Raw genomic sequence first — 72,089 nt, forward strand, 5'->3', positions numbered from 1 at the left:
ATTTTATAGTTTATACGGAAGGACACAGGGAGCCAGTGAAGTTGTTTAAGGACAGGGGTGATATGATGTGAGGATGGAGTTCTGGTGATGATTCGGGCAGCAGAGTTCTGGACAAGTTGAAGTTTGCGAAGTGATTTGAGAGGTAGACCAGTGAGGAGTGAGTTACAGTAATCCAAACGAGAGGTGACAAAGGCGTTAATGAGTATTGCCGTGCTATCGGTGGTGAGTGAGGAACGGATGCGGTTTATGTTACGGAGATGGGAGTAGGCCGACCGGGTAGTGGTATTGATATGCTGAGTGAAGGAGAGAGTACCGTCTAGGATGACACCCAGGCTTTTAACTTGGGGGGAGGGGGGGACAGTATTGTTGTCAATTTGAATGGAGAAGGTGCTGGTTTTAGAAAGGGTGGATCTGGTGCCCACGAGGAGAATTTCAGTTTTGTCAGGGTTGAGTTTCAAAAAGTTATGGGTGAACCAGGATTTGATATTATGTAAGCAGGTAAGGAGGGAGGGAGGGGGGAGGGTAGAAGATGGAGCAGCAGAGAGGTAGAGCTGGGTGTCGTCTGCATAACAGTGCAATACAATGTTATAAATTGCGCTATAGACTTCATGGTTAAAAGCCTTTCTGATCCTAATCACCGGTCCAACTTTGAGCCCTTAAAACTCTTCACATATTTCAGTTGCATCAGATAATTGTTTGAACTGTTATTTCCAGTTTCTTTTATTTTGAAATGTATCCGTCCTCCACCCATTAGCTACATTGAAATCACCTGTGAGCAGCTGCTTAAAAAGCGCAGAAATCGCGCGCAGTTTCATTAACGATCACGTCCGTAATCATGGCCTCGAATACAGGTAATAAATCCCGCAGCCTTTCAGCTCCGTCGCTCCTTCATCAACTTTTCTTTGACGTGTGATTGTGGAACAGTTTCAGATTGCACCGAGGACGAGGCCAATGAGGGAGCGTCAAAGGTCGAACAGGTCAGCCACATCCTGAATGTGAAGCTGATGATCGCTTTGCTCGATGTAAACCAAAGTGTTTGTGTTTTTTTTTCCGGCTCTACAGCAACTGCAGGACGCTACGGACAGACTGGTGTCCCTGTCTGAGAAGATAACCGTATGTAACGCCCTCCTGAATGATCTGAAGGCTCTAAGTGATATTGTAGTGGTGAGTCCTTTTCTTATCGTGGATACTTGTGACTTGTTGCAAAACATGAAAATGAACCTTTTGGTGTTTTTTTTCACAGAACAAAGCCCTCCAGCATGCGTCCTTACCCCCGCGGAAGTGACCAGAAATGGAAACGTTATTTTTGTCTTGAAAATATAAAAATAAATGTAAGAATGAAACGAACGCTCTAAGGACTTTTTGGAAAAAAAAAAAACATTATACTGACAAGGATAAGTATTTTTTTAATTAGTATTATATTGCTCTCAATTCAGAAAGTTATGACTTTATGAAACAAGCATAAGCAAACATTTTTTCACATTATACATTCTTCTAAAAATACAAATCCTTAACAATTCCTCACTCTTTGGGTGTTGAAACATTTCCTTGGAAGCAAACAACTTCCTATCTCCCTTTTGCTTTTTTTTTTTTTTTCTCTTTTCTTACAAACACTCCAAATATGGAAAAAGGTTTGTGATGGCACAAATCCTGGATCTCAATTTCTCAAAAATCCTCTCACAATCTGCTTCCAAACAAATGTCACCATCAGTGATTTCTGCTGAAGTTGCCATTTGAGGTGAACTTCAAAAAGACAATTCTGGGGAACATGTCAATTTTTCTGCTTATTGATTACAACAAATATCAGCAGCGTTGACCGTAAATCTTAGTAAGGATGAGCCAACATATTCATGTCAATTTTTAAACATGTGAAAGCTTGAGATGACTACTTTAGAGAAAGTGAGCCCAAATGAAATGTGTACCCATGAAGTGTAAAAACAAAAAGGGAAAATCTGCACACATCTGACCAAAAACAATTCTTAAAACAGAATCATTCATTCACAGAATACTCCTAGACACAAATCCAGTTACTGCAGAGGTTCAATTGCATGTGAAAGGATAGCGGTGGTGCAACATTCATGGAAACAGTACTTGGACACAAAATCATTCCCACTACTCAAAATGTGAAAAATGCAATACAGTGGAGTCAAAGAAGCATGCTTAACATGTTGAAAAAGCAAACTTTGCCACTGCTAGGTTGTAGCAGAATGCTACAGACAGAAGTGAATGATTTTACTTGGAGTCAGTATTTCAGCTTATGAATGCCTCACTTTATATTGCATAGTTGTGCTCAGTGACAGAATGCATCTATGAGAACGTGTTTTTAATGAATGAGCTTGACTCCCGGCAGTATTTAATAGTGAGAAAGAGTAAATAATTACAACTTCCTGTAATTTCAATTGAGCAACATCACATGTAGTTACTCCTGATATCAAATGCATATGTGGAATGGTTTATAGGGCAAAATGAGACTGGAGCCTCTCACAGCATACCTAATTGCCGCCTTGATTTATGAATAGTGGACCCCCCCCCCCACACACACACACAAATACCAGTTATAAATGACATGCATGTTAGTTATTTTGATTCTATAATCTGGAATTAAATGTAGATGTAAAACATCTGCATCTGTTATTTTGATTATATTTGTTAGCAATGCTGCATATCCACCTTAAGTTTTTCTCTCTTGATGCTTTTTGCCTCAGTGTGATCTACTGCTGAAAGTGATTGCCTGAGACTCAATGAAGATGAGTGTTTCGGCATGTCAATGGCAAGTCTGTAGCAGAGACTGTCAAGGCAAAGAGGCTCATAGAACAGATAATGTTGTAAGGCCAAGTATCTCTACACTCCAGTATACAGGGCATAATGCCATTGCTTCATCATCATTGCATTGTGTCCCATGTGAAACAATACTGTTAAATTATACTCTGAGCAGGAGGCTATGTGTTACATATATATTGGTACATTGGGAACTGTACATAAGCCTAGCTGCTTATAGACCTATTCAACTAAACACTGCGAAATCTTAAAACTCTTGTGCATAAATGTGGCTAGGGGAAAAAATGCAAGGATAGAGGGTATACATTAGCTCCAAACTCTGAGTTAGTAATTCAAAAGTCTATACAAAAATACAAATTCTAGAATAATCTACAAGTTTCTCAAAGATGTTTACACTAAAATGTACTGTATTTACACTGTCACCAGGACACCATCCTTTAAATGCTACTTTACAGCAGTTCTATACAAAAAATCTGTAGTGGTGCTGCACCTTAATTAACAAGCTGTCAAGATTATTCATTTTACAAGTTAGTGTGCAATAAACAGGGAAGAGTGCAGCAAAACATAGGGCTACTGCAAGTGAGGGGCATCTGGTAAGGAAAGCGCACATCTGAGTAACAAATTAAGGGAACCGGGATCAGTCATGACTTGATGCATCCCTGAGAGGGTCACAGCCCTGTAAAACATGGGATGTTGACAGTAGTTCCTTAATGTTTCATTGTGGACAATTTTTGCAAACAAGCAAATTCTAAATAATAATTTGCTTCACTGTGCAGTCTACTATAGGCACCTCTTTTCTCAAACTTGCTCTTTAGCAAGATCCATCACATGCTTAAAACAAAAGCAAGTCAGTAACAAAAACAGCTCAACTTGAAACTACAAGTGATTAGAATAAATTAATAGATTTTTATATCTTGAGGAAATTGTAATACCAGTATAATGAATGAATCAAGCATTTAAATAAATTAAAATGTACATCTTAAATTAATTTAAGTTATAGGCAATTTATGATTTATGTATTGACTTAATTTCACTTGAAGAGTTAGGCAGATCTGATCACAGGTTATTTTCTGAATTACTAAATAACTGTCAAATCAAGTAGAAAAGAATCATCACATTTACTGGACTATACTAGTCTTCCTAGAAGCTAAAAATACTGAGGCAGTCACTTCATACAGTATAACAGCCATATGAGGAGCAGCCCCTTCAAATTCCTGCTGGGAGCAATGCTTGATAAAGTTATATCAAATTCCTCTAATATACAGTGCACTCTGGTCAGTTGCATACCAGCTTTAAACATTGTCAGAATCTATAGTACAGTACAAGGATATAGATACGTTTTGTTTTCCTGCACAGGTGTGTAACCTTCGAGCCAGGAAAATGGAACTCATAAGTTATCAGTGCTTGGACAACACTTGTTTCATTCAATTCAGAGTATGTCATATTAGGGGTATTACATATAGTTTTTTTTTTTTTTTTTTAAAACAAAGGGTACACTGACCTTTCCCTGCATTAATTATCATTAATGTTGCTAAATCTCAATAAGCAAATTAATTCTATTTCTAAAAACTCAACTACTGCAATGACACTCAACAGAAAAAAGTATTCATAGTTTGGGTATATATGTTGCACAATGCCATAAAGAACAGAATGCACTGCAGGTACAGGAGGTTAGATGTCAAACTATAAACAGAGAAAGAAGAGGCGTCACACAGGAGAGTGACTGGAGATGTGGGTTGGGATTGATGCCTGTGGATGAGTGGGAGAAAAAAAACACATGGTACCAGAGTCAGAAGGCAGCTCTTCTAAGGATTGCCATCAGTGGCCATGTTGAAGTCATCTGTAACCAGCAGCAGGGCCTCAATATTGGCGGCTGTCTCGGGGCTCTGCAGAGAGAGGAAGTCCGAGACATCCATATTGGCCAACCCGTCAGTTGAGGGAGGGTTGGAGGTGGCAGTGTTGCTCACCATTGTGGAGAATGTCTGAGCTGAGGAGGAGGAAGAAGGGGGGGGCTCCATTCTCACATCACACACTTTGGAGGAAGACACAGGGAGGCAGCATGAAGATGATGAGGTGGCTGCATGGTGTGGAAGCTCTGGTGGCTGTGAAAGTGGGGGAGGAGGGGGTTCTGATGGCTGCTGCTGTGCTGAGGCTGAAACGTTGGAGGAGGCACTCTTTGAACTCTTGTCTTTAGCAGAGTCCCTGCAAGCACACTGACACTGGCAGGATTCCTCCTGTTTGATGATAATGACTGGCAAGCTGAGGCCAATCTGCTGGACTGAGTTACCTGAGGCAGATAAAACGAAAAAAGAAAAAGAATTCAATGAAAAAATATACTAGCCGAGTCGATGGCAAACCTCAATCATTTGCTTTCCAAATGTCCAGTGATTGAAAATATCTAAGAAATAAACATCAAAGGCTAATGCAGGGATATTAACTGTTGGTAACAGTTTGCATTCATCTGTTGGTGACACAGGAGGAAAAGAGTTAATGCCACATTTAATGACAGACCTCGGTACAGAATGTGTCTTATCAGTGGATGAACAGATCAATCCAGTGTGTCTGAGGACACTTCAGAGACGCTAATCTACGTAACCTACATGTCTTAGACTGTGAAGACACAGTAGCCAGAGAAAACCTCTGTAGACAACTACAGAAAACATACTAACTGTACACGACAGGCCTGGACCAAGAACCTTCTTGCCGTGAGGTGACAGTGCTCACCACTGTTCCCCCATCCCACCTTCCAGCCTAAGATGATGGTGCTATTTTCATCATGTCTCCAGTACTGTAGGGGGATGGACAGTACATGAAGAGTTTAGACTATCATAATGATATCTGCCCACAGACACTTCTTCTTATATTCATTCATTCATTCATATATTCTGAATGTTACCGCTGTTATTTGTGTCAAGTATATGATTAAATATTATCATGGAATAAGGTTTAACTAATTAGCACTGTGTATTAGCAGTGTCAGAATCCTGCAATTGCATTTGTATAGTAAAAGAAATGTGACAGTACCTTAGTGGAACTCCTATATACTCCTACTGTAATTAATTATGATAAAGAAAAGTTCATGACTGGATGATAAAACATATGTATTTAATTATGAAACAAATATAATAATTCACTACACTGACTTACCAGCATTTCCTCCAACTGGTATGGCTGTAGTGAAGAAAACCTTTTCCACTTTTGGAGCTCCTTGATGTGGCTGTGAATAAACATTCACATTTGAAGCAGAAAAAAGAAAGCAAGCATGCTGACCAAGGCAGCACTGTCCAAAATGTTTCAATGCACATATTAAATTATTACACTAATGTTTGGAAATTATAAAGCAAAATGCATGAACTCCATTGTCTGTAATGCATACAAGAATATGTATTTAAACTGAAGAAGGCATCATAAAATCAAATGGAGCACTCACTGCTTGCTCTGGGTTCTGTTGGCTGTTGGATGCACTGCTGAGAATCCACTGGAGGTTCTGGTCAGACATGACCAAGCTGGGCTGGAGCAGGTTCTGGTTAGGTGCTATGGTAATAGTGGTAGGGGTGGAAGCCAGACCAGGACCAGAGTTGGGGACAGGGATATTGGCCAAAGGCACAGGTTGAGCCACAGCTGCAAGAGCATCTGTTGTGGTGGCTGCAACAACAGACACGGCAGCAGTGCCTGGTGCTGTGGTGGTCAGTGCTGATGCCACAGGTGGAGCAGAGACTGGTGGTGGGAGAGGAGAAGTCTGGGTGGCACTATCTGGCGGTAGAAATGTTGGTGGTAATGTCACGTAATGCTGAGAGGGGACATGGTTTGATGCTTGGACAGAAGCCTGAGCAGGCACATCAGAGATTTGTTGAGGCCTGGTTAGTTGCATGAAAGGTGGGTGCTGTGTAGAGCTGACAGTAGTGGTGACAGAGGCAGAGGTGGGGGCCTGAGAGGAAGAGCTCTGACTGAGCTGGGAGGAAGCTTCCATAACTGCAGTTGTTTGGGAACAGGAAGATGAGGAGGTAGGACTAATAGAGAAAGAGATGAGAGACGATGCATCGGTCACTCCTGGCTGGGTGGTGGTCTCTAGGGCGAAAGGTTCAGCAAGGCTCTCTGAGGAAAAAAAGTAAAATCTCCATCAGTGGCCAAATTGAATGAATAGAATTCAAGTGAAAGGGCTTTGAAATGTTCTTACCATTGGGATGGGCATCATCTTGGCTGACACTATTTTCAGGACTCTGGAACATGAGCTCAAAGATTTTCACAGGGGTCACACTGTTGAGGTCCACATTTTGAGCCTTTAATAAAATTAAAAGTGATTTACAAAATGCATCAAGTGACATTGCTACTACAGTGGGGAAAAAGATAATGTAGTTACATCTCTAAGTAGCTGTCTTTTAATTGTTTGTTTGGCAAAGGTCAAGCAAAGGCCAGTCTTACATTATGGACATTTTCTCGTAGCTCTGAGTCTGTAGAGATGAGGCTCAAGTCACTGAGGCACAGTGAGTGATTTGCATCCTGTAATTAAGAGATGAATGGGTGTTAATCAAAGTCATCACTGCTATGGGATCAAGTGCTGACTCTTGCAAACAAGACAGATGAGCAAAATTGAAAAAGAATACAAAAACTTTATCATACTATAAGATGTTTTTAAATATGTAAAAACTCAAGTTTTACTCTAAAGGAAACCCATATTATGTATGTGACAGCACATAAGACAAGTTTTTAATAAAGTGAATAATACGAGGACCATGACTGCACATGCAGCAGGACAGGACCACTGTGCCAGCACCGAGAGAGAAATATCCTCGAGTGTGAGAAGCTGTTGTACAGTGACTCACTTCAGAAATAGGATGAGTGAGCGTGACACTGAAGGGCTGGCCTTTGTCGTGGCCTCGGATGTGACTCTTCAGACTGTACTGGCTGCTAAAAGCCTTCTCACAGCCATCACTGGGACAGTTGAATGGCTTCTCCCCTACAAACGCAGAGAGTAGAATTAGGAAAAGACGCTAAAACAGTAAAAGCACATTGCTAGTTTAAGTGATATGTTTGTGTGTGCATGTCAGTCACATATTGCTCATTAACTGTAGTTTGATTTAAAATATTTTATTTTCAGGAAAAAAAGTTTGAACACAGAATTTAATGTTTCACTTTTGTTCCAATTCATTACAATGTGATACAAAGCATTAAAACATAGGCTGATTCTCCATTTGAACAGAACTAACTTTAGGATATTGATACACTGGTCTGATACATTCCTTCATCCACAGGCTGGAAGAATTACATAAAACTACATATAAGGACCCAGGTATTAGAAACCATATGAAGAGGAGTGATTAACTGGCACTTTGGGAAGACCATCCTCCATTCCTGAACAAGCACACAAAAATGTGAGCAAAGAAATTGGTCCTGGAAATATCCAGTGAGGGAAGTTATTTGTCCAATACAGTGAACATGAACACAGCTTTTTTTTTTCCTTTGTTTGGATAGGGCGCTTAACTACAATTTTACACATGTTTTGGTTCAGTCTACTTTAGATAAAACAAGATTACATAAAACAAACCAGAAATACACACCTGTGTGTGTCCTAACGTGTGTTTTTAAGTGATGGCTTGCAGCAAAGGCTTTACCACAGCCATCGTGGTCACATCTGAGGGCACACAGAAAACAGAAAATTATAAAAACAAATAGCCCAAGACTAGATTAATACCTAGGGAAGAATTCTCAAGACACTGCATTTCATTATCCATCTACAACAAAGTCATGCCCCTTGTAGAACAGCACCAGAGACTCATCATATGTATATAACAAACTTTATATAGTATGGTGCATATGATTTTGGCACTTTTGATGTTTAGATTCTTATTCATCACACAATACATAGGTTGACTTTGTTAGAATTCCTACCATTTTAAGGGGTAGTCAATTATTGAGTTGATTTTGTGTTTACTGCATTTGTATGAAGCTGATTAATAAAAACTAGTGATTGGTATTACTATTAGCAGAAAAGCATCACCACATCTATTGCATGAATAGCAGAAGAGCTGTCTGTAAGTATCTGTTAGTAACACTGTTCCTTGCACTGGGAGTGGGTTAAACCTGTTGTGATAATGGTAATGCTCACCGGAATGGCTTCTCCCCAGTGTGTGTGCGAATGTGCTTCCTCAGGTCGCTGAGCGTGGTAAAGTACTTTGTGCATCCCTCCGATTCACAGTTGAATGTCTTGCCTGTGTGAAGTCTCTGGTGTGCTTTTAGTCTGCAGAGGTAATCAAGTGTGTTTCATTAAACTACAATGGGTGGCTTGCAGAGAGAAACAAACTAAGCACCGTGGTGTTAAATACAATGTGCTGATTCTTGTTGCACTTAATTTAAGTGGTGGTTGTATAAGGGTCGGGGTGGCATGGAAGAGGTGTGATGAAACTAATGTTAAAAAGACAATCCACTGATGTGTGGCTGTTAGCTGACTTCAGTAACAGCCTCTGACATGGAGGCAATCATGGCAGCACAGCTGCACCAAGCCCCAGACATGTTGTCATAGCAACGGAACAAATACAGACCAAAGGGCTCTGATGTGGACTGCTTCAGATCCCAGCAAACTCAAAATGGTGAACACACTACTAAGTAAATGTGTGGCTTTGCTCAAAATAAGTATCTACAACATTTGTTGTTAGTGTTGTCCTCTGTCAGTCATCAGAGTGGCTCAGGTCATATTTCCAAACTGTCATACTCTAAGAGGTCAAGACATCAGCTGTGTCCTATCTTGCATTCTCACCCTAAACTTTAACTGGGCCAAGTGGGCCCAGGATATTTGGTATTAAGGTATGCGAAACAAAAGATAAAAACTACAGGATTTAGGCAACACTGTGTGCCTGGGCCGTGTGTGGATTAAAGGGACTATTTTCATTTAGGGAGAATGGACAATTAGGGAGAAGTTAGCAGTTAGGGAGGAAGAACATAAAGTACACAGCACCCTGAAAAGACAATGTTCTGCTTTCTTAGTACTGCTCCTCTTATGAGTGTTTCTTGTGTTTTACTTTGCATATTTTTAACAGATTCTGACAGTTCTGAGCAAAGTAATTTACCTATAACAATGCCTATAGTACCAGAAATATATATCAAAATATTGCGGTCATAAAAAACTATATATAAGACTTTAGAAATGACAACACTATATATTGTACAACTCACTTTATGGCAGGTTCTCCCCAGTGTTTGACTTTATATCATCACACAATCTAATTCTTTTTACATTTTTTTTTTTTTTTAATTCCCAACCTTAAGGTTGACAAAGGTTGACACTGCTAACCACACCTACAGTGATGGAAATGATCCAAAGACAACATACTGTTTACACAATATCAAAAGGAGACATAAAATACTGCACAATAAAGCTGCATGCAGGCTCACCTATATAGTGTGTTGAAGGCCTTCTCACAGCCTTGCACGTCGCATTCAAACGGCTTCTCCTTGGTGTGAACACGGACATGAATCTTGAGGCTGTAAGAGGTGAGGAAGGCCTTTCCACAGCCCTGTTGATTACACACAAATGTGTACTCGCCTCGATGTGTCTTCTGGTGTGTCCTCAAGTTTCCTGCTGTGCTGTATGTTCTTGTGCAGCCTTCAAACATACACTGGTAACGCTTCACCTGATAGAGGAAGGAGAAGGAGGGGAGTCAGTACATGAACATGGTAAACGGATTTCAACTCTGTATGAAACCCTAAACATCAATTAAATGGTCCTTAATGTGCAGTTCACAGCCAGGGAGAAAGTAATTTGTGAATTCAGCTCAGCATTACCCAGCCTTGCCACACGATGAAGTGACAGCCTGAGTCAGTGTGACCTTTCATACGGACTTCAACTGAATGACTCAACCACCCATCAGCACATGAAGAGGGTGAGCACAAAGGACAGCTATGATGACTAACCCCCCGATGCAATACATTCTGTCCAATTCTGTTTCACAGCACTAGCCGCACTGCAGTGTAGCAGTGTTCTTCTTCGCTCACATAAAAGCCCAGGGGAAATTGAATAAAAGCTGATTATTCTCTTCTTCAAAAAATGCTATCCTGTCACAGAAAACAAGAAGGAACAGGGTTTGACATTAGCCATGGCACACAAAGCTACTGTGTGGCCACTAGGGCTAGGTATTTCTATCAATTTCATGAATCGATTTGATTTCAAGTCATAAGGTCTCAATTTGATTTGATTCAAAACTGACTCATTTAATGATATTTCCATTTCAAAACCAACTGGTACACTTGGAAGTATGTTTTGTAATTTTACTGTTTTTGTAATGTTTATGTAGCAGATATGACTGGTGCAGGGACAGTGCTGAGAGGGAGAGACAATGTGTATGAGGCACAGGAATGCATGGGGAGCAGTTTGTGGAAAACATGCACAAAGACTGACAGATATGTACAGTAGCATTTGTTTGAAAATAACTTGTTGGGGCTGCCAAAAAGAGACTATGTACTAAGAAGCAAAATATATGTATGCTATATATGCATGTTTACAAATGAACTTGCCATTGTCATTTAAGTTCTAACCCATCTACATTTCATTATTCATACACAGAATTAATAGTATTTACACAGCAATAAACTTTTCTCATAGTGACGCCTTTATTAGAAGGAAATCTAAATGATGCATCAGTGAACCATCTCAGCAGTCTCAATACTTCATTTCACAACACAATCTAAGTGATGGATGGTAAAACCATTTATTTTATTTTAAAGATGTGGGAGAGATCGCTTGTTAGGCAAACATCCTTGCAAAGCCACTGTGGGAAGCCTGCTTAAGCTTATAGCTCAGGACTGTATTCATCTCCCACACCATCGTGACTCTTCTCCAACATCAGTTTGATCATTTCACAGAGCACTGTGTGCTTTGGTCTCCCACGTGTAGTGGAAAATATCACTCCATTATAAATTAAAAGAAAGTGAGAGTCTTTAGAGCTTGATGATGCTTGTTCATCTAGAATTTTCAATTTGCTAAGACCCTAAAAATAAGCCAATCTTAGCTCTCCATACAATTTTCACTATTACTAAATTTGTTTTTTTCCTGTCGTTTCGCATTCAACATAATTTGCAATTTGCACCACATCACAGCGTGCTAAGATTAACATCGGCTGCACAGTTGCCACAACAGACTTAGTTTTTTTATGTAAATGTCTGATTATTAGTTTATGTGCTAAAATGATATTTGGCAAACCGCAATAATGCACTTTCGGGCACAGTGAAGTATCATAAGTGACTTGTTTATTGTCGTCTTAGAAATCTGTTCTCTGCATAATGGCAACATGGTGTCAGAACGAAGTCATCACAAATTAAGTTTCAATGTCATAAGAATGACAAAGACAACACAGACAAACTCAATATCTTTAGACAATCCACCACTACACCAAACTTCAAAACACGCAGTATCATATTTTAGATTTTTCTAATAAGCTGCGCTGTGCTGGTGAGTTAAAATAACCTACATGCCACATGAATTGACAAAGATAGTACCCTATACACCACCTTTTCTTAAGACTCATTAACCACAAAAGTGTTGCACAATTTTGTTGCTGCAGTCTTGTTAGAAATATTAACGATTTGTGCAATTTCTTATTACTTACAGACAATAAAAACTCCCACAAAATCTCCCCAACTACACAATAAAAGTCACCCACTATGTGCATATTAGTGTCACTGAAAATTTATTGACTGGGGACCAAGTTGTTCCTGTGGTACTTCATCCTGCCTCTTCTCCTGCAAGGGCCAGTTGATTCACCATGATACACTCACTGTCGGGTATTTTCACAGACAATTTTTTCTAATTAGGCTGAGACAGGTGTCACAATATGGCAAATTCACCACATAAACATGAATTGGAAGCAGAGTTGGTTTCGAGTGTGCCAAGCAATGAACTAGCACTGTGAAAGTAGGATGACCCAACTGTCCAGCTAGTAATACTATCATGAAGGTTCTATGTGACAAGAGTAGTTTACCAAAAGTGCATTTATATATTGACTGACAGCCATGAGCACTATAAGAAGGGTAGCTAGCTTTAACATATTTGCAAGTATTCTGGAAACATGGCAATATATTACAAATGTACTCTGTATTTCACCAAGAGCCTTCATGCAAGGAAAAACATTTGCTACCTTGTTAAACCATGCAAGTCGTCAGTTTGTAAGACCATTAGATGTGTTAGAAACATCAATTTACTGTTCTGTTAAGCAGTTAGCTTAAATCACTGGAATGACTTCCATAAACCACACAAGGCATTACTTCAACACTAATCAAACCACAGCAAACCAAATATTACTTCAACAGTAATCAAACAAAACCAAGCAATACTTCAGCCATAGTAGCTGACCACATTCTACTGACATGCCACTCATCTTTGTGCAGTAACTGCTAATTGAAAAGGAATTTATGCCATAGTTAGTTAAGAGAAGCAGAAGTCATAGATACAAAGAGCTACTTATTAAAATATTACACAACCGTGATCATACTAAGAATTACAGAAACATGGTATTTTTAGGCAAAGTAGGCCACTAGCAAATTTACATTTCAACAGTACAGAGCTTTTACTTCTAAAGGAAATACATTTCTTCGGGCTTACCTCCCTCTGCTTGGTCTCCGGGCACTCAGAGTGCAGGGTGAGTGTGGCCCCCTCTATATTGCGTGGCATGGGGGTGGACCCTGGATTTATAGTGAATTGAATCTGGTCTGGAGAGATAGTGTGGTGTACATAACCCTGTGACATAGCATCAGGGTCAGTCATAAAGGCCAGAGAGCCTTCCTCCTCATCTCCATCACCTTCCCCTTCAGTTAAAAAGGTGACACCATCTTCATCCCCTCCACAATGAACCTCTTCCTCACCCTCCTCATCCAGCCGAATGGGGTCTCTCTCAATTAACACTGTGGTGCGGTCGTACACCCGACCAGAGGATGATGAAGGCTTAGCTATCAGGTCTTCATCTTTGTCATAGTGGATCTTGTCTTCTTCTTCTTCATCATCCCTCTCCACCTCAAAGTACATGGTACGAGGGCCATTCTCACTCATGGTCCCTGATGCCTCTCCTTCCCTTGGCAAGAAGGACTGCACTCTCACACTGTTAAAGTTACAGTCTGAAAAATAAAGGTGCAAAATTACATTGCTGTTCTTATTTTGATTTACATTAGTTAGTTTATTCAAATCAAGAGGAGTTTACTAAGTTTATTTGTAAAGCAAACATGAACTTTAAAGAATTTTGCATACACCAAAAAAGGCAGTAAGAGAAAATATAAGAGAAAATGTTAATGAAAGCCACAATTTTTAAAGAATAATACAGAACTAAAAACGTAAATAATACAAACTTGAAAAAAAAAAAAACAACGTGCAGTGCAATTAGAGTGCCGACAGAAATGCCTGAATAAGAAATTCTGGGTATTTAATAAAGGGCTCTGCCAGATGAAGAATACTCAAATCTAAATCTCAGTGCTGGAGGAGACTTCGCAATTTCTGGGAGACTGTTTCAGATATACAAGGTATAAAAACTGAAGATAAGCTGAGTGACCATGCACTTCAAATATTTGACCTTTACTGTGTAGTACCATGTGTTGACAGGAAGACCGTTTCAAATTCTTCTACTGAATGTTTACAGTCTTTGCTGTGCTCACCTAAAATCTGAGGTTCTGGTGTGTACCTGTGACTGTGATTTACGCCATCACAAAGACATCTTTATGCAGCAGTTAAACTGTCATAAGAAAAAATATTTTATATTCATAGATACATACACCTTTCTAGGTGTGAGCGTGTGGGCTAAATCAGCCTATAGTTCTCACATCATACGTTCATCCTGTCATCTTCAAGGCCTGTTATATTAACCGGGATCAATTACCAACAAATAGGCTAGTCAGAGGCGCGAATGTAGGTGTCATTGAAATGGGTTTGAGAATACTACTTTAATATGGAGCTCTCTAATCCTAAAACACACGTCCATGTGTCAATCAAAATAAAGTTAATTACATTCAGTAATAAACGGAATGCTTCACATTAAGATAGGGATTGATAATACATACTATCCATACTGAAAGTCACAAGTCGAGATCTAGAAGTTTCTGATTTCAACCATAGATGTCACGAGACAGAAACAGACAAACTTAGCTAACCAACAGTCACGATTCATGATCTCCAGCTGAGTAAAAGCCCTCAAGAGGTTTTATCATAAATATGGTTAATGCACAAAATGTCACCCTCACGAAATGTGCCAGTTTAACGTTACTTTTCTATAGCGCTACTAGACATGGCGAGCTAACTAACGTTTACGATACAGGGTAGCGTGATAAATATAAAATACCTGTAAAATTTACCCAGTTTGTCGGACAAATAGACACGGTAATGTAATTTTATTTAATATAACGTTACAACCAGTTGGCTGTACAATAGTCGTCTGGTTGGTTACTCACCTCACGTTATTTCACATCTTGATCACATCATTAGCCTGAGTGATATGTCGCTAGCTAACTGGCTGCAACAAATAACTTACCTAACCCTTCGTATTTTCAGTAAGTTTAATTATGTGGCCGTATCTCTTAACGTTACATAACCTGACCACAGAGCCAACATAATAATACATATTTTTGTGTTTAGCCCCAGACAGTTAGCTAAATGAACGTTTAGTCACTAGCCAAGCCAACTGCACATGCAAAGCTTCGCTAGCTTCCAATTTAGCTCACGGCTAAGCTATTGAGCTAACTAGCGCGTAACGTTAGCCAGTTAATTTTCGACAGTTGATATCACCTATCTTCCTTTTGAGATGAATAACAAGTTCCGTATTATCAACCGATAATCGTGCACACTGAAACTTCAGTTAAACGATGATATGACAAGAATCATATGACACTAAAATATATTTACCTGTGATAAAGATTTTAGTCCTATCCCTAAGCTTTGGATGTTTAGCACTTTCTTCCTATCTGCTGCCCAGGACAACATACAACGTCACAACCAATCGTGATGAATCATGGGAAATTATATATCAATACTGAAATAAAGTCATGAATGATAATGATGAAAACATTTTTCAAAATATGTGACGACGTGTTATGTGGCAAATGCGGTACAATAATAAAGTGTAATCTCGCGTTATGAGAAAACTAAACATTTGCTGTTAATTTCTTTGCTTGTGATTGACAACATGGAAAATCACCAATGACACAGATCTTGCTTCCAATATTTTTATATATAAAACAATATCCTATTGAGATCAGAAACATTAAAATACAAATTTTCTTTTAAATAAAATGTATACATTAAAATTGTTTGGTCTCTACAGATGTTCAAAGATATAACATGAACTGTCTGTGAACAAATAAACTGATCTGAAACAAACAGGTAAGAACTGTCACTATCATTACACTAGATATCTATACAAAGAACCATCTAAGAATAAATCATATTTTTTTTCTAATACTGGGCTGTACATTTTTAGTGTTCAGATTCAGCATGATTTACAAGAGGCAGATATCCTCCATCTAGGCAGAGCCTTGGGTCAAGAAGTGCTGAAAGAACTCCTGCGTCCTCCTCTTTTCTGCTAAATCCTGTTTGGTAGGTGATCTCAGTAGCAAGGAGGCAAAAATGGTGGCTACGGAGAAAGAAAATAAATGATTCATATTGCATAATATAATAGGAAGGTTAGATTCTTTTACTGAAATGTAGTTTCATTTGTGGCATGTTTTAAGACAAGGTGACAGAAAAGGCAAGCACAAATTGAATGTAGTAAAAGATGTGAAATAATTACATTTAGATGTCACAATAACTAATTTTAATTATATTATAATATCCAAGGCAGGTTGGGAGACCATACATTTTCTTTTACACAAACTGCTTTGAGTAATGAAAAGACTAATGAAAAACAGTCAGAGAGCACACTATTAAAAATAATTTTTCACTCATTTTCACTTTCAAGATTTATTTCTTAGTTTCTCTTCAGATAGTCAACATGATGATTACAGCATAATTCAACAGCTAATGATAATAAAGCCAATACACATATTTTCTTACCCAGGATGTTGACATCTAATCGATTGCTATCAGAATTCTTCAATAGCTCACGGAGAAAGGCAGCTAAATATCGGAACACATTTTGGTGGCACTGAGGTAGCTTGGAAATAATCTGAAGAGAATATAATTTAACATTATTAAACAAAGAGAGATTAATTTTTGTAGTTAACCATATCTTGAATTAAATTAATAGTGACTGCAGTTTGGCTCACTCACTTTCTCACACTGACTGGCATTGGAACAGCTTTCTAGGCACTGCTGGTAAAAGCAGTAGGGAACCACAGGTTCTGGGAGGGCATCTAGGAAGAGAAGCAAGGCCTCAGCCACTGAGTGGTTACTGCCCGCTACACATCAAAGAGTCAAGGGCATAACTCTGGAATAAATTTTGCATGCTTTGAAATGTAGTGGGTGCAAGAATAAAAATCAAATATACTGTTAAGTACCATGAATCATTTAAAGGGCCAAGTTAACCATCTGACAGATTTTAAAATACAATGTAGTATTTGAAAAGTGGCACATTTTGTTTAACTGGCTCAGTATTGAAGTGTACTGCATCTGAAATGAAACAACTATGACTAATACTTTTATTTCCAACTCAGTGTAAAATATCTTTGAAGTACACTATCAATTTTAAAAATATTTTTAGGGTTAAAAAATGTTGCTGCACCAAAGGATACGAAGAGAATCTGGCATGCCAGTGTCAAGACAGTCCCTTATTTCTGCAAATTCACTGCGGAGCCCAGGTTGCTGAAATATATCTTCCTGCAAATGGAAAGCAATACATGCTGAGACTGTGGTCTTAAAGAACATAAATATATAAATTAAAGCAGCTAACATATGAACAGGTACACTTGGACTAAAAAGTGCAGTGGAAATGCAATGTACTTCACCTTAATTAAACTTTAAAACACAATCACAATTTTAAATCCCCTGTACCAAAGCCTTTGAAAATCAAGATTAATTTCCATCACAGAATCAAGTGCAGAGGCGACAAAGCTACTTGGCTGGCAAGAAAACTCCTTAAGACTTCGCAACTTTTTCTGTAGCTTAATTCCTAAAGTAGGAAATCAAATCAATTCCTTATTGAATTTTAAAAGAAAGACACAAAAGCGGGGTGGGAGCGAAGAACTACATAATTCACTTTAAGAATAAATATCTGTACACAAGAAAAACTAAATAGGAGTATAGTATGCTTTGATTTTATTATAGCTCAGTAATAGAAGGATCATCATCAAATGTTCTGACCTGTTTAATTGCACTGCGAAACAAGTGATCCACCATCATCCAGAGTTCTTTAGGAATGTCTAGAGACTTTTCAGCATATACTGCATTCCCAACTTCAGACACTTCCGCCTGATGAAGAAAACAAACACAGCAGTTTGGTCAAAATTGACTAAACTGTGCGTTAACTTTAAATCTGGAACATTATTACCATTACGAGAGCACTAACCAGTTTATGGAGGGTCTCTTGCGGCATGTCCTGGATGGGCTCCCTTAACTGACACAATAACTGGATGGATGTGCCGTAGCAGCTGGGCAGATAGTTTCCTGTCACAGAGATGAAGTAGTCCTTCCCACGCTCCAAGTGAAGTACTAGGATGTCTTCGATCTGCTGCTTGCCAAAGTTAAGTTCAGGTGCTGTAGAGCGGTTTACGAAAACCTCCAGGTCAATGTCCACAGAACCACCTAGATTTTAAGAGAGAAGCGCACACACACACTTAAGGGTGACTCAACTGTTATGATTCAGAAACTGATGCCTGCTGTCCCAATCAGTTATGCAGTACTAATGTCACTACAAGCACTTATTAAGCCAGTATTGTTTGAGGATTTATAAAGCACCAAGACAAACATGATCTCATCTTCATCTTGCTTACAAAAAGACTACACCATTGTAAATCTATATCAAACAGATCTCCCATTCTAAGCAGTAAGGCCTGGCAGCTCATGGTGTATTTAATTTATAAAACATAAAGGCAGAGACTGATGCTTTATGAAAAGGACATCTGTGATGGCTACATAAATCAGTGACTGTATGTTCTCCTTACCCTGAGCGAGGAAGCCTTTTGGTGGGTTGGCTGTGAGCCAGGGTTTGCAGTATGTGGGTTCATTCGGCTTCTGGATAAACTCAAACTGACATGGGACCTGTCCATCATTCAAGAGGCTCAGTGTCTCTGCCTGATGCTGCATGAACTTTATATCCTTAAAGTGAAACTGAAAAAAGAGGGAAGGATTCATGAGCAAAGACAAAAAAAAAAAAAAAAAAAAAAAAAAAGGGCATGTGATTATATACTTTAAATATGTGCATTAAGCCCAAGATTAAATTCTTCCTTCACATTGTAACACTGTAAAAAGCCCAAAAAGGGCAGGAAATTTTACCTCTCGCTTAGACAAGGTTACAGATGGAATACACTCATTCTCCATTTTGTCAATATTGCGCACAATTTCTTCAAAAGTCTTCTTATAGGCCTCCGCATTTATTCTTTTGATCTGAACATACAGTAGGAAGTCAAAGGAAAAAAAGACAATACAATATTATCAGGTCCTCTGACCTCTTTTGATTCCTATATATAGATATCTGAAGGATGACAACTGTATCTGTTTCAAACTTAATGAAAAAATGTTGACCGATTCACTTACCCCAATAACAAGCAGGGAACTGACTGGTTTGTGGTCACTAGTCTTCAGAGCCATATGACTCTGATAAAAGCTTTGCTGGACGTTCTGTCCTTTCCACAAGATACGGTCACACCAAGCAGGTACACGACATTTTTCACTACATGGAGAAAAAATAAAGGATATTAATTCCCAAGTGCATTTGTTACACTGTTTATACAAAGTGTTAAAGGCACAAACACGAATAGGTCACAGCTCCTAAGACGTGTCACATTACAATGTGATAGGATAAACAGTCACATTACAATGTGACACGTTGTAACGTGACATGTTCTGCTATGTAACACAGTAGAACATTTACAAAAATGTTAGCGATATGTTAGAGATAGCACCAATTAAATGAAAAGATGTTTGCAACTAGCCTATCAAGCTTATGTAAAACCTCAAACAATGCTGGAGTTGCAAAGAAATACGTAAACTGTGAAACATATTAGGGTTGAGCTGAATTGCTCTGGGTGCATTGCAAAAAATGTGATAACATGATCAGTTTAACTGATCTCCTTAAAAGCAATGTCCCATTTTGCTTTCCATTGTTAGGTCTTCTTATGTGATTACCTTGTATCCCATTGGTCAGAGCCAGTGTCATATTTGTAAGTAGGCTGGAAATGAATCTGTCCTTCCATAAAGCCATCAAAAACAGCCTCCTTATCGATCTGTCTCTTGAGCTGAGGATTACATGCACTTCTAAGTATCATCATAAACAAGAGCAATAAGTAAATAGCAAAAAGGGAAGACCGTTGTTGATACTACCTGGTCATAATTGTGCAGCGTTTCAAAGTCCTTCTTGTTGATTAGTTCCTTCACATCGTCTACATCAAGGTCACTGATTCTGTAGTTAAGATCCCCGAGCCATAAAACCACACTGATGAAGGAAAAAAAAACAAAACAATAGAAGAAGAATCATAGCACTGAATCAAAAACAGTATACTTATCCTAAACATAAATACAAACATTTCTGGATTGGTAGAAAGGCAAGTTGTAGGGAAAATGTTAAGTCAACTAAGTGCACTGAGCTATTGGTATAATACCTATATTAGCATTTTAATAAGTTTATATCATTATATCCACACATACATTATAACTGTAAAATACATCAGTGGTTCATACTTGTGCTTCATGATGTTGAGTGGAGGCTGGGTAAGGTCAAGCTGTCGAAACTGTAAACGGCTGCAAATGTCCTTGTAGTCTTGATTACGTCTTTCATACTCTTCGACGTGCGCAGCTAGGTGAGAGTTGACCACACAGATATCAGAGTTGTGGAAGCGAAAACGAATTGCCACAGCACCCTTGTTTCCCTGCAAGTCAGTGAGAAATTGAAGGAGCAAAGAGAAATCAAGTCAGACTCATATAAGCAGCACAACTAAATGTCATGGCAAACAGGCTTGGAAGAAAAAAAAGACGATTCTGATTATATACAGCTGTAAATGCTCTTTTGTCTGATAATAATCTGATACTAAGAATTTGACAACCACTAAGTTTCAGATGTATTGTGGTGCTGAACATAAACCAGTCTCTCATTACTGCAGGAAAGGACTGAGCTCTCACTGGTCACCAGATATCCATCTGCTCAACATTGCAGGGACTGCTAAGCAAGCATCGCTGCATGAGAGACAAGAATAACCTATTCTGCAACACTGCATGAATAATAAAATTGGAGCGGCTGGGTGTAGCTAATGGATCAATAAAGGAAGAAAGACAAAAGGCTTAAAACAGTGGCTCAGTTTTTTTTACATTTTGCTGCAATAAGGTAACATTTATTCAGTGTTTGTGTGTCATAATTAATGCATTTTAATCTGACAGAATGCAAAGCATTTAATGTATGTGGCTGAAGATGATGCCAGTTGACATTACACTACATGAAGTTACTGCAAGCTGAATCAGCCCTAAACAGTATTCAGTTTCTTTTTAAAAATCAACTCAGACGTTTTTGGTACATGATGGCGAGGAGTCTGATACATTTCAAATATTTTGTTTTTTATTATTTAATTGTATATTCTACTGACTGACAAAACAAGGTCAGAGGGAGCAAATCATAAAACGTAACCAACAGTCCTCACCATCCTTCCCATGATGCCAGTGCCTACAGTTTCAGCCTCCACCTCAGAGATAAACTCTGCATGTTCCTTCTTTACATAGAAGATCAACATGATGCCCACCAGACGCACCAACCTCACCTGTAGCAGAGGACAGGTAAACAACAGTTTATACAGTAGAAGGAGTTGACGCAAAACAATACACAGAGCAACTAACATGCAAATTTTCTGGATGTTTAAAAGATAGTCACAGCACAAAATGACCCTGATACAGGCTCAAAAGTGGTTTAATGTAGTGTTTGATGCTTATAGCAACATTAACTACTTTCCAACTGCCATAACTAAGAACAATAATATTTAGAGCAACCTACTGTCTTATCGCAAGAAAACATGAAACTGAAAAGAACATCCCAGGAGACAAAGTAGGTGTGCATGGAAAGAAGCAAAATTGTGAAACCTCCTGGTCAATCCTGCATTAATTAACATAAACATATTAATGTAAAACCTTTATTTTTAGCTCATGCAGTATTAGTTACAGAACAGTCAAGTGTGCATCAGTCACAGTACTGACAGTAACTGAAGAAATGACGCACCATTTTGCTTGAAAACTTACAGACATCCTGTAAACCCTGAGATGGCTAGAAGAATGCAGCCAATCCAAAAAAGAGGAAGTTAATAAGATAGAATAAGCACTCTGAGAAAAGGGAAGTTGATGAAGGCAAAAAAGGAGAAGAACAATAGCAAAAAGTAGCTCCATGTGAGGCCTGACTAAGCTCATCAAACTAAAAGGGATATCACTGATATCACCGTCTTAGCAATATGCTGTATCTTCGTCTACGTAATATGACATAGTGTTATGTAGAAAGGTACTATGGCAAGAGACACTGCATGAAGTTCACTGTACTTTCATACAAAAACAATTTCAAACACAGTTTCAAGTGTAACTGGAAAAAGTTGTATTTGCTACTGCCATATTTTCTGGACTATAAGTCACACTTTTTTTTTAATACTCTGACTTGTCCTGTGACTTATATAGTGAAGCAACTTATATGTGTTAATTTACTGTCATTATGTCAAGCAGTCACTAGCGTTAGAATGTACTCAGGCACTCTTGATTCTATAGAAACTATGAAACTTTTGCTCACGGCTTCCCCGATCTGACTGAGAAGCGCAGTTGTCTGTTACCAGTGTCGTATAAGCTTCCCCGTGGGCAGCACAATACACGTGAATTTGTTGACTTGGCTGTCAGAACCAGTGAATCCAGAGTGTAAGCCAATCCGATATTGATTCGTGTTCGGGTTCGTGTCCGATCACTCACTCTCTCTTTTCTTTGCTCCCTCCAGCAAAACCCTCTTTGGTTTCTTCTCCGTTAGATCATTTCATCTTATAGTTAGCTGCTGGCTAACTACACCCAGGCTACAGGTAAAACGTGATGTATGCCATAAAGCAGGACGCACTCTTCCGCTAATCTAGCAAATGGGGTGGCCGAGTGATCCTACCAGATCACAAAAGTTGCACAGTGCTGTTGCAGCTGATGTGAGGCCGCAGCTGCAGTAGAATTCGTCTGGTTAAGAGTTGTTCTACCACTGATATTATTTCAGAGACATTATTTTAAGGTTGAAAAACTACATAGCGTTGCTTTAACTTCTAGTGTAACAACTGAAACTGCCACCCAAAAGAAAGAGCATACTGCAGATTTCAGGCAGCAAGTAAAGTATGCAGCTGAAAGTTTTGTAGAAACAAAGTTAGGAGTGAATGTTGGCGTTTAGGCAACCCGAGAGAGGACATGCCGCTTCATCTTTCCCCCCGATGCTGGCAATTTAACATTATTTTACATGGATGAATGAATTTGGTAATGCATTTCTACATGTTTTATGCTTTTTCCCTTTTTATTACGTTTATTTTTCGTAGGCTAATTTAGACTATAATCAGAAATGTGACTATACATCGAAGCAACTTATATTTCTTTCTGTTCAACAGGCTATTTTTGCTAAAAGCGATAAATATTCTGGTGCGACTTACAGTCTGGAAAATATGGTAGCTTTCATTTTGAAAAGAGCTAACCACCCTCTGAAAGGTATATAGTGCACTGGCCTATAACATTTGTGGGTCCAGCAAAACCATATTAAAGAAAAAGACTTTCTTACTAAAGCATACTTGGCATCAGGATGCAAGGCCTCAAACACAGCCTTTGTCCACTCCAGCTCTTTGGGGGTGTCATTGAAGAAGAAAGCCTCTTTGCTGAGGTCAAGTTCCTGGAAACTATGATGAAGGACAATTGGTATAAAGTCAGAAAGTTGAATTTCCACTTTCCACTTAAAGTTTGTGGTATTCACTAAACTTTTCACTTTTTAGTATGAAAAGTAGCAAAGTGAAACAAGTAGAATTTGTGGACTGGAGTGCTTAATCTGTGGGTGGGCATGTTCTCCTACTTAAAACAGGATCAATGGCTATACACATCTGTGAGAGGTTTCAACAATATATGTCTGTCTGGTTAATGGGATGAAGCAAAAAATTGCAGCTACTCTCCAGCAGGATGAATGTGGCTTACCCCACGCAGTACACATCGGGAGGGTCGGGAGTGCAGCTGAGCCAAGGATGGAGACTTTCCTTTGGTGTCTGTCCATTCACGTTGTATGTACCAAGGAAAAAGCTGAAACAGAACAGGACAGAGACAAAGAAGAGGAATGCAATAACAATGTTTGAACAATTACTGCAACTTATCTGTTGAGCAGCCCCACTGAAACTTAAGTGCTTTTCTGAAGGGCATCTTAACTGTGAGAAATTGTGAGAGGGACATGCCCTTGTAATTTATATCCCTATTGAGATTTATTCTGCAGGTCCAGATTGAAAACCAGCTTCCTTCCATTCAAAGGCCCACTCCTATGACCTTCATGGCAGCTGCCGCTCTGCTTGTGCTCAAACGCAGGAAGTGCACAAAGATCTTTGCAATGACGGCCTTAGTTAATTACAGCAGAAAATCTTAGACTCCTGTTTTCCTAAGTTTTTAGGTATACATAAAAAAAATGCCTTTCAGGTTGATACAGGCATAGTTTAAGGTAGGGAAACACTCTGGAGAGATTGCAAATAGGTCATATGACTAACACAAACACATTCAGTCTCACACTTTCTGATAATTTAAAGTTCCCGATTGATGTGAGCTGTGTGTCTGGTGTGTGGGAGAAAATCATACCCTCCCAAAGAAACCTGTATCTATAATTTCATCATACAAAGGAACAAGGCTTAGAATGCAACACAGGACCTTCTTGGAAGGAGGGAAACATGCTATCCTCTAAACCAACCAAAAATGTCTAGGCAATTGCTTGAACATTAGCAACTACAAAAAATAAGAAGAGATGAACAGCAACAACCGGAGGTACAGTGCATAAGGCAGTGTTATCTTGGCACATTTCTAGACAGCATCTGAAGCAGTGGTGCTTAATTTAGCAAAGAACCAAGTACACAGAAACACAAACCCACAGATGTTGACTCATACTTTTTACATAACACTTCTAGGATCCAAACCCTGTCTGTGTACAAACTGTTATTTCAACAACTTTCAGAAACTGTTTTAGTTTCTTAACAGACCAGAAGAGTAGAGCTCAACAAAACTGGACACATTAGTGTGTTAATATACTTTATCAAATGTCTTAACATGCCTCCTAAATTCAAAGCCTGACAAAAAATAGAAGCTGGATATTATGTATGTATATGCTACCGTCTTTAAAGTTAGTAGGTCTTGCAATGTAATTTTACACTGCATGAACAGAAAACATTCTTGTATCATAAATCTTTTCAGAAGTTTTCTATGTAGAGATTAGATACATATTTCTATAATTCAGTATGAGAAGTGGTTTCCTGGTTCTAAATGCCACAATACAGAGTTTCCTATACTGTTCTAATTCAGCAAAAAAAGAAAAAAGAAGAGTGGAAGACACTCGCACACAATTCTAGATTAGCTTAAGCAGTGTATGAAAGCACCTACAGCCCCACCCAGATAATCAACATACTGCATCAAGGAAGTGAAAAAAATTTTGATTTTCTATGACGATGTTAATGTGTTATTCGTCTGTATGAAGATCACATAAAGCTACCTTAGAGGTCCTGCACCAGTCTCCCAAGAACACATACAGTTTGGAAACACATCAAAACTTACATTCAGTTAAAGGTAACATACCTGAAGTGCTCTAGGTATGTGTAAAGGTCCTCATTCTTCAGCAACTCACACTTGATAAGGTTGTCACGCAGGCCGAACTGCGGCATGGTCAGTATCTGAGCCTTGTTAGATGGGGTGTGGCTGGAGGAGCGCACCAGGTCATCCCGGCCCTCTCGACTGGAGATGCCCTGACTGTACATCAGGCGAGAAGAAACAACAGTTAGACACAGGACACAGTAATTTTGTCATTTCAGAGGGTGTAAGTATCAGGATCATCATATTCTGTGCATTTGGTGTGAGTTGTTTTAATGTTTCTATTCACATACTATATACTTTAAGGATATTTATGAAGCCAATTTGATATCTTTAAGTTTTGGCATTGAAAATAAAGTTCTGGCATTGAAAAAAAGAAGCTCTGACATTGAAACCTTTTTTGCAAATGGTAATTAAAAATATTTTATTTTTGTATCTTTTTGCATTATGGTGTGTTTTCAGTGATAATCTTTTTATACTTCCTGTTTTTTTTTTCAATGACAACTTTTTTTCGATGACGTTAGTTTTTTTTTTTGCTGACCGTGGTATGCAAATGATATTTAAATCATGGTCTCATAGTCCCTCCCTTTGAAGCTCCCTACCCTCCACATCAAAAAGGGGTCAGAAAGTTGGAACTAAAAAACAGTTACTGGCATTGTAAAAAAAAAAAAAAAAAAAAAAGAAAAGGAGTGGCATCATACAAGAAAGAACGTCATCAAAAAAAAAGTATCAAAAGATTATCACTGAAAAACACACCATAATGCAAAAAGATACAAAAATAAAATATATTTTTAATGCCCATTTAATGCTTCTTTTTTTCAATGCCAAACTTTATTTTTCAATGCCAATGCTTCTTTTTTCAATGCCAAACTTTATTTACAATGCCAAAACTTTATTTTCAATGCCAATGCTTCTTTTTTCAATGCCAAATTTTATTTACAATTCCAAAACCTGAAGACATCGAATTGGCTCCATAGATATTCACTGACCTAATTACATCAAGTAACATCTCTCCTAAAAGCTAGAAGCAAAATTATTGACAGAGACATTACACTGCTCTTAACACTGCAGACTGCCATACAGAGAGCAGGAACCCAGGCCAAAGACTAAAGCTCTAATTCCATGTTGTCAGTATAGAATTAGGCTGAGGGAAGATACAGAAATGTAATACACTGTAATCTTCCAGGAATATGCTGTAATTTAACTCCATCTTAGAATATAGAAATACATTCAAGTGTGGCAGCAGAGGCTTCCAGATCAAACAAATGAACTGAACAAAACTCAACTACTTTAAATAAAGTAAACACTCAAAGGCATATCCATACCTGGTGTAAAGCTGTACTTCAGCTTTTTTTATACACTTGCACGTTTGAATGTGTAATTCCACTTTTAACCCGTTACTGCCTAAATTTATTTACACTAATATTAAAAATATAAATTGTTTGGGTTTTTTTTTTTTTTCATCTCGGCTGTATTCAGACTGGAAGCAGTTTGAGGCGAATTTGTGACAATAGTCTACAAAGGGTTAAACATGATCTACCTTGTGAAAGCATACTTGATGGAAATTTTTGTAGAATTTATTGACAATAAAAAAATGTGAATTATGTTTATGCTTACTTCATGGTAGCTATTGATAAGTTACAGTACAGTTACAATGCAGACTCACATTAGTCAAATATAGAGCCATATAAAGAGTTGAGTTTGAGAGCTCCACCATGTAAATTAATATAAAAGCCTTACCTCTCTTGGCTCAGATACACTCTGGACTTCTGTGTGGCACTATTAGATGCTTTTTCCCTTTCTAAACTTCCCTTTTTGTCTGATGGTTTCTCTGTTTGGAAAGAGCAGGAGAGAAAAGGAAATTTTGACAAAATGGTTCTTTAGTTTACTTGTTCACAATAACGAAACACAAAGGGCAGCACTTTATTGTAGTTGCAGAGTGCCTGCCCTTTTTACAGCAAAATAATGTTCTGTTTTCAGGTTGTTAGTTAGAATTAGGTGTTAACGGTTTCTTGACAGTTACTGAAACCATCCCATCAACAGTCTTAACATTTGCCCGAGGTACAGCCTAGTAGGACAACTTCGTGTAATGAGACAGAACCCATTCCTGAGCAAACCCTTACAATGATCCTTTAAGAACTAATATGAAGAATGAATTAGAGTTAATTGTGACTAAGAATTAAACACAAATACAGCAAGTCAGTGCCAAGTCGGGGCTCAGTTATTTTGGTACTGAGGCTGGCTTTTGGAGTTGGTTACAGTTACTGCATCCTAAGTAGCTAGCTTTAAAGGGCGAGTGTGAAGTATGAGACAGCATGGCCCCTGTCTCCTGCAGCTTGGCAGAGACCACGGCTAGCTCCTCTGAAAGGAAAAGGCCGGTTCTTTGAGCAGGAAATGAATCTCTACAAAGTTATGGCTGGCTATGTTAAGGGTGCACATAACCACCAAGGCTATCTGTAATACATTTGCTTTTGAATGGTTTTGTGCAGCATTCAACACAAAACAACATTAACATTAACTGACTGGACATGGATATCAACAGCACTGCTACTACCAGCAATATACAGCAGCTTTTAAAACAAGGTCAGTGAGGTAAGAAAATAGAAACAAGAAGTTAAAAGAAACTACTTATGGCAAAAATAAGTCAGAACCTCTCTGACAATGCTCTGCCAATCCAAACAGGATGTATACCAAAGGCTTAATCTTTACTGCTAATTATTGCCATAGTTGGCATACATCATATTTGGATACATCTTTGCTTTAGAGAGAAGATGTTCTACACAATTCAACTTTACTGAAAGAAGAACTAGTGCTCATTTTAGCAAAGTCTGACAGAATGCCACGAATGCATATGCTGTCTGCTGCACTGTGGAAAACAAAGCAAAAAAATGAAAAAGGAACAAAAAAGGATATGCAAACCCAACTATAAGCAGACATTTAAATAAACAGTCTCTTTTTTAATTTAAAACTAGTGACACAAATGGTTGTTTGAACGGGGAAAGTAAAATATGGCCTTTATTTGACTCAGAAAACCTCCACCAAACTGAAATGACTCCTTGAGCACACATTTACATGCAACTGTTAAACTGCCTCAAGGGTTTTCTGAGTTAGCTTCTAAGTTTCATGGTTTTCAAGAAAGACTCATACAACGATCCCCATCAGAGATGTGTTGTAGTCTGCACTGATCATTTTAGTGTATTTTACTGTAAAGATTGTATAAAACAGCTCCTTCTCATAAAAATTACATGACGGTGCAAAACAAGAACAAAAATGAACATTGATGGTTCAGTTTGCTTTGCTAAAAGCTGTTTATGACACAATGTGTTGCTTTGTGGCATATTTTCACAGTAACACTTTCTACTTTCTGTAATATTCTTAATCCATCATTCAACACTATTAACTCACCCTGAGCAATACTGCAACTGTTTCCAACAAGCACCTGAATGAGGCCTTGTGAGGGTCCTGTGTGTAAGTAGTGCAGTTGTTACATGGCATAATTCCTGCACAGGCTTTAGTACTCTCAACCAGTTAGTGGGCTCAGCTACACATTCAAACACCACAGAGGGAGTTGCATGAAATCTAACTGCAGTTTCACAGGCATATGTCTCTTTATCTGCGGTTGATCTTAAGTCAGCATAAAGTTCAAGCAGTTATATCCTGTCAAATGTCTGATTCTTCCATATTAAAACAGTCAAAGCTTTTCAACTACAAGTGCACAAGGTTCAGTTACACAACTTATCTTTATGGTGTACTTCTATGATGTAATTCTCACAACAGCGCCTCAATGAGTGACACAATTCTGCATCTATAAAAACACGTTATTACAACACGACAGTATGATCAGAGACCACTGCATTTAGAAACACCTGCATTTAGCATAGTCCAAGGTTAGCCGTCACCAGTTTCCTTATTCAATGAGGCCAACACTGAAAGCAGGTATTTGTGGCAGCATCAGATGGTTAAGAAGCTAATTTTACTTAGATTTAACCCCTGGTCCACCTAATGAAACCTTTCCCTCCAGCTAACCTTGCTATAGTTGGTTAGCGCATTTGAAATAAGAACTGCTACTACTCGCTAGCATGTGCTAAGAAGCTAACTATTCATAGCAGAATGACTGCCAAGGTTCGACGCAACGGCGTTTCCTTTTCACCAGCTCAAATATAAACAAGTGGAAGAATATTTATCATACCAGAGTCTCTCACCACCCTAGACATCTCCCTGAGCCGCTCCCACGCATTCTGTGCAGAAGAGCAATTTCCAATCTGTCTCAGACCTGCCCATGCTAACGTTATAGTAGGAGGAGTTTCCTCCGCCCTGCTGCAGGAACTCTGCAGACACTGCAAGCAAAAAACGCTACAGTACATCACGTAAACAATACATTAGGAAGGTAAGGTCGTGCACTTTAGAGGACAGATAAAATAATTCAAGGAAAGAAAGCTTATTAAACCACTCTATAATAGCCATACTGATGACATATGTCTGGCAGGTCCAAATATACTGTTGTATGTGATATGCATGAAATAGCCTGGTATTTTTTTTTAAAAACATTTTATAGTAAACACATTGTAAAGTGTTCTAAAAACGTATTTATCTATTTAATTATTGTAATTAGTTATTTTCATAAAGTGAAATGTATTGGCAATGCTGGCTGTCAACTTGTACAAAAAAAAAAAAAAAAAAACAAAAGATGGAGAGAGAGCGAGATGACAAACCCATTTTCCGGTGGTGGTTTAGTTTGGAGAGCGTTGCGCTGAGTGGGGGGAGGGCCTGTTTGACAACACCCTGGCCTCTGGCAGCGTTATTGTACTTACTGATCCATTCAAACTTGGGTAGCTGCGTAGGAGACTTGCAAACATCTGGGAGAGGCAGATGAAGAGAGCATGAGAATTAGAATAAGTTTGGAAAACACTGCTGATGTATTTTCTGGCAAAACTACAGACGCTATAGCAACAACAATTATAGGTAAACAAGGATGCTTATTTATTCAAATGGAGTTCAGTTTTACGTTTCATGCTCTTTCATAGGTGTCTTGTCTGTATTGTCCACCTCCACATTTAGCCTGCCTTGCATATAAATTATACATGTTATACATGCTGCAATGCACTAAAAAATAAAACCACACTTGTATCTTCTTACCTTTACCATTTGTATCACTCTTCCTTTTAAAAACAATGTTTGGCAAGTCATTTAGTCTTTCCATCATTAGTATTAGTATTCCTCACTAGGTTAAAAGCCTATGTGGATCAGTGCCACGAACAATATAACAGAGGCAACATATCAGTCTTTGTCCATGTTCACATGCGGTTTCCACTGTGAAAAATAGTGAGCCAGTGGCAAAAGTGACACATTCCTAACAAAGCAGATGTTCTGTCAACCCATCAACTGGTTTAACAGGATCCAAAAAGTAAAAAGTCATTCAAGAGATGTATTGAAGCGGAAGTAGCATGTTATTTAAACTGTTTTCATCTTGTCCTTTTGCAGACACTGGTTATGAAAGAAACAAACTAAACACAGAGTACAACATTCAAACTCCACCCCTTCTCACTCTGTCTCGTCTCTTTCCTTATCTATCAGCCACATGTCAAATTCAGCAAGTAAATGACATATGCAGTGAGAGCACCAATTTATACTTCTAAACTTGGTGTATGCTATAAACCAAATTCACTAAAATACTCACAGATGCACTTCTCATCATATATCTGTTTTTTAAATTTATTTTCCAGTAAACTAATAGCAAAATGTAAGAATAAAAAACAGTTTGACACTTAATATTAATCTAATCACAAAATTACTTCAGACTGACTGAGCAGGTTTTATTTAAAACAGATGGTTAGACCATATTATTTGCACTTCACACATAGGTGCCTTCCACTTGCACTTCAAAAAAGAAAATCTGAAGATATGAATGACTAAACCTAAACAAATAATCGGTGATGTAAAACAGAATAGAAAAAGTTGAGGGGCCACGTTTGCACTATTCTCATGAGTGAATGAAAGTAGTTTTCACACTTATCCACTTTCACTTTTATCACTGCCAGTGTCTTGCAAGTTAACTCATCGTGTAAACTATTCATTATATAATGTTTTTTTCTAAAAAATCCCCATTAGTTTTCAAGAGAACTCTGAATAAAAGCAACGACAACTGGAAATCATGAAAAGATTTAAAAATGTCTTTCAAGCCTGACCTACCACTCCATGCCCTGATGACCTCGTTAAGGAATAGCCGTGAGTGAGACCCAAAAGGAAGTCTGAGCTCTAACTCTTCTTCCTGGTAGCTTACTCTCACCCTGGTATCAGCACCTGTAGAATCAGATGAAGAAACAAAATCTTACGTTGTTCAGTTTCATGTGGTAGATCAGATAGTCTGTTTATATATATATATATATATGTATATATATATATATATATATATATATATATATATATAAAATGAAAATAATGAAGTCAACTCACCCACAACTGCAAGCTCCTCTGGGGAGGAAACTGAAATGATTGCAGCATCAGAAATGTGCAGAGATATTACTGTCATGCTATTTTGTACCAGAAGAATATAATTCAGTCTGATCGACCTTTGTTATTGTCATTTTATTAGAGATGTCCAACACTGCTCACCTTCCACAATAGCAAAATCAAGAGAGATGGGTACGATGTCCTCCAGGGAGACATCATCAGCAGTAATAGCCATCCTTCGATGAGTATAAATAAAAATTCTAAAAAAAATATTTCAGGAGAGAAATGTGAATTAGATCATTTTAATGAAATTTACATATTGTATAACATATCATTTTGGTCATTAGGTCAGACAACTCTGGTCAATTTTGTAGCCAGTGAGTAAGATTAGCATCGACTGCATAACATTGTCCTTGCAAAATGATATTATACAAAGAAACGATGTTATTGCTAAGATGTACTACGTAGTAAAACTTACGCATATTCTTTTGCAGACTCCACCAATCCCAGCAGTCTGCTTTCTGTAATATTTTCAGAGAGGACATCACACTGGACAGCATGTTTACAAGTTAGTTAAGGATACAGTGAAAATATCTTCATTCATATTCTTTTAAGATTTGCCTACAGCGAGGAACACAAACATTTTTGTTTCCATATCAAACAAGTGGTGGCATGTAGCAAAAGTTCTTTATTTGATGTCTATTTATTAAGTAGCATCATCGGGCTCTAGTATTTATTTATTCAATGGTGAAATATTTAGGTTTTTATGACAATGTGGCAGTTTTACACAAGTTATTTTCTACAAATTTATGTCTCTATATTACACCTGCATTTTTAATACTTTAAGTATATTTCATTGATGATATAGCCTAATTTAAATGACCTAGCGAAGATTGCGAATGAAGTGTCTTCCTTTCACCACTGCCTCAAAAACTCAGCAGCAGCTTATGCAACAAAGCTGCCATCTTGTGGAAGAAAGGTCTTACTACAGATGTTGGACCCTTAGGAAGTCAAAGCCTAAGGAAAGGGCTTTATTTTGGGAGCACCGTCCTAAATGAAGTACCTTAAATGAAATCGATCAACTAAGGTCTATTCAGAGAGACGGCAGCCATATGGCAGAGCCTTACAGGCTTGTACAGGCCTGACTCCAGGCTACGACATTCTTCCACGCAGTTGTGTTACTTGAACTGAGCATGAAGCAGACAATCCATTTCAAGGTATTAATATAATCCAGAAACCGTCGCAAAAGGATACTGTGATGCAGTTTTGCCCCCTTTCCAAAGTTTCTTGAATTGCGACGGACTGGTCCATGGTGAAGACGCCAACTTCTGTGTCTAAGACAACTTCTGCCCCAGGCTTCCCTGACGAAAACACCCAGGAGGGCTTCCGAGTACGCCACTTATTTTTCTCCGAAGTAAACGCGAAGTATAGAGCAGGAGGAGAGACACTTCTGCTGCAGCCTCTTGTAATCCGACATTCTGCCCCTTTGAATCCAGATTTTTCTCCTTCCTCCACCGCTGGCCCAGCCTGACCCAGTCTGCCACGCACTGACACGGAATCAACGTGAGTGACGTCACATCTGGGCTGTCCGACGATGTCTTAGTTTATCCCGCGACTTCTCAGCTGCATCAAATAAATGGCCAAGCCAATTTCATAAATAAGACCTTACTGTCGTTTTACTTTTTGATTGATTACAATAATAATTCAATAATAATTGTCTTTATATACTAAAGGTAGACGTTATCTGTAACATGCTGTAAATATTAGTCAGCTGTGTGATTTAAAGTGTTTAGCTTCATGGCTTGTGTTGCTATCAAAATGAATTCATATTTCATGGCTTCCTCCTGTATTAATGTCACCCAGCCATGCTGCAGCTCTACAGAGCAGTGCCACTGCCACAACATATGTAGCTTTAAAAATGCTCAGACATAACAAATGCTCAGACATAACAAAATACACTAAATTCTCATTAACAAACGCCAAGAAGCACGATTTTCCCCTCTCAGATGTAATGAAGTAGAAGTAAAAAGTAGTGGAAAATATAAATACTCAAATAAAGTACCTCACAATTGTGAGGAATCACTTTCTTAAGTTTACCAATGTTGTAAAAGAAGCTTAAACATAATGTACTAGTATATGTACTCACATATGCTTTGTTAAATATATGATGTGATCAAAAAAAGATTCAACACACATATACTTTACTAGATCAATATAATTCTTATATATGGTTTTTAGCTTAGTACACAAATCTAAAATAAATTGGCAAATTCTGATTTCAACATTTACATGACACTATTAACCATAAAATATACTTGTAAACCACACAGACATCCAGGGTCATGTGTAAACCACACAGTATAGACAGCCAACTCAGAATTCACAGAAATATTGGACAAAAGAAACCTGAACTGCATGTGTCATTATAATTACAGCCACATATATGCTTCAGCAAACCTTCACAACACCCAGAAACAGCTCAATGTTTGTGTTTCATAAAGTGCATATAGAGTCACTGTATTACTCTCGGAATGGCTGGAAGAGATGCTAATTTAGGAAGCTGTTTTGGTAATAAATTATTTATAGCCACATCAACAGAAAGGCTATGTTTAGGCTGTCTCACCCATTGAAAATTAAACTTTGGGTACAATCGATTTGAAGTGGGAAGACACAAACGTAAAGTATTTTTGGCTTTCTTTAAGAAGAAAGCACCTGGATTCAGTGACAGTTATGGGCAAGGTCATGGCTCAAATAAATATGTTTAGCAATTTAAAAATAATTTCTTAAAATTCCACTGAAAATAAAGTTTGTTTTAAAATATAATTATGTTACTTTTAAAGGCAAGTTTCTCTCTTGTTTTTTTTTTTAATTCTTGTTAAAAGTTGATGTATTATTATTATTATTTTTTGTTTAGGAATACTGTTCAAAGCTGTTTTTTATTCGTCCTGAACCAGAGATAAAATGTTATTGGGAAGGTTTAGTAAAAAAAAAAAAAAATCAATAATGTAACTGAAGCTTTATATAATTCCATACATACAGTATATATACAGTACACATATGACTATCTGTATGATAGAGATCGTACTAACTTATGCACTGCTAAGCTTTATTTCTGGAGGGCCTGGGAGTTACACAAAGATTTGGTTATCTAATGACCCATAGTGGCTGAGCAAGTTCATACTCAATCACTCACAACATTAAATTGATGATAAACAGGCCAAGTAAGCAAGCAATCAATTCTGGGTGAAGATAAGGACCTCTTGTGGCAAAGGAAGGGAAATTAAGTGTGCCATTTAACCACAGGCAGGAGGTCAGAGTGGCGTTGCAGCACTCCAGATGACATGGAGGTTGTGTAGAGGTCTTGCATGGGATTTCAACAGAACAGTTGGCGATGCAACCTGCTGTCCACTGCACCTTGGAATTTACGGTCTCCTTTTTCAGCTGCAAAGGTAATTGTTTGTAAGAAAGAACAGAGCAAAACCTACCAGAGGTTAAAAGCCTAAGTATCAGACTGAGATATTTAAATGTTAAAACCCTCTGGAGTCTGTCCAGTCGTCCGTGAAAACACAGAGCATGTTTTATAAATATATAATATAAAGAAACAGTTGAAATTACTGATGCTTGACCGTTACTCAACATCTCATTTTAAAAAAATAAAATATTTTAGTGACTTACATTGGTCTATACAGACAGGAAAAGAAACACAAAAAATAGCAGTGGTTAAATCACTTTACAAATAAAGAAACTTTATGATAACTGATGTCTTTTGTTTTCTGGTACAACTGTATTTATAAATAGTGACTTTTTCTGATAACTTATCAAAAACTGAACAAAACGAACCTGGCTCCAGATGGCGAAACATTTGAATCAGTTCAAAATTGCATTATAATTATAGATGATGGTAAAATGTTTGTCATTATTTTAGGGAGTTCTCACCTGACAGTGTTTCTCTGAGGAGGAGCATGTTTGAATATCATTTTTAAAACTGGTGTAGCAGTCGTTGTCAGTGCATACACCTTTATGGCATTTGTTTCCCTGCAAAAAAAATAAAAAACAAGGAGAAGAAAGGATGACGACTGCCATTAAAATATTAAATAAGTAATACCTAATGTAACAACCTTGCTTGCATACCATTGTTTTTTATAATACACACTGATGGCTGTCACAAGTCAGATACAACGGCAATTTCTGCTTGAACTGAAATCCAAGCTGAGACGAGACAACCATGACGATGAACAGAATTTGATGATATATATAATGTAACTACCTTATTGTTACTCATATACAGGTACATTCAAACATGCAGCCATACGTCCTTACATTGTTTGCTGTTTGTGGATTGGTGGCCACAGCTGTGGTGGTTGTTGCTGCCTTTGTTGTTGTGGCTGCCATTCATAAAATCATGTGGGAAGAAGTAAAATATTAGAGAAATTGCAAACCTAAGACTAAAGGTAAAGATCTGTAATTATGTAGCCTTGACTTGATTATGATAAAATCTTAACATTTGTAGGATAGTGTAATTATGACAAGATAAATCTTTGATAGTTATGCAAGAGGGGTGTGCTTACCTGTAGGTGTCATCATCTCCATGGATGCAAAAGTGCTATTGAGACAGCCAGTAGAATTACAGCAGGCCATAGAACAGTTGGTCTGAGTAGCATTGATGCAGCTATCACCACAAAAGGCACTGCAACCAACACTGTGTAACATATTCTTCTGCTTCATCAGCTGATTCATAGTAGAATGAAATGTTAGATGTGAGATTTTAATTTCCTTCACTTTTTTTTTTTTTTTACAAATGTGACTGATAATAATAACATCTAGATATCCTTTATCCTTTACTTCTAGTAGTTACGGATTACACTCCATCTTTCAAACTGCTCAGTTACTTTTATCAATTACAAATACAATACAATGTTCGCTCTATAATTTGCTGTATGTGCTTGTCAATAATTACATACATTGAATTTCAAGGCAGTGCATGATATAATTTTGTTACATGTTTCATGAGTGTCAGGTGTTTCTCAGTGTCATTTGTAGCCATACCTGACAATAGGAACCAGGAAGACATGAAGTGGTGTTCTGACTGTTGTACATTGCGTAGCAGTCTGAGTGGTTACAGGTGAATGAGGGGCAGTTTATCTGTATTTGAGAGAATGTAATGTGCATGACAGAAATGAGAGTCTAAAAGGGTGAAAGAGAAAAGCTAAAGGAAGGACATAATAACAATAAACTTCTCTCTAATAAGGTGGACTTGCCTTTGGCATATTGGGTCCTTTACTAGACATGTCTCCTGTGGCAAAAAATGAATGTCATAGTCATTGATATGGAAAAAGAAAGTAATAACAGTAATTTTTCCAGGGAAATGCAGGGACTAGAGCCAATACCTCCATCATGGACAGACTGAAACATCAGAATATTCATAAATAATAATAATAAAAAAACTATAAAAAAAAAAAAAAATTTAAAAAACCCTACCAGTGGATTGTGATGACTGGATTGAGGGTAAAGCTCCTGAGACTGCCTTGGTGGCAACTGAGCCAGCTGTACAGCAGACAGAAATAATTGGTGAATTCGTAGCATAGATTGTTTTCTATGTATATGTGATAAAAACTGATGCAGAATTGGCTGTGGTTGTTGCCAGACTGTGTTGTGTATTGCTGGCACTTCAAGCATGGTTGCAGGGGCCAGGTTGTGGTAGTGGTGGATGCTGAGCCTTCGAAGGTTGTAGTCAATGTAAGATAATAATCATTGCGCTACAGTACCTTGTAGTATGGTTGTGGTTTGAGTCGGGCTGCTGGTCAGGTCAACTGAGGCAGTGATGGAGTTTGTGTCTGTGGAGGTTGTGTCTGTGGAGGTTGTGTCTGTGGAGGTTGTGTCTGTGGAGGTTGTGTCTGTGGAGGTTCCTGCGGCAGGTATTTCTGCTGACATTAATACTGCTGGCAGAAGTAGTCCGAATAGGAGGAGGATACCTGTGTAGCCAGGCATTTTAAAAAAGTATGTATTTTAGGGTACAAAAACCAGAATACATGAAATGAATTAAAATGACAGAGTTTAGCTAGGAATGTTTCATAATATCAGGCGATATGGATTTGTCCTGTACTGGTTAATCTCCAAAACACTTCAGACATTTCTTAAAATTGCTTTAAGTTAACATGGATTGACAATTCAAATATTTTGAAGTGATAGTAATAATGCACACATGCATTTATATGTGTTTACTTGGCCGGACTTGAAATCAGTGCTGCACAGTGCCGATGTGCATGTATCATCTTTATATTCATGGGAGAGCAACAGTATGACATCTTTTCTTTTGGGACAGGGACAGTGGAGTCTCAGAGTTTCAGTGGTTCCACCTTAACAAATATCTGCTTTGTGACTTAGGCATGTGTCTCTTATGAACTTCAGTATCTGATCATTATGAACATGGCAGAAAATTTTGACTTTAGTAGTGAATGATGTTTTCTTTGGATAAAAAACATCAACAATCAGACATGTCATTTTACAGAACGTCCCTGGTTTTGACCACATAACAGTGTGCCTTGTTGAAATCTCTTGTAAAACCTCCACTGAGGTATGTGCAAGTCTATCTGTGACTAAAAATATCAATACCTGTCATTTTTATTTTCAAGATTGTTCAATTGCATGTCTTTTTGACTTCGAAGAAGGATCCCTCCTCAGTTTCTCTATTAAGATTTAGTAATAAAGTTAATTAAGTTTTAACCATTTAATAATCACAATTTATAAGTTTAGGCTGACTTATTTTGATTGAAAATGTCAGTTAGCAAGTCATCTGCTTCCCTGACATCCCTCTGAAAGTGACCATAGACAGTGAATTGACAGAATGACACACATACCTTTGTCTTTTGCGGTGGAAGCCATTATGGCATTTGTAGAAAAGGAAAGAGCTCCTTATGCAGCCTGTAATTAAATCATATCTGTCAAAATCCTGGTAAAGGGAAGGATGAAAACTATAATTAACAAGAATGAACAGCTGCCCAGTATTCCATTACTGTCCACAAGGTTTTGCCCAAATATATTGACAATGCCAGAAGTATAAACTGAGCAATAACAAACTTAAAATATGTATTTGTAACAATCTCCATGATGAAAGGTAAGGTGCACTGTTCACTAATGCCTGGTCTCTGAATTACAGCTGTGCTCATCCGCCCATCTGAGTAGTTTGCTTGATCTGTGAATGCTAAATCATCTGTGGTCTTCTCTTTTTACAGTCCTCTAATTGTTCTTATGAACCTGATTTCATCACATCTTGAGGTATTATACAAGAAACCAATAAATATAAAGCTGCACTTTCATAGTTTTAACTCTAAGCCTGTTAAGCAGTTTTTGAGCAATGCTCACCCTCTCATGAGGTGATTCCTTCTCATGTGTAGGCTACACAATTACATCAAAAGTGTCTGTATTTGCAGCGGTTTATCAGTGAAGACAATTAAAATGTGTTTGTTCCTTGACCAGTCCTCCCGGGAGAACCACTAAGCTGCGCAGCTTGTTTTTCACCTCTCCCTTGGATCCCAGCACAACCTCCTAAGGGCTATACACCCTGGAAACTGACTGACAACAGTGGCCATTTTAGCTTCCAGGTCAAAATTTAGGAAATTTCATGTACTTGGACAAAGTGACAATCAAGATCAAGTTTCTCAAGGAATATTCAATTTAATATTCAGTGCACCTTCTACAGGATAAGTAGTATAGTTTAATGGAAGGGTGGGATCAATATATTATGCATCAAGAGGTGTTTTCCTCATGTTGCAGATTATTCCCTCATCACCTCTTTCATCATGTTCATCAAGTGAGGCATGAAAAATTGAAACGGAAAACTAGTTAAAATTATAAATGATAACAAAAGTAACGCTCAACAGTATCACCAGTTATGAATATTCATCAGAAAAGATACAAGTCTTACAAGCCTCCTTTTATGGTATAATTAACCAAAACATACAAGTGAATGTATAATCACCCAAAATGGATTAATTTGTTGATATTTTTCACTCAAAAGCTGAGTAACAAAGTTCTAAATGATTTGAATATAAAAAAGGAAACAAATGTTTTAAAACATAGAATAAATTCTTAGCTTCTCAAATTGACTAATATATATTTTAATTTAGCAAATTCACTTCACATTTATCAAACTAATAATTAGTAACTGACTTAAGAATGCACATAAAATTAATGCAGACATAAAACAAATGTCAAAGCATCACACATACTGCAACATTACCCTGCTATATCATTCACCAGCTACAGTGGAACCACTGTTATTGACCATCATCCCCCTTAATTCCATGCGCACATCAAATCTCCTTTAAGCCAAATTTAAATCCTGCTCAAAAAATTCATTATTTAAAATCAGCAATGCTTCCACTCACCTGTGATGTTTTTTGTCAGCTGTGGCTGAAGTGAAGGAGCTCTCCCTCACTGGTATTCCCCTTCTCTATTGCTCTTTGTCACCTCCCCCCTTCGCTTCCTGCTGACACCACTGCAGCAGCAACGTAATAAGTGGAAACTCACCTGCACAGCTATAGTATGGTGAGAGGAGGATCTAGAGACCTGCTGTTGCTGGGTGGGTCTAAAGGCACCCCAGAAGTCATGTGGTAATGATCCCTGAAATAAAAAACAAAACACAATTTGGGTATCTTCACACTGAGCGGTTAAATAAGATCATTATGTATATATAAATATATATAACTATCTTAAGCGCACCTAGCAGTGGAAGATTCACTGCAATGATTTCAGTGCTGTGCTGGTGATTGTATAGGGAACTCCTGATTTCTATTCAACACATTGCACACAATGAACAGATCCTCTCTCTCTGCCAGCCATAAGGCCCCCAAAGACTACAATTACCTCTTTGTGGCCTAAAGAACGCAGAATTCTTGGGCATTACACAAAAGGCACTTGCACAATTCAGGTGACAGATATCCTTTTTTTCATTGCAGCTGCATGAAAAACATGGCATTTTCTCTGCTATGTGTGAGGTAGTAATAATATTGTGTTTGCACAACAAAAAATATAAGACTTGAATTCTTTCAATGTTATTAGTAATGTCACTTTGTGCTAACTTCTGGAGTTTCCTAAGGGCAGCATATGAGATTTGCTATGATATTCAGATACACACAATGTAAATGCACATACACAACTATAATTACATTTTTTCTAATTAATAATAATAAACCAATCAATTAATCCATCCATCCATTTTCTATACCCGCTTATTCCTTAACCAGGGTCACAGGGATCTGCTGGAGCCTATCCCAGCTCTCTTTGGGTGAAAGGCAGGGGTACACCCTGGACAGGTGAGGAACATAGGGAGAACGTGCAAACTCCACACAGAAAGGCCTGGTTGACCTTCTTACTGTGAGACAACAGTGCTAACCACTCATCCACCATGCTGCCCCAATCAATTAATCAATAATTAATTAACATCACAGCCCCTGCTCACACCTGAGAGTAAGCTGTGATGCAATGGTTTTTCACATAAAACATCCATCCATCCATTATCTGTACCCGGTTATTCCTAACCAGGGTCTGCTGGAGCCTATCCCATCTCTCTTTGGGTGAAGGGAAAGGGTACACCCTGGACAGGTCACCAGTCCATCACAGTGCGACACAAATACAACCTCACATACTCACATTCACTTCTATGGGTAATTTAGAGGCAGCAATCAACCTCACATACATGTTTTTGGACTGTGGGAGGAAACCAGAGTACCTGGAGAAAACCCAGATATGCAAGCATGGGGAGAACATGCTCCACATAGAACTCCACACAGAAAGGACCCAGGTTCTCACCTGAGAAAGGTCATTTACATTAGTTTCTGTGCATGGAATCAGATAAACTAAACCAAGAAAGTCTGTTTCTCAGAACTTTTCATACAAAACGTTCATACAATTCACACAAACGACATGTAGAGTATTTCCACCTGGGATGTTACAGCCACAATAAATACAGTCTTATAGATTAGATTCCCACCACTTTAAGAAGTGAAGAAACTGATTAAGATACTCGATTAATCCAAACGCTGTTTAATTTGAAAGAACATTCAACAGCAAGTTGATAAAATGATAGTTAGATTTTTTAAAGTACTGAATATTTACCAAACTATGATTGTGTTCTCAAATCTTTTTGTTTATCAGTTTATCCAATTATCATTTTCTTCTTCCTTTATTGTATTTACCTGTTAGTCTACTGGGTGTCACTATCTGCTTAACTTAAAAACTGTTTCTCCATGCGCCTCCTTTAGGAATCATCATGGAAAAAGGGAAAGTCTAAAGTCTGAACCCTTGGGTTTTAGTATTTCAGTCAGTGTAAACAACCTTACTGTGAAGTTGGAATATCTTTATGCTGGATATTTAAATTATGTATATAAATTTAATACATGCATGTACTAAATTTAATGGTGATCTGGACTTAGCGCTTCAGTCTCACAATCATGCAATTCATTTCAGGACAATAACATTTATATCTGTCTATAAAAAAAGATAATTTTCAACCTAATACTGTTTATTATTTCTTTATGTCATACCGATGAATGTGCCCGTCTTCCAACAGATGTATAGTTACAATGCATTTGGAGGCTTACTCACATTATAAATGGTTAAGGCGTAATAGACCAAATTAAGCTGACTGGATGAAACTGGACTGTGTGACTACATGATTAAGAAGCTTAGGCTAGATTTACCTACCCAGCCGTTGTAAGCAGCATTGCTTACACAGATCTAGCTCACAGCAACAGGTCAGTGAGCTCTGTGTGCTACATTAGCATTCACTATGGACTAACATAGAGGCCCATTTGGCAGAAATGGGAACCACCATTTACTTATAACCTCACATGGGATTGTTCCCTCTCACTGCAGTTGCGGCTCAGACAAAGGTCAGTCTCCAGTACTGTCTTACATTTCCTAGTAGTCAGCTTCTGCCCATGTTTACCCCTTTTTATGTGTGTTTGTATATAAGGTCATAGCATTGCAGCATTCATTTGCAGATGGCATAGCTTACTTTAGCAGCCTACACCTTATTCTCTAAATAAAGGCCACGCACTCTAATGAAGAGATCCAGTGCTGCTTTATCACTTTATGAGCTGTTGCAGACAAACTGCTTTAACAGCAATTCTCTCTCCAGTAACACTACATCAGGGGAACATGCTTCAACATGATGGCATGTACCCTCTGGACTGTGTTTACATGGACATTCAAGGGGATATTGTGCACATGCAGGTTCCTTTGGGTGTGTATGTTGTGTTAACTTTCACATTCATGAAAATCTCACTGACTATGTTGATATTTAAATCATGAATATTTTCATTGCAGATATGCCCATACAATGCAATCAAATTTTTGCCAAGGGAACAACATGTTAGAGAGGACAGGAACCCACAGCTGAAACAATGTGTGGGTAAGGATCTAAAAAAAATACAATAAAACTTCAGAGTTTATTTTAGAGCTTGGTGCATTTAGCTAAGGAAAATGCTATTGATCATGACTGTCTGGAGAAAATCTGGTTTATGAAGCCAAAGATTTATTTGCATCCTACTGTAAATCTACTGCACATCTCCTCAGCATGTGAGAATGGAGATATGATGACCTTATTTGACTTTATTTGTCAGGTTATGAAAGCAAAGGGACTACAGCTATACCAGGTTGCCCTGACCGTACAACTTCCCTTCATAAAAGACTGACTAAAACTGAGAAAGAGATCATGTCACTCAAGGCCAGGGTTGCTTGTGAGAGAGCATCATGGGAAAGGAGATTTGCAGAGCTGCAAAGAAAACAGGAAGAGCTACATAATCAGGTGTTTTTGAATGTATCAATGGATGTGGTAGAGGCTGCGTTTATTACTTCATTATTAATAACTTGCCTCCTTTTGCTCAGCTGGCCTTTGAGGCTGGGGTGAAAGTGGGCAGCTGTGATGACCAGGGAGAGGCAGGAGTGGACAATGGAGAAGTGTTTGTGGAGAGCTCAAGTAAATTACATTAATACACACTGGGTTCATGCGTGCTTATACATGCATGCCTTTGAATTCAATAATCACATCAACTGCTATTCTCTAATGAATAGGTGGTCTCTCAAGACTGGTATACGAACACCAAGAGTCTGAGGTGTTATCCAGAGATGACGCTTGTGCAAGCAGTTTCGTGGGCAGCCAATTATCCTCACCTTCAGCACTGAGCTCTAGACCTGCCTCCTCCTCATCTTCAGCTACTAGGTACAGCAAATATGAAGCTACATCCTGCATCCTGACTCTCAAAATACCTTCCTGCTCTGGCACCTGAAATTCCCTGCCAGCAGATCAATAAAGTGTCATCTAATATAATGCACTTACCAGCACCTCTAAAGCCCACTAAATAACATATGGCATTTCTCAATTCATACACAAACTAAAGAATAAACTTTATGCAAAGCTAACATGGCTGTATCAGATACTTTGCCAGAAAGCATATATTTGTATATTTGTAAATATCTTAAACTGCTACTATTTCTAAATCTTATTTTACATCAAACAGTCTTTTAAATAGAAATATGTATACATCTTTATAAATATGTAAATTAAAGTATAGAAAATTGACTACATTTACCTTTGTCTTTGTTGTAAACAATGACTAAACCCGGCTTCTCCAGTGTGAGATCATGGAGGATGTCCCAAGGCCCCCACCGGGTTTTTGTACCCCACTCCCCCATGGACCTGCAGCTGGGTCACAGGGTCAGGATCATGCTGCCATCTGGACGGATTAGCACAGGAAAAATACGTTTCCTGGGCCACCTGCAGGGGGAAGCAGATTTCTACCTTGGGGTGGAGATGCAGACACCTGATCATGGATTGCACAATGGCAGCCACAGGGGACACAGTTACTTCGAATGGTAACTTATCTAATTTCCCTGCAGTGGGAACATGAGCAACATTAAGCTTCTTAATGTGTTTCACAATGTGCAAACTGACATTTACAGTTGTAGTGGGATTCTACTCATTATCACTTTACTGGGATAATTTCACAACTCTTTTAAAAAGGCAATTTAAATGTTTCATATACACTGAATCTAATAAAAATCTTTTAAATGTGTATTTTGGGTGTTACTGTTACTCACAGAAGATTTGAGTACATTAGGCTGTGCCCTCTGCAATCCCTTTTATTAAGTTGTGATTGCCACACCATAAGTTACTGTGAATGTGTGTGTACACCTCTACACTCCTTGGGTATTTAATAGACAAATAGTACGTCTACAGATGGTTAAGCAAATACAGTACACTAAGCTGAATATGCAAATCTCATGAGGAGGTGAACATGGACGTCTCAAATTACAGCATTTTGAGGTGTGACCCTGTAATGTCACATGAACTCATTTGCCTACAGTGAAGACAAATTTGACTTGTGTTTGGAAGCAACTTGGAAATGCCATATCTTCTTCATAAATCCAAAAAGTGAAACACAGTACACAGTATTATGCTACATATGTGCGCAGTCAGTATCATGTACTTTTGTAATGTTTTCCTTTTCCTCACAGGTTTAGTTGTTTTATTCTTTTGGTGATTTAATACAATTTCTATTGTTTGCAGCAAGCCTGGATATGGTGCCTTTGTACCATTCCACAAACTGCTGATGGCCTGGGAATGACAGAAATGCACGGAAGAAACAATCAACTGAATAAAGAATTGTGGTTACACTTGTGGATCTGATGACATTATGCTGAGGTACATTTTTGTATGAAAGTATATATATATATATATATATATATATATATATATATATTTAAAAGCGTTTATATGTAGCTTGTATGTGAAGAAATATCAATTTAACTGTTACAATTTTAACCTAGTTCCTAGAGATTATGTGAGCGGGGGTGTGCATCTCTCTTTTACACTAGTACACAGTAAACACTTATATACACTGAAACTCTGTACTGTGTCCACCTGTAGCTTCTCCATATCATACATAAAGTGCTTGGATGTATTTTGCAAACTTGTTATTGGGTTCCTCAGCTCCAGAGTCAGTATCATTTGTTTAAATCTGACATTTTAAACAACACCAATGAGGCAGCCGCACATTAGTAGCTAATGTGCTTAGGAAGTAGCTGTAGCTGCTTACACTACAGAATGGTTGCACTAATGGGTGTTCCGTTGAATAAGTTTCTGTACTAATCAAGAGTCTTGCAGAGAAATGAAGAATATAAAGTACAAGAGCAGGCTTGGCTAAAAAAATGAAATGAAATAAAAAGCACTTTACTGTAGGTAGAAAAAAAAAACCTGAGCATAGTGAACAAAAACATTTTTCTTACCCTGAGTAACTTGCAAATATTTGTCTAAAGGGTTTTCCACTCCGAGTAAATGTAACTAAGTCTCAAAGTATTTCAAATCATCTGTATGTTTCACAACTGTGAAACACAGCATGCTCCAAAGTTCAAATTATGATAAGAGCTGTCTTGCCCTGACACTGACAGTTTGTGTGAAGCAACTGCGTAACATTGCCCAATGTGGTACAGAAATCTTTAATGGAATGTGGAAGTGTTTCTGTTTCTGTGTGTGTGTGTGAGAGCAGTAATGGCATGTTCAGTTAAAGCCTGAGATAACTTACAGTAAGATAACTTACTTGCATCTTCTCATTAATTTTCAAAGCATTTAAATTCCAGAAACTTGTCTTACTTAGATATTTATGTTTAGTACTGTGAATGTTTTACCTCGAACAAATAATGAACATGGAGCAACATCTGCGACTTAAGAACAGTCAAATACTTTGTTCAATTTAAACAAGGCTGGGAGCTGAGCATACATACAAAACTCCTGGGATCTCACTGGTTTTTCAGAAAAATGGTTTGAGCAGCAGACAGTTTGTGTATAAGCAATAGGTTCACTAGTCCCTGATAAACTAGACATTTACAGATACATTAGCTAAGCTGGTAGAGCACTAACCTTCAACTGATTGCAAAGTGGCATAATAGTACACATTTTTTAATTTCTGACATGTTTTTTTCTTATACATGCATACAATGCATACTTTAGATTGCAGTAAACATTATTTAAGTTCAAGAGAACATAAATCTGCAGGCCCATGAGAACAAAATTCCGTGTCTAACATTTTCAATCACTCAGTAACCCATACGCACGTGTTACATCACTTGTTCTGAGAATATTTCAGGAAACTGACACTGATTTACAGGAAAAGATAACACACTAGCAGCTAGTGTTGACTAGTGTCAAAGTACAGTATTTTTCTCCATTTCCTTATTAGATGCTAATTTACTGTAATACTTTTTTATTCAGGGAAGTATAATGTAGCTACCCCTCAGAGAGATAGCCTAATGCTGAACAGCAGGGTATTTTACCTACAGTGATGGTAAAAGAATAAATAATACTTTACCATGATTCCTTATTGCATGAGAACTTAAAATACATCATATCTGACACAATATGCATCAACATTCCTACCTCTAGTTAAAGCTATTTTAGTCAAAAAGTCATACTGTTGTCCAAAAGTCACATTTGACTTTTATAAAGTCATACAAATGCATATACTGTAACTCAGCAAAGATAATCTAAACTGTTCATAGATAGGACTTCAAATTTCATATCCATAATGGCCCATTAAACAGAAAAAATGGAAACAATGGTTGTAATTAGCATTCAAATCATTCAGCTATAGACACTATAGATGTTTCTCAAAAGATTCTCTGTGTACTATGACAGAGTGTGTTGGGATATAGCTGACACAGCAAGAGAATAAAATTTTTAAATCATCAGATCACACCGCTCTGAGTCTTCAGGTTGATGATCTCTGCAGCCAGTTTTTCGGCATCCATCAAATGTGGGTACATTTCCATGACTACATCCACCTGATATGGGTTGAAGATGGCTTGCAGTTTTTTGCGGAGCTCCAACCTCTGTTGATCAAATGCAGCAGAAGTGGGCTGTTGTTGAGCCCAGGAATGGTACTGAGGGCTCTCACAGGAGCAGCAAGATTTGTGGGACTGTGAGGAATGGACCAAAGAGGGGAGACTACATGATGACCCGCCCTGGGGCAGCCCCTGAAAAGGATCTGACCAGTAATTGTGCTGATGATGGGAGGCTCCACTATAGTGGAGATGGCAGGGGAGGCTGTGTTGTTGTGGCACACTTGGCAGAAACATATGTGGAGGGTAGCTGGGCTGACCCTTGGAGTCCTGGTTTCTATGATGCTGCTGGTGAGCTGTTGATAGCACTGCATGGGAACAGCAGCTACAGAACAGGCTGCTGTTGTTTTTTCTTAAATGAGCTGAGTTGTGTTTGGGCCCAGTGAGGGCACTTTGCTGCTGGGACATGAGCATATGGGAGTTGCTGAGGCAATGGGAAACGTCAGAGTATTGGCTCTCAAAAGAGCTAATACCAGAATCAAGATACTCATGAGAGATATTGGCATAGTAATGGCTGGGCATCGAATGTCGCCCAGACCAATCTTTTTGACACTGGCCCCCTTTTGCAGAATAGGACATATGATTCTGACTGTTTCTAGGATTATCGCAGTACAGTAGGTCATTTTCACTAACTTGACCAGAATGTGAAGAATTTTGCTGGTCTCTAATGAGCTCTGTGCTAAAGTCTCGAGGAAGGGAGGACGTATTATGAGCAGACCCAGGATCAGATTTGGCATTTCTCTCTTCTTTTACAGTAGTAATCTGGGCTTTCTCTCTCAGTTCATCAGCCAAGGATTGGTAGGATTGGTTTACCCGCTCTGGATGGTAGAACTTACATTTCATGCCATAAGTGCACTTTTTGTCTAAGGAAACAAAAAAATTATAGGTCATCTTATTTAGGAACCAAAAGCTCTGAGAGTGTGGTAAGTCTAGCAGTGCACCTGTGTTTCTCTTCCTGATCTCTAGTCTAATAATAGCTTACTATATGGACAGAGCTGTCTCTTCTGCTCTGTAGGACGAGGCATTTTCCTGAGGAAGTTGTCAAGACTGGGGCCATGGCGCCCTAAAGGGTCATCTGGGGGCATGAACCTTGACAAAACAGGCAGAAATGACTAATGGCTATTTTTTTTATTTCACATTAAACGTATTCATGAAAGAAAAAAGTGAAATGACTAATTTCTTACTTGTCATTCACAAAGGAGTACATGAGGAGCCTCTCCTCGATGCATTTCTTCCACTCAGGTCTTTCTCCTTGGAGGTCACGGTAGGTGTCATTGGAAACGATCACACCATCTGACTCATATGCCAACTTGACGATAAAGCGGTCATCGTAGCAAACCACTCTCTTACCTCCAACTCGACGTGATGGAGTGAAGACGACTATTTTACGTTTTTCAAGCTCCATGAGTATGAGTTGATCTGAAAAGGCGAACAATAATGATTGAGTCAGATTGCTGTATTGCATTTTACACTGCATTTAAAACCTTTTACATTGTATTTGACTGTAATATTTTATAACGAGGCCACCCGGCCTTTCTGTATGGAGTATGCATGTTGCTTGTGTGGGTTTACTCCAGGTACTCTGGTTTCCTCCCACAGTCCAAAAACATGCATGTTAGATTGATTGGTAACTCTAAAGTTGCCCATAGGAGTGAGTGTGGTTGTTTGTCTTTGTGTGTCTATATGTGGCCCTGTGATGGACTGGTGACCTGTACAGGGTGTACCCCTGCCTTTCACCCAAAGAGAGCTGGGATAGGCTCCAGCAGATCCCTGTGACCCTGGTTAAGGAATAAGCAGGTATAGAAAATGGATGGATTTTATAATGATTTATGTACTTAATCTTCATAGATTTGTTGTGTAACATGAAATACATTCATCATTATCCTCAACTGCACATTTGAGCTACAAAAGCTACAAAAATAAATGGAATAAGTATCATACAAATCCCTGGTGATCAATCACAAATGCAACAGAAGCAGTAACATCATGCCTGAAAGATGACAGTAAGGAAGCAACACACACACATAGTTTTTACTTATTTACAAATTACAACTAACTAATGACATGAAATGAAATGAACCATCCATAAAGGTAGGTTACTGTTTATGGCCATACTTTTCTAACTAAGTGTTAAAAGTTCTTCAGGGTGACTTTCTTCTCTTTTATCTACACTTGGCAAATTAACCAGGTATTGAAATAAAAACACAGCTGTACTTCCTGATGGGACTTTCCCATGAATGACTGTAGGCTGGCTTTTACTTCCTTGTTCACACAATGAAAATAGAACCTTTGGATTGTTACGCCCAGGCTGCATAGTTACTGAAGAGCCACAATATAATAATGCATCAATTTCAAAAGGTTGGTCCACCCTTCATTATGCAGTTGTTGGAGTTCTCAGAGTTTAGTTTTCTTACTCAAAGTAATTGTGTAGTGTAGAGATATGGATTATTATGATACACCCAAAAATATTTGTGACTCAGCTCTCAGAAATGTAAACCCACACAGAAAACATTCACAGCAAATCACATTAATGACTGTTGCCATTCCTTCATGCAGAAATCTTTCTTGCACAACTGTGTTGTCCCATGACTTTGACACAAGCTCAGTAGTTCTGCCTCTGACAACGTTGAAATATTATCTTATGGCTTCTGTGGGAATGAATCACCAATACAGGAATATGCATTCCTATAGCTACAGTTTGCAGCTAGACTGGCTCACAGAAAGCAGAGTAAAAATGACAGAACACAACAGTGGCTGACAAAATCAAATACTACATATTTCTCAGAAGTGCAAAGCCTCAAAGCCTGTTCACCAGGCACCTTTCACTGGTGAAAATCCTGTTAGACTAGACTTTTTAAATGGCTGGAAGTTAGTGTGGTTGACATCATATTGTTTTGTCTTTAATTAGTGTATTTAAACAGAGCCACAAATGAATAATGTCATGCTAGCAGTGCATCCTGACATGTACTCTAGCTCCCCAGAACTGGTATTTCTGTTTATGTAAGGTCTTGTAAGCCAGGAAAGTGCAGAGATTCTTTTCCTTTTACTGTATGAAAAGTTCTGTGCGGTTGCTACTAAATGAAAGACTACTCTACATGTCTGATATGCTGTGCCTGCTATGCCAAGGTCAACAATCAGTTAAAAACAAAGGCCAATTCCATTCATGTTTGAATTTGCCATTTTGCAAATGTTCTATGAAAAATGGGGGTATTTGTCTTTGCTTGCTGATGGTTCAGCCACAGTCTGCTTTGTTGTACATTTCTTGTATCCTCACCTGTTATGGGGGCATCAGGTCTGTGCTGCTCTTTGCGCCAGGTGGGAACAAACACAGTAATGGTATTATGACCTCTGTCCAGGAAGAAATTCACGGCCAGCTGGATGCCTCGGCAGGAGAACACTTCCTTGTTACCATGACTGTAAATATAAAGCGGTGAAAGGACATAAATACAATGATTGTACATGACTATAATTTGACTATTAAAAAATGAAAGGAGACATAATATCAGTTGATCTGTGTAAACACCATGTGCCTCTGAATGTCATTTATGATGGAAACATCCCTCCGGCTATTACTGACTGAGAGTGTCATGTGTTAACAATATCACTATTGATAGGTGTGTCTAGAATTTGCATATTGTAGCAGCGGCCTTAACAAAAAGGAAAATACAAAGGTAAGGTCATGAACACCCTTTTAAAAAAGTCCAAGATGAAAAAGCATTTACTTGTCACAGTTGAATGACAGCATAGCGATGAGTGATGGCATTTTTAGAGGTATTTTAGTGTCCTTAGGTAAACAACACTAACTTTGGCAAATATTTGTCTATGGGAAGTATTAAAATTAATGTTGATGGTTCAGCTATGATACCATAAAAGAAATAAAAAAATTCATTAGGATTACCTCATTGCAACATTACTGCCATCAATAACAATAGGCCTCAGTTCTGTGTCTGTAGTCCTCCTGTCCCCCAGCTGTGGTGTGATTCTGGATCCAAGGGTCCAACTGAGAGGCAGCAGAGAGTCTTTCTGGCCTGTGCTCCTCTCATTGCTGTCAGAAATGGACATGCAGGGTGCAGTGCTGGTCCTGTTCCTAACAAGCTCTCCGAGCACTGAGTTCGTGTCTGCGCTGAGGCCCAGCTTCCTCAGAGCAGCCTTCACCTCTGCTGACGAGTAGCCCAGTTTCCTGAAGAAATCCACTCTGAGATGCAGCTCATCACAGTCTGCTTCCAGCTGGTCTGAAGCTGAGCTCTGACTTGGAACTGCCTGATCCATCCTGGAGCATCTGGACCTCTTTTCAGCAGCATAGACGTATTAAATCCACTTCTGGATGATACTCACAGACTGACTGAAGAAAATGGCATTAAATTATTATTATTATAGAAAATATGCATCATTTTATATGTATGATATTTCCAATAAGCTACATACTGAAACATATATAAAAGACTTCAAACTACTGTGCCAAACTTTATACACATTTCCCCCAAAATTCAACCTGACATATTTGGTATCTTTGAATAGTTTTGCATCACTGGTTCCATTTTAATTACATGTGTTTCTAATAACTTACAAACACGTTTCCACTTATAAAGCTGCTATGACACAAAAATAAATGATCAGCTATTTGTACTAAAGCAAAAACAATGGGTACTTCTAGATGCTATAATGTGAGAAACTGCACCTTTTTCACATAATAGTAAACTGAATAGTGTGGGGCGTTTGCTGGCAGAAGACATCAACTAAATAACTGACATATTAACAATAAATAAATAAAATATTCCTCAATTGCAATTTTCATTACCTTAATCTTAAGCATTGCCATAAATTATATTTGACTTTCTGTCCCATGTTATGATGTGTTATTTGGTGTACAGGTAGACATCTTTTATTGTGAAGGTTGTATTGTTTTTGTCAAAAATAAAAGCATCAGAAATAAGAAGCTCGTGCTTCTGATCTAATCGCTTTCTCAGCTCAACCTTCTGGCGCTGGTAGTTGAGTAAAGAGCATTAAACAAAAAACGTTTGCTTTGCGCACAGTAGGGCCTATGTAGACTACAATATATATTACTGGTAAGAAGACATGAACAAATAATTGATCTACTTTAAAAAAACACTGATCGTCTACCTGTTCAGCTTCCACAGGTGGCAAGTCCAACTTTCCGACGGGACATTTCCTGTTAACTAACCGGTGAGCTGATAATGTTACAGCACATTTCTCTATTTCTCGCCAACGCGTGTCAGCGCAGAGGCAACACGGGACAACTTACCTCCTCCGTTCGTCTCGACCTCCTCGTGTTACATTTATAAGTATTAATGTTTCGGAGTGCAGTAACTACACTCTTCAGACTTCATGCACCTCCCACTTGGAAAATTTCTCCCCCTCTTCTCTTCCACCAGGCGGAGGCATGGAGGGCCATGAGGAATTTGCATAAATTACAGATAACCCAAGGTGTGTATTTCCCCCTTTGGCTGTCAGTCTGACTGGAAGCTATTGTTGCTGCTTTACAGGCTTTCGGTGAAAATGAAACTCCTAAAATCTAAATTACTCTTCATTTGTTGTAAAGTTAGGGCTTTAACTGAGTCAAAGTAAGATCAAGTTCATGCTTGTTACAGGGCACGTTTACAGGCAATAACTATTGACCTATTACGTTAAACGGGAAAATATAATATAATATAATAAATATAATACTGAACAGTCTTGATCATATCTTCGTGGTTATTCGTGGTATTTTGACAAAAAGAAAAATAATTTGATCATCCAGGAAGAACGCACGCGCACGCACGCACGCGCGCGCACACACACACACACACACACACACACACACACACAATGTCGCCCTCTGGTGGTTTCAAATATTTTTGGTATTTTTCTATATGAGACAAATGCCAAAATCTATTAGGAAATAAGATCATATATATGTTTTCATTAAAGGACATGGAATCCAAGAATTTAAACTGAAATCAGTTTTAGTTGAGGCATATGTTTTGACTTATTTGTACTTTACCTTTACCTTTAACGTCTGCTGTTTTTGAAAGTGATATGTTGTACTTTGTATTCAGCTGCCTTTATTTGACAGTTTTAGATACTAGTTTCTTTACAGTATCAGATATTATTTACTATCAAAAGTTAAAGTTCTCTGTCTTGGATAGATTACGGGCCTATCAGGCACCAGCCCAGGGACCCAGAGTGTCAAAGGGGCACTAGAACAGAGAACAGTGAAGTGAATCAAATGACTAAAGAACTACCACAAATAAGAGAAAATTGACTCAAGGCACCTAGAAACAGATAGAAAAACTCTAAAAAGGAGCACATAATGACTAAAAAGAGAGAAAATTACCATCCATCCATCCATCCATTTTCTATACCCGCTTTTCCTGGCTCAGGGTCACGGGGATCTGCTGGAGCCTATCCCAGCTCTCTCTCGGGTGGAAGGCAGGGGTACACCCTGGACAGGTCACCAGTCCATCACAGGGCAGAAAATTATCATGAACAGCAAAAATATATAAAACACCAAAAAAAGCGAGACAAAACAATGACAGAGATCCAAACCTGAAGAAAAAACAAGTAGAAATAGTTGAAAAATAACCACAAAGAGATGCTGAACAAGTAAAAATGAACACAAAACAATCTTTAAAATATACCAGATCTTGGTAAGCTGTCACTTACACATTAATGCATCATTAGTAATAACCATTTAAATTGATAAACAAACTCTCTGAAAGGGTCAGTTTGTATAATTGTAACTTTTACTTAGACTTTTAACAATAATATTCTGATAAATATACTGCTGTACGTTTTCATAAGTAATTGTTTGAATCCATGGCTTTAACCTGTAAATGTTTATTAATTTAAACATTTTATTTTGTATGCCTCCAGTCACTGATATCTGATTTTAGCTTATGGAAACTATGTAAACCATTCGTCTAATTTTTTTTTCATTACATAAATTATATTTTTAGGGCCGACATTTTATGCCATTGTTCCCTATGTAATGGTTGTATTGCCCATGTCTGACTGTGCTGAAATTTGGCCACAAGATGTCCTCCTTGCATCATGTTATCTCACTGGACAGTTTTCACTGGGGAGATTATGAAAGCTGGTTGTGGCTTTACTGTAGTAGGCTGGTGGTTAAGTTGTGAAGATCCATGTCATATGTGCATATGTGTGTGCGTTTGTAAACAACTGTTCGTGTACAGGGTTAATGGCACGGTCGAATTGGAATCACACTGTGTGGAGCTGGTTAATGGCATATACAGAGCTGAGTTCCGGAGAGTGGAGAAAGTAATCAGGGCCAGTTGCCAGGTGGTTGCCTCCTCTGAGGGCCCACGCCACTGGTCCCAGGTGTCTGTAAGGCCTGATATTACTGCAGGGCAATGATCCGCAGCCAGCAACGATGAGTTTGGGCAAATACACACATAACACACACACTGACGCTCAGACTGAAAGATAGAAAGATACACAGAGCATACATACATACATATATTCACACCTTAGAAGAGAGTTATTCTTAACTGATAAGTGATATAGGATATCAGAGAGAGTTTCCAAGTGCATTATAAAAAACATTTTTTTCACACTTGGCACGAAGGACATTTATATATTTTTTAAAAGTCAAGCTGTAACAGCGCAGTTTAGTCTAGAATAGGCTGTAGTTGAGTATATTGTTTTGTATTTTATAGCTTGGATATATTGGAAGGCATTATTGGCATCCAGAAAACCATTGTTTAGTAATGAAAATCTTGTACCTTGCTGAGAATCCAAGTACCCAAGACTGAATGAGATTAGTGCAGATTGGGTATTGTGAACATCAAACACTTATTTCCTTATTTATTTTGGGGAAGGCATTGCCCTACTCAAGGGCATATCTTTTTCCTGCAGGCAGGTGTAGTTTGGCAAGGGTTGTTAAATTAGATCAAATATTCAGGCAGGCTCATTGTGCTGCTGAGAGCGTTTGGATGTGGTTGAGATACTGTGATGCTGATAAAAACAGCTTTGTAGTGCCTCAGTGCTGGCATTCCTTTGCTATTCCTTTCATTGACTGCCCGGGTCAGCTGTCTGTCAGAAAAATTAATTTTTGTATGATTTCTTTAAAAAGAACAAAAGTGAAGAAAAAGGCAGCCTTTAACTGGAGTAATCCATCTTGCGCCAATGGTGTCAGAGTGATTCACGATTTCCAATTTAGCCATGGTTTGAATCTAAAGTAAATCAGGCAGGACAGCTCCACCCTTTTGTGCAGCCGGACGACAAACCCTCAGTGACAAGAGCTTTCAGATGAACATATCCCCCACATTCATCTTGTTCATTTATTACTTTAGACACCCGACTGCTTGTCCTACATAGATCAGCAAGCAAAGACCTCCTGGCATTGTTTGAGTGTAAAAGAGTTAAGGCGTTAAAACTGGTTAAGGGGCTATAGCATTGATAGAACATTGGACAAAAGAGCAACTGAATGGAGAAGGCCAAACTTTTGAATATGTGTGTAATTAGATTTTGCTTTGATTAGCAACAACTGAATTCCCTGAGCAGAATGTGAGCACAAAATGCAATGTAGTGACTTTTACAGCCTACTTAGATATACACTGAAGGCTTTTGTGTTTATCTAGATATTCTCTTAATCAGACTATTTTCTTACTGTCCACTAGTTAATTAAAAGTGTATTTCTTTCCTCCTTAAAATGTTGCCATAGTGCCAAATAAAGAAGACTTCACACAACGGTAACTTGAGAAGATATGTTGAAACTGTGAGAGTTGACCTTGGCAGGCAGCTCAAATTCCCCAGCGAAAACACCATCACATTGCTCTGGTCCACTAAGACAAAAGCGGTAGCTCTCGTTGAGCTTACTGTACCATGGGAGGAGGGCATTGAAGCTGCCTCAGGGAGAAAGGAAACCAAGTATTTGGATTTGGCTGCTGAATGCAGAGAAGCTGGCTGGAAGACCTCCATCTACCAAGTGGAGATTGGATGCCAAGGCTTTGTGGGTCTGTCAACCATGCGCCTGCTGAGGGATGCAGGAGTGACAGAAACAAAATTAGGAAGGCGCTAAAAAAACTGGCTGAGGAGGCAGAGAAGGATAGTTTTTGGCTCTAACAAGGAAGGATAAATGTTGGGGAAAGAACAACAAACCCACTTGAGGAAGAACATCTAACCCATGGGCTGGCTGCAGAGAGGCATGATCAACCTTCAGCAGGGCCAACCTTCAGCAGGGCCACCCCAGAGGAGGTTGCATAGTGTTTAAAGGCCTGAAACACCTGAGAATCCCGGGGCAGACTACTGACGACGTGTTCCCAAACCCTGCAGCTGACCAACGGGCACCAGAGGAGGTGTCAGGCAACTATGTCCAGCAGGTGATACCAGCTACCTGTAGATATTTTAAGTATTTTCATCTAACAGTCAATTAAATGTCTATGTACAACGTGAAAGCGGTAAGAAAATAATCACTCAATTGTGTAGTTTACATCTATGGAACATTTCAGTATCTTTTAAATCATTATTTTAGTTACAGTCTGTAGCATTACTGTTTTAGATCAGTTAAAGTATTAATTATTTTTGTCAAAAAGGCAGAAAGGCGTTTCCCTCAGGAGGTGGTGGAGACCAAAACAGAGCTAAAGTAAGAATAAATATAGGACTTAGATGCAATAGGTAGTATGTCAGTGTTGTCGTCCTAGTTTGTTTCGATTTGATTTAGTCTTTTTGCATGTTTTTATTATTTAGAAATATACTTTTTAATAAAGTGAATAGAGCCTAACTGTCAAAAAAACATTCAAGTACTTGCTTCTGTACTTGAAATAAAAGTGGTCTAGTCAGCCATACATCATATAAAGATCCCTGTGTATAGTTGCCCTGTATCCCTGTGCAGCCCTGGCCCTTGCAGGTGCAACCTCAGAATGATGCCCTGGCCTTGTCCAAGAGCACCAACAATGTTCTGATTAATTGTTCCTGTCAGCACAGGTCATTTAGGCCTACCTGTTATTCTGCATATTACTCATATCTGCCCCCAACAAAAGGCACACGCTCATAGCGATGCGTGATGACGAACTGTGTACATTACAAATACACATAGCCAGACACAGACCCACAGATGTGGTCACCAGTACACGCAAAGACACACAAAACAAAAACTGCTTCCAGTGCCCATAGCCTCATGTGTGATAGCAATTCATGCTCAGGCAGTGCTCCAAGGTATTCATTACTATTGATGTCAGAATCCACAACAAGAAGTGATGGCTGAACCTCCTGCAGTCTGTACCGTTTAAAGCCGAGCTTCTGTCCCCCAGCTGTTGCACTCTGTCTTCACTTAGGAGGGGAGACTGTGATGATTAATGCACTCTCGGCTGGGATCTTGGGAAAAGAACCTGGAGTTTCTGCTGAAGTGCTTTGCTCATATTGTGGTGATTCAGTCACACAATATCTACACTGTGGAGCACTGCTGAAAAATTACTGCATCAAAATTGAAAATCATAATCATATCTTGCATGCGCGCTACTGTGTAGCTAGAGAAAGATTAAGCTGGTTCTTGTTTACACTGAGAATTGTCTGGAATGAACTTCACTTATGACTCCCAGTTCAAGTTTTTATCAATGAAGAAGGTCAAGGCCTGTAGAAGCTAACCATAAAAAAAAAAAAAAAAAAAAAAATCACACTACATCACTGTTGTAGGTTTGTGATTGTACTAAATTATGGCAAATGTATCTAATGGTGTTTGTAAGAATGTTAACGTTAATGTTACAACATATTTTTCAATTCTGCTAAATAAAAATTATATTTTAAGGATGTGACAGTTTTTGCATTGTACACTACTTGATAATGTTGATGTCTGTTCCTTTCAGGACTACTGTTCTTTGTTGACATCTTAAGTATGATGATTTAATGTATGTGCTCTTAACACATACTTAATTAAATCACAACAGTTAAAACTGTCAAAATGAGTTAAGACATTTGATAAATGCCACAACTAATTTTGTGTTTTACAATTAACAGGAGAATCACAAGCTCATATTTTTAACACTGACAATACAGCTGTATAATTTTGTATAAAGAACAATGTAGCAATAAAACATTATTGCTTGTTTTGTAAAATATAGAGACAACACCTGGGTCACTCAGAGGATTATTAAATTAATTGTACTGTAATTTACTCTTTATGATTCATTTATGATAAGTGGCATTGTGATTGGTCAAAAATAATAGTTACATGTTATACTCTCTGCTCCCAGCGCTCACTCAATTACCAGTTACAGTGTGTGACGGGGTTCTTGTTGTAAGAACTTATTGGCAGAGACGGTAGCTTGATTCTTAGAAATGTATTCTCTCCACAACCAGTATGCAAAAAGGGTGATATAAATCCTCGTGGGAAGAAAAAATAAATCAAAATGTCTAGTTCGATATCTATGTACAATATTTACAATATTCACTAAGCACACTTCCAATCTGCGCAAAAACAACACAAAAAAAATACAGTCCTTCATTGACTTCTCTTAGACATAATTATGGCTATAATTGTGTAGATAGAGCAGCAAGTGTGCACCCTCGATGCCATTTTCTTAATGGCCAGGATATGGGCCTATGATTATGCCTGAGGAACTAGTGACGGTCTGCTCCGTCACACAGTGTAAATGTAAAATAATGATAATGATGAATAATTTTTTACTCAGTACTAACCTATTAGTTTGTGCTGTGCTCTTTTGACCAAAGGGTGCACAACCTTTCAGGAACCGGATAACTAAATAAGGCTTTATTTGAGTTTGGTAAACACAGAAAGATTTCAGGTTTCAAGATCTTAATACAAAGATTTCAGCTGTCATGCACTAAAAAAAACATTTGCCCAGAATCACAGATGGGTGAAAAATAAAACTGATTACATAAGTGGGGAAACATGAAGAAGCAGATGCTTTCAACTACAGAAAGATACAGGCATTCACTGACTGGTTTGACTAGTCTGACAATAACATGAATGATATGCCGTGACCTTTGCAGTCACCAGATCTCAACCCAACACCCTTGATGAAGAATGATGTTTATCCCTGGAATATAGATTCAAAGATTCAAAGATGCTGCTTTTCCTATAATTTTTTATCAATTCTTTTGCACATCCACATATAACTTACGTATAACAGCCTGAAATAAACGCTTGAAATTTGTTTACAAACCTGATAATATTCTCCTTGTCAGATGTATTCAATGTGCTCCCTCTTCCTCTTATAAATGATAACATTCTGATTATTTTAGCTCTGAAAATTCAGCCTAAAAGACTTAAGTGTACTTAAAAGGTATTGGGAAAAGAAATGAGTACCTTAAGTTTGAACTTGGAGAGTATTTTTTCATTCTTTTTTGCCATTTTATACCCACACAGTCGTGATGGGGTGTTGACAGTTCATGAGCTCCACTCTGTTTGTGTGGGCATTAATTTACTGTCAGTGGTGCTACCATGGGGAGACTGTTGCCATTAGCTATTAGATTTCTGATTCTCACCCAGTGGGAGTGGGCTATCAGGGGCTAAGTTGCCAACTGGCTGAGATAATCTTCACCTACTTTTTGCTAAATCTGCATCTCTGCTTCTTACTGGTATTTATATATTTTACTTTTGACTAGAACCTGTGGCTGCAGCTGATTACTTTCATCTACTGTTGTTCTCTTCAATAACTGATTGTCTAAAATATGTCTAAAAATACAGAAAATAGAAAAAGCTCATTACTGTATTCCAGAGCTCACAGTTGTGTCTTCAAATGACTGGAGTGAAGATATTTGATTTACAATGCTTTAACGCAGATAATGAGAAAATTTTAACATTTGATCATCACAATAGTTTGTGATTTTCTACTAATCGACTAAATCACAATCAACTAATTTTGTTAGAGCTAAAAGAAACTATAAGGAATTAGAGACACATTTTAAATCTTTTGTTATCCTATCAATTTTATTATTGTTGTTTTAATGTTTTCCATGGGTATATACACTCAGCAGAGTCAGGCTTTCTCTTACTTTTCCAGCAGTTAGTATACAACCAGCCTTGCTACCATCTACAGTACCATGTGGTCTGAGAGAAGCCAATGATTTGCATGTGAATTCGCATTATCTAAAATATATACAGTAAATGTGTGGAGGACTGATCAACATAAAGGATGGACAGGTTGGGTATAAGTAAGATTTCCTGGATAGATGACTGGACGAATGGCTTGCTGGGTTTGAATTGTTCAGTTTGCTCATATAGATAATCTGGCATCTACCTCTTTTCATGATTAATGAAGTTCCTTGACAACTGGCTCTGTAAAAGCTCCATTAGGAACGCCCCCAAAAGATTGATACAGTCTCTTCCCCAGCCCGGTGGACCACTATCATGCTTGTTACTGTGTGTTCTTTGGGGGCCATGGCATAGGATATTGATGAGCTCTAAATCACTTACATCTACCACTGAGGAACAGGCTTAAACCACTAGAGAGAATGACATGTCATTTTTTTTCCTGGGTTACAGTTTATAGCGCTTTGAACCCCACACCAGGCTTTGTTTTCCTCTCCTCAGTGATGTGTAAAAATGTAATTCTTCCTTATCATGACCCAAACATGCAGCCATTCATCCAGCAGCTGCCAGATTTTATTTGCTCTGCTTCAGTTTGTTTGTCAGCCTCATGCCATGAATACCTGAAATGAAATTTTGAGTGGTTAAACACTGGTGGTACGTCACTGTTTTTTTCTCTAATGAAAATGATTACCATACCATACTGAGAACATTATGTTGTTTGCTCCGGGGATTAATAGGGTGATCATTTTTTGTCATTTCATTGCCAAGAACTTTAATAGAATTTCTGGATAATTACAAAAATGCTAATGGAAATCAGAGCCTTTGGATTGTAAAATTACAGAAAACAAATACTATGAAGCCAGATGAAGCACCCATGGTAGTAATACTGCTAAAAACAATAGTAGGGATACAAAGGGAATAGATCATTTATGCCTCTCTATGCAAGAAGAATTTTTGACCCAAAAGAGAGGGAATAAAACACATGAACATGAAGACATTAGATAGAAGACATAAAAAAAATAAATTGCTATGATGATATGATGCTCAGTAAAGCAGAGTCAACAATAAACAACCACGCAGGCATCCAGGTTTGCCAGCTATAAGCCTGTAGAGAGGGACTGTGAGTGGGAAATAGGGAACGTTTCAATTACACTATACATGGTAAGGGCATCTCTGCAGCAGGATTGATATGTCATTCTAACAATGTCCAATTAAAATGGGAGAATGCTTCCATTATTCTTTTATTAGAATACCTATGCCTGAAACAGCATCTAAAGACATGCACCTTGTGGTTAAAGGTGAGAGTCTTTCAGCCGTGAAATGAGTACAGCACACATAAAGTAATTCATATTTCCCCATGGCTGCTATAATTTATTTTTGCAATTATATTGAGAAAGTATATGCGTGTGTATGTGTGTGTCCATGTATTAATGCTAGAAGAACATGCAAAATGGTACTTCTATGATTGGTTTTAGTTTGATGATATGATTTCTCATTTATTTCCTTTTCTAAACATCTGAGATCTTAAGCTTTAAGCATTATGATTTAGACAAGTAAACCTGAGTGTTAATTGGAGACATTTGTACCGCTCAGACATAAGTTCTTTTTTTTTTCCTTACCCCCTTCTCCTTCCCCTCCAGACTAGTCAATTTCTTAAAAGTGAAGGAGGAGCCATGACTGACATTTGCAGATTTTAGAACAATATGAGAATCCTTCATCATCTCAGTGTTCATCAAAGGTTTGATTGTTGCACATTACGCATTTAGAAAAGATAATGCAACAGTTCCCTTCATCAATATTTTGCAGGAAAATATATTTAAAGAGCTGAGGTGAGTTCAATAATCGTTTTTAATCATAAATTTTAATATGCCAAAAATGATCTGGTTCCAGTTTTTCCAATGTGCTAGATTTTCTGTTATGCTCTGTTTTACATCTTCATAAGAGATTCGTTGAGACAGAAAAATTCCAATTCAATTTTAGGCGAGCCTAGTATTTTGTGCTTGAATGAAACTGTTAGTCCTCGTTGACTATTAGACAAATGGACTCTTTTTGTATTCACATGAAGAGAAAAGGGACACTACTTTACATGAAAATGAACCTTGCTTGAGTATCTGTTGTGTACGTGTGTACGTGTTGGCATGATATCAAAGAAACACTTATGCAAAGAGAAATGGCCTGTGGGGTCTTTACCATGACCCAGTTCAAACTTTGCATGAGCAGAGGAATCTTTTCATGGCTTCTCTTCCTCTTAAATACAGTGGAAATGATGGACTACATTAATGCTGGTGGAAGACTACACACATAACGACATAAATCAATGGCAATGAATATGTGCCCAACAAATCTAACAGAGGTGGCTACAGCATTCAATCAGTCCTCCTGTAGTAAGACGGAGAAAAAGCTCAAGTGCTTAACAATACAGTAGAAAAATAGAGGCTACTTGAATCCATGCACTCCCACTCCACCAGCTACCTCCTCCAGCTACAACACTGGGCCTAATTATCCTGTGTACACAGTAGTCTGGGGATAAACCACATCTAAATACTCAAAACTGTTAGTTATACTTCACAATCTGAATCTGCGGTCATCAGCATTTTCTCCTGCTTCAAGCCTCTCTTTATTTTTCTGAAGAGCGTAATTGTCTTGATATGCTTACCACGTACAGCATGAAATGTTGATTTCACCTTAATTATCTTCCCCAGGGGTCATCGCTGTGACTTCTGCAAAGTAAATAAAGCAGCACTGCTTCCACACAGGCAAGTCTGGCAGTGTTAGCTACCTGCCGTGCTATTTGAAGTCAAGCTTAAATGAATGGCTCATTCACCATAATTAAACAAGCCACCTTGACACACTTCAACAATTAGCTTTTAATCACTTGCATCTCCATAAATCAAAATCTTGTGCTTGACGTTTAGGACTCAGTCTTCTCTGTGGTGAGGGCAAAAGGTCAGACCCATCAAATATGATTTGAAATAAATCATATGAGGTAATTGGCTTCCAGGAAATCAGGTACAACCACCTGAAAGCCACAGAGGTATTATTTTACTTCCAAGGTTATCAACAACAACAAACTACTGTCAGATGAAATATGACTTAGTTTTTTATGTATCTCTGGTGATATTTGAGTAATACCCTTCCCAATACAAGAACTCATGGTTTCAAAGCAGATGTTTCCCATAAACCCCGTTTCAAGCATACAGATGTTTCACTCTACACATTTAAACGCCCTAACAATGTCATGATGTCTTTAGTGAATGATGAAAAGAAATACAAACTATGGTGCATACTGACATTCCCCATCTCCATGTCTTCTTCATTCCTTTCACTCCTGAACCAATTAAACCTGAAGTTAAACTCTGGACACTTTTCTACGCTGAAACCCAATTACACTTCACTTACTGCAGACGGCACACTGCACTGGATGTTTCAAAGGAAATCTCTGTTGGCTGTGTCAAAACATAAGCATTTTAGCAATTTTAAGATGATTCACCTTTCTCTGTTTTGACTTCATAGAGAAACCAGAGATAGAGTAAATACAATGAAATTAACTTTCTTCTCTGTAAGCTACTACACTTATCAGCCTCTGACAGATAAAGTGAATAACATTAATTATCTTGTTACCGTGGCACCTGCCAGTGTGTTGGGTATATTAAGCAGCAGGTGAACATTAAGTCTTCAAAGTTGAAAAACAGGCAAAGTGTAGGGATCTGAGTGTCAGGGGCCAAGGTGTGGTGGCTAGATGACTGGGTCAGAGCAGCTCCCAAACTACAGATCTTGTTGGGTGTTCCCGGTCTGCAGTGGTTAGTACCGACCAAATGTTGTGTAAGGAAGGACAAACAGTGGACAGATGACAGGGTGATGGGTGTCCAAGGCTCACTGATGATGATGTTAACTTGCTGTTGATTAAACTTTCAAATTTCATCTATACTTTAAACTTTGTTTCAGTGTTTGAAATAATGTACATTGCTCTCTATGGAGAGCAATTCAGTGGATGTAGAGGTGATATCACAACTAGAGTGGGGAGAAAGTTGAATTTGTTTAAAATAATGATCTCTAACTTGTCCTCATGATCACAGTTTTCTCTCCTTTTGATATATTTTTCACTGAAAGTGGGACAAATGTGTGTTTCTCTTCCTGACAGCAGAACTATGAAAACAAAGAGATTCACAGAAGATGCACAGTGAGCTGCAGTGACACAAGTGCCAACCTACTGCTGCGTAGACTCACTGCATAGACTGTACACATTGTAAGGCAGCTGGTCAAAATGTTATGGCTGATCGGTGCATGGATGAGCCACTCTTGTGCTGTACAATGAAATACAATATAAATTAATATCAATATAGAGATATGGTGAAAAAAAATTCAAAAGAGTGGGATTATGTTGCAACACTAAATTTGAAATATTGAGCAATCCATGCAAGTCAATATCATGAAATATAAGCAACCACTGATTGTACATACGGAAGCGACCATTAATTGTACATACGACCACTGAGAGAAGGTAATTAATAAAATCCCATGATATTCTATGAACACAACACTGGCATATTATCACCTATTGCCAATATAGAGGGAACTGGTGATTTTAAGAATGTACATCTTTTGACTTCCCAAAGAATTTCTATAAAATCAGAAAAAAATGTCTATTTGCCATAGAGTTGGTACAAGGAGATAAGCAGTCAAACATAATGCAGAAAAATGATGGAAACACAGCATTGATATCTGTTTCTAAATTAATGAGATTGTTTTCTCATTGTGCGACACAGATCTGTTTCATCTTGCTCTAAGCCTGTCTTCAGTGCATTTTTCCACACTTCGTTTTTATCCATACACACACACAACTTATCCACCTCAGCTAAGAGTAAAACATTTTTTGCAATATTTTGACAATTTTATGAAATCCTAGGTCCCCCTTTATGTTTTTTGAGACTGAAATTTTGAAAATGCAAATACAGATAGGTGGAGAAGAATTCACTTAATGAGATGTGTGATAACAATACAAAACAGTAAAACTGTAGGTGGGAAAATGAGTCAGTTGGGTCATATTTAGGGTAGTTTCTCTACACACAATCTCATTCACAAACAGTTTGACTCATTGTTAATATGGACAATAGCTGCCCTAAGTACAATATTGAGGTACTTTTGCCATTTTTTACATTTAATGCTATTTTACACTGCATTTTACTAGAAGTGTTGTACTTTTCCATTATCATCATTCTGTGCTACTTAATCCTTCCACTCCACTACTTTTCAGTTGGAAATGTTGCACTTTCATTCTTATACCATTTATCTCACAGCTATAGATTCTATTTACTTGGTTGTATTGCTACTTCTATTTCAGCAAAGAATCTGAAATCTGAGAATCTGTTTTGCACCACTGCACCGCTTCAGAAATGCAGTTCTTCATGTATCCAAGGAAAAAAAGAAAGAACACCTTCCACTGCTTTTACATGCAACCTTTATTGGTATTTTAAAACATGAGGAAGAGGGGGAGGAAACACTAAATCAATCAAATCAAATCAAATCAAATCTTTATTGTCACATATCATGTACACAAGTGTACTGATGGTGAAATTCTTAGGTACAAGACTCTGTGCCATGGCAGTACAAGCTGCAAGATGTGAAAAATTAACAATATACATAAATAGCAATATACACATTTTACACAATATACACATTTGTACAATACACAATAGACAATTTGTACATGATATGTACACAATACACAATATACATATTTCCGTATTTATACATGATGCTCAGTATACTGAAGAGACTTATAAATGTATGTATAGATGTGTAATTGACTTGCGGTGATGCATACTGTTAGTGTTTTAGTGTAGTTTAGTGCAGTTAGTGCAGAGCCGTAAGTATCAGAGCTGTGTAGCGCAAGACATGCTATAGTGCTGTCAGAGTCAGTGTGGCTGGTATGTAGATGGGATCCGGTGTCGAGGGTGGGGGTGGATGAGACATATGAAGCAAAGAGACCAAACCCACCGACTGGTGCTACTCCCCAAGTGAGGAGGGAGAGCAGGGGGCAAATATGGCCCCAAGACAGAGGGTCTGTCACAGTGTAGCCAGTGCCAGGCTGATTTCACGGTTGATGTCCCCCAGAGAAGAGAAGAATGTGCTATTCCTGGCTGTAAACATATTCTTTACCAACAGGGGTCACTCTGTGTTTAGCAAAAAAAAAAAACTCTGGTGCCTCATGGGAAAAATAGTAACAAGAAGGAGAAAAGGGTAATCAGGATGCTGCACGAATCAAGGTGGGTTCGAAGGAAAAATGACACTAGTGTGAGTTGGTGGTCAAGGGGGAAATGACACAGGAGATAAATGTGGGCATTTTGTATTTTGAAAGCAGATTGATCCATACAAATTAACCACACAGTCAGATGGACAGATATGTAGAAAGACAAAAAGACAGAGGGGCAACAGGAAGGATGATGGAAATAAAAAAACAATACTGTACAAGGAGGGCGATGGAGAAACTCCAGTGGGGTGGACACCATTTGACACTAACTCTTCCACTGTTTTTGCTTCTTAAAAACTAGTCAGTGAACACACTGAAAAGTTCCAAAAATCCCCCCAAAGAATGAGTGACGGCTATAGTGATATGATCCTCAGGCAGTGAAAAGGATGGATTAGTCCATTTTTATTACTTGGTGAACGCACCCAACAGCCCTGTCTGCTCATCAATCATTCACAGTATACTCCAAATGATTACTCCTTTGAATTATCTTATGAGTGTCTCTCTGCTTTGGGAATGCCTCTTGAAATTATACACCTTACCAAGAAGGATGTACAAGTTTTCTGTGATGTAAGGCAAAATAAGTATCTTTCTGTGTGTGCGTCTGGATTGGCTACAGCTCCCTCGTGCATAGTTGAGCAACAAGAGCTCCCCAGGTCACATTCCCACTCAAATGTGACTCAGTTTGGTACTTCTGAGGATGGATGGTTAATCTTGCCTTATGTTGCACTTAACATCATTGGCAGCTAACTGGATTTATAGACTAATGACTCTGTTTCTGTGGAGTGGGACCAGCAATTAATTCAAGACAATGTTTCTGAAGAGAATCACTTACTTACAGTATTTTATTCCAGCAATTATAGTGTTCAACTCACTTTGTACTTAAAGCTCCATTAATTTCAGTGCTCCGGCCTGGTCGTGGTTCTATTGCAGTTCATTTGAATACACAAACATAGGCTACTATCATAAAGGAATCAAATACAAGCAACAAGAGCCATTCTGAAATAAAAGGCTCATTTCGTCTTCACTAAATGTCACTCTGGCATAAAAATGCACAAGTGAAAACAAGAAAAACAAGCTTGTACCATTAAAGATATAGATGTGAAGTCCCACACAAGTGTAGCTGAAAAAATCTGGATGGAGAAAGTACTAATACTATATTGATAGTTCTCCTTTATAGAACTACACTATAGTGCTATTATTTATTTATTGTGTATGTTTTGCAATCTATTTTAGTATTTAAAGCTGCATTGATCAATATTTCTAAATTAACAACGAATCAAGCTGTGATGTGTATGAAAAGTGTTGTTTATGCTGACAAACCTACAGGCAATTATTAACTCCACAGTTGCCCTCAGCTCTTCTGAACAATTTAGTGCTTTTAGCTCATTTTGCTTTTATGGTCCACCTACCAAAACGTTACTGTTGTGGTTCCGTCTCCTAGCTCGCATCTACAGCTGCCTGCTGTGGGTGAAAATGACAAACCTGCCTCTAATGAAAAAACTCAGATAAACCTGCTGTATGCTACCTTCACAGCAAGAAATGGCAGACGAAGTTAGTGGCTTGTTGAGGAAAATACTGGATCATTTCGCGGCTAGAAATCCAGATATTTTCCTCAGGCGTTGGGTGAAGAACAAAAATAAACAAAAACTAATATGAATCCTGGGCTTACATTTGTCAGGTTTCCAGCAAAATGACCCTAAATGATTGCTAATGTTGCTCTATATTTGTGTAATAAGAAACTTTGTTTGTATGGTTGCCACAACAGCTTGACAATTGGTCAATGTTATATTTACAGATTGTTCTACCAAACCACTTGAACATCCAACTATTCTACTGGAGTTAGCCAAGACACTCTGGGCAGTAGTAATTGTGTAAATAGTCACATCCCAAGCTGTTGGATTAAATAGCAATATTTTCCCCACCAGCTAATTAAGGGTTAAAAAGTGTGCACTGTATTTTTGTGTTTGTGCTCCACATCCAGCACAGACAAATGACATGTGTGTCCTGCTAATTTGAGGTTTTATAGAGTCGTCTTTGGAGAAAAATTGCGATAGAGCACACGCCACATCAAAGCATCCAAACAGACTGAGATGCAGATGGACCTTGTGTCCCTTCATTACACATGCACTAAACCTCTTGGCTGTGATTTTACTTGCCTCTGGTGAAGGGATCTGCGGCCACTTAACCAGCTGTAGCCTGAGTCCGTTATGACAAATGGCCAAACTCATGTATTTCTCTCAACCAATATACTTTCATCGCTAAATACTTTTATTTCCTGTGTCAAATAAGCTTATCTACTGTGTCAAATAATTCTTTCCGCTTTTTGTTTTCAATCTGTTTATACATTTGTCTCCATTTAGTTTCAACTTTGTCTCTCACTCGTTCCTACACTGACTTACATATAGAAACACACATACGTGCACACACTTATACACAGAAACACACGTACACAGAAGTTCATGTGTAAGGAAGGGATCTGGGTGCCATGACAACAGGGCACATCAAAATCCAATTAAATGGAACTTCCTCCCACTTCACCAGACCGACAAATAACTTCCTCCTACCCTCTCTGCATGAAAATAACTTAAATAATGTTTATGTGGGTTATTCACATCTGCACTCTTGTAAAGTTGATAAGATTAATACGTCAAATCAAACTGGTGGGGGAGATGGGGGTGTTGGGGTGGGGCTGGGTGGGGATTCAAATTTCCTGAGAATCAACAAACAGTAACCTGCAGCACAAATGCAATTTCTCTGGCTAAGGCACTGCACAAACTGACATAAGCACAAAGTGATAATGGCCCAGTACATGCATAATAAAAATACTCATGCATGCAATACTTACGTATTATATTTTTTACACAATGAATAATAAATAATAAAAAAAAACTCACAGTTGGGAATAATATGTAAACAGGCTTATGCCCTTAAGTGTGACATACTACTTTGAAGCATTAGTTATCCTCCCCCTCATGTGTGACATGTTAGATGATACAGGATCAATGAAGTGACCTACGTGCAAAAAGATGGCAACATGATCTACTACACTTGTAAAACAACACACTGACATACCGTGGCAAAGCTAACTTCCCCAAAACCTTATGTAGCTTTGCAGTGAAGCATACATCTGTAGATCCCCATCTGCCACTGGGTTTCCACAGTGTGTTAAACGGCATGGGCATGATCAATCACTGCCACCCCCACATGGGCACTGCCAAGCTCCCAGAGAGACACACAAGAGCTGGGCAAGACACAAAACCAGGCTCCCAGCTTCCAGAGAGAAACAGCTTACATATTACGCCTCCGAGAGGCTGGCCTGGTAATGTCCCTCAAGGGCTGTCTTCATGCTGTGCTCAGTGGCTGCTGGGGTACAGGCTGCTGCTGCAAGACTCAACGCGTGAGACTGAACATCACATTAACGCTGTGGCAAGCCTTGGGAGGCCTGCCACTGCAGATTGAGAGGCCAGGCCAACCACCACAATTAAAAAGAAAATGATTAACAATTAGCCTGCTGGAGAGAAATAAACAAGCGGTTTGCTGAGACAACTTTTCCACTGCTGTAGACCAATTTGTGTAATGGGGGAGTATGTATATTCTGTTCAAGATAGTGAAGTGCACTCCATGTGCTGATGAGCGTTCATAGCCCACGGGGCTCAGCAGGGTTTGTGCCTCCTACACCACGCTGCCCAAACCCACGCACTCCACTCAACTGAGCAGAGAGAAGGGAGAGAGTGAGGTCATCTGTTAGTTTGTAGCATACTGTTGGCCTCAGTACCACTCAGGCATCTCTGTTGTCAACAGATTTGACAATTGGACAATTTACTAAATTAACAGAATTTTCAATACGCCATGTCCCATTGTTGTTCAAGGGTCATCATTTAATTCTGGATCTGTTCCTGGATATTTTTTAAAAAAAAATTCACACACACCTTCTGTTAATCATTTTTATCAGTACTATTTCTTTGCATACTGTAAATTTGCTGTGTATTGGATGCAGTGACAATTGTCGAATGCTGACTCAGACTGAGTTTTATAAATTGTAAAATAAATCAAAAGACATGGGAGAAAACACACCTGATAAAATCCTCTGACAATTGAATGATAAATTTGCTGGCCCATACTCGAGTGTGCTCAGATTGCCTGGAGGTTATTGCTGTGTACTTTATCCACTGTTGGCCATTCATCACCTGGGCACAGCATCAGCCACAGTCTTTCACTCACATATGCAGAGGAGATGGGAGGATATGGGAGAGAGAAGCAAATACAGGCAGCAAGGTGTATTTTTGTGATGTGGGGAAAGGTCAGCTAACAATTCATAGATAGACTGCTGTAAATCTCCTCCTGACAATAATAACACATTTTGGGTACAAAAGTAACACCATTTTTGGATGAGTTTAACTATTATCTAGATAGAAAGTCAAAAATTAAGAATACATACCTTTCAAAAGGACATGTCAAAACTACTCAGGCAAAGAAAACTGAGATAATAACAGAAATTATGTTGCTGCTAATGTTGTTATTTATTAAATCTAATTATCTAAATTATAAGGAAAACATCCATCCATCATCTATACCCGCTTATTCCTAACCAGGGTCACAAGGATCTGCTGGAGCCTATCCCAGCTCTCTTTGGGTGGAAGGCAGGGGTACACCCTGGACAGGTCACAGGGCTAAAAGGAAAACATAACTTACTTATCTCTAGAGGTTTTGAGAGATTCCTGCCTCGAAACCAATTAACTGGTTTGTGTCCAAAATACTTCTATAAAATATGCACATTACAAAAAATAAAA

At 38.3% G+C, this 72,089-nt stretch overlaps 3 protein-coding genes across 10 annotated transcripts; all 3 read right to left on the bottom strand.

The window, feature by feature from the left end:
• Positions 1-1,402: 1,402 nt before the first annotated feature.
• mtf1 (metal-regulatory transcription factor 1) lies at positions 1,403-15,732 on the bottom strand. Of its 2 annotated transcripts, none has more exons than XM_026317062.1 (11): positions 15,650-15,732; positions 13,370-13,878; positions 10,168-10,406; positions 8,885-9,016; positions 8,337-8,410; positions 7,602-7,735; positions 7,201-7,278; positions 6,956-7,058; positions 6,209-6,873; positions 5,926-5,995; positions 1,403-5,065 (listed from the first exon to the last, which is right to left on the bottom strand). In XM_026317062.1, the coding sequence occupies exons 2-11, from the start codon at positions 13,811-13,813 to the stop codon at positions 4,584-4,586; spliced, it is 2,421 nt and encodes an 806-aa protein (XP_026172847.1). In that variant the 5' UTR covers positions 13,814-13,878; positions 15,650-15,732; the 3' UTR covers positions 1,403-4,583. The 2 variants fall into 2 exon arrangements, with proteins under 2 accessions (XP_026172847.1, XP_026172848.1); XM_026317063.1 differs by lacking the exon at positions 15,650-15,732 and adding an exon at positions 15,199-15,621.
• A 223-nt stretch (positions 15,733-15,955) lies between these two features.
• On the bottom strand, positions 15,956-33,712 carry inpp5b (inositol polyphosphate-5-phosphatase B). Of its 5 annotated transcripts, XM_026317097.2 has the most exons (23): positions 33,395-33,712; positions 32,619-32,698; positions 32,303-32,400; positions 32,144-32,173; positions 31,880-31,990; positions 30,403-30,546; positions 27,431-27,521; positions 25,679-25,849; positions 24,053-24,154; positions 23,649-23,763; positions 21,526-21,642; positions 20,576-20,763; positions 20,219-20,330; positions 20,024-20,133; positions 19,433-19,568; positions 19,172-19,282; positions 18,841-19,006; positions 18,246-18,481; positions 18,041-18,148; positions 17,473-17,557; positions 17,012-17,139; positions 16,796-16,907; positions 15,956-16,376 (listed from the first exon to the last, which is right to left on the bottom strand). In XM_026317097.2, the coding sequence occupies exons 1-23, from the start codon at positions 33,449-33,451 to the stop codon at positions 16,267-16,269; spliced, it is 2,718 nt and encodes a 905-aa protein (XP_026172882.1). In that variant the 5' UTR covers positions 33,452-33,712; the 3' UTR covers positions 15,956-16,266. The 5 variants fall into 5 exon arrangements, with proteins under 5 accessions (XP_026172882.1, XP_026172886.1, XP_026172884.1 ...); XM_026317101.1 differs by lacking the exons at positions 32,144-32,173; positions 32,303-32,400; positions 32,619-32,698; positions 33,395-33,712 and having other exon boundaries at positions 31,876-31,964; XM_026317099.1 differs by lacking the exons at positions 31,880-31,990; positions 32,144-32,173; positions 32,303-32,400; positions 32,619-32,698; positions 33,395-33,712 and adding an exon at positions 30,827-30,905.
• Positions 33,713-39,665: 5,953 nt separating this feature from the next.
• On the bottom strand, positions 39,666-53,413 carry zc3h12aa (zinc finger CCCH-type containing 12Aa). 3 transcript variants are annotated; one of them, XM_026317094.1, is made up of 8 exons: positions 53,301-53,413; positions 51,936-52,379; positions 51,312-51,451; positions 49,222-49,456; positions 49,020-49,126; positions 46,430-48,900; positions 44,734-44,918; positions 39,666-40,762 (listed from the first exon to the last, which is right to left on the bottom strand). In XM_026317094.1, exons 2-6 carry the CDS (start codon positions 52,304-52,306, stop codon positions 47,885-47,887), a joined length of 1,869 nt encoding a protein of 622 aa, XP_026172879.1. In that variant the 5' UTR covers positions 52,307-52,379; positions 53,301-53,413; the 3' UTR covers positions 39,666-40,762; positions 44,734-44,918; positions 46,430-47,884. The 3 variants fall into 3 exon arrangements, with proteins under 3 accessions (XP_026172879.1, XP_026172880.1, XP_026172881.1); XM_026317095.1 differs by lacking the exon at positions 53,301-53,413 and adding an exon at positions 53,159-53,294; XM_026317096.1 differs by having other exon boundaries at positions 40,552-40,762; positions 44,734-44,877.
• Positions 53,414-72,089: the final 18,676 nt, after the last annotated feature.

Source organism: Mastacembelus armatus, chromosome 16 (assembly GCF_900324485.2).
Source record: "Mastacembelus armatus chromosome 16, fMasArm1.2, whole genome shotgun sequence".
Taxonomy (NCBI): Eukaryota; Metazoa; Chordata; class Actinopteri; order Synbranchiformes; family Mastacembelidae; genus Mastacembelus; species Mastacembelus armatus.

Excerpts from the sequence above, each read along its gene's own strand:
- mtf1 (XM_026317062.1), bottom strand. The coding sequence starts at position 13,813 with ATGAGTGAGAATGGCCCTCGTACCATGTACTTTGAGGTGGAGAGGGAT. Across the intron at positions 9,017-10,167 it reads GCCTTCAACACACTATATAG|ACTAAAAGCACACCAGAGAC; the intron begins GTGAGCCTGCAT and ends TTACCTCTGCAG. Across the intron at positions 5,996-6,208 it reads AACAGAACCCAGAGCAAGCA|CCACATCAAGGAGCTCCAAA; the intron begins GTGAGTGCTCCA and ends GTTTATTCACAG.
- inpp5b (XM_026317097.2), bottom strand. The coding sequence starts at position 33,451 with ATGGACCAGTCCGTCGCAATTCAAGAAACTTTGGAAAGGGGGCAAAAC. Across the intron at positions 32,174-32,302 it reads TGATTTTGCTATTGTGGAAG|TTTCCTCCCCAGAGGAGCTT; the intron begins GTGAGCAGTGTT and ends CAATCATTTCAG. Across the intron at positions 19,569-20,023 it reads TCTGACCAATGGGATACAAG|TGAAAAATGTCGTGTACCTG; the intron begins GTAATCACATAA and ends TTCTCCATGTAG.
- zc3h12aa (XM_026317094.1), bottom strand. The coding sequence starts at position 52,306 with ATGGATCAGGCAGTTCCAAGTCAGAGCTCAGCTTCAGACCAGCTGGAA. Across the intron at positions 51,452-51,935 it reads GGCAGTAATGTTGCAATGAG|TCATGGTAACAAGGAAGTGT; the intron begins GTAATCCTAATG and ends TTATATTTACAG. Across the intron at positions 49,457-51,311 it reads ACCTGATGCCCCCATAACAG|ATCAACTCATACTCATGGAG; the intron begins GTGAGGATACAA and ends TCGCCTTTTCAG.